This window comes from Neomonachus schauinslandi, chromosome 5 (assembly GCF_002201575.2).
Source record: "Neomonachus schauinslandi chromosome 5, ASM220157v2, whole genome shotgun sequence".
Taxonomy (NCBI): Eukaryota; Metazoa; Chordata; class Mammalia; order Carnivora; family Phocidae; genus Neomonachus; species Neomonachus schauinslandi.
This window is the reverse complement of record NC_058407.1, coordinates 81,723,114-81,795,202: the sequence shown is the minus strand read 5'-3', so window position 1 is coordinate 81,795,202 and position 72,089 is coordinate 81,723,114.

Genomic DNA, 72,089 nt, shown 5'->3' with positions numbered 1-72,089 from the left:
TTAACTTTTTGAGAAACTGCCAAAGTATTTTCCACAGTGGTTACACCATTCCACATTCCAATCAGCAATGTATGAGTGTTCCAATTTCTCCATATCCTTACCAACTCTTATTTTTTTAAAAAATATTGTTATTACAACCCTCCTGGTGGATATAAAGTTGTAACTCATTGTGGTTTTGATTTGCATTTCGCTAATGACATGACATTGAGCATCTTGTCATGTGCTTTTTGGCCATTTGTATATATTATTTGCAGAAATGTTTATTCAAGTCCTTTGCTTACTTTTTAATTGAGTTGTCTGTATTTTTGCTGTTGAGTTATGAGTTCTTTATACATTCTAGATTCTAGACTCTTACCCTACAAATTTGCAAATATCTTCTCTCATTCTGTTGGTTATAGCCTCACTCTTTTGATAGTGTCCTTTAATGCACAAAAGTTTTTAATTTTGATGAAGCCCACTTTATCTGTTTTTTCTTTTGTTACTTATGCTTTTGGTGCCACATCTAAAAAACCACTGCCCAATTCATTTTCATAAAGATTTACCCCTATGTTTTCTTCTAGTATTTTTATAGTTTTTAGTCCTATATTTAGATATTTGATTCATTGGCAGTTAATTTTCGCATACGGTGTCAGTTAAGGATCAATTCTGCAAAAAGGATTTTGCCTTCTTTTGTATGCGAATATCCAGTTGTGCAGCACTGATATTAACTTTTTAGAAGCTAAATCAGCAATTAAGCAAGGGAGAAATGAATTAGGTTCAATGTGAACAGTCTTCTCTCATTTATATGATTGGCACCCAAACGTTTTATCTTCATGATATATATATTGCTATCACACTCTCATTTAATGTATATCCTGGAATAACTTGGTGACTTTCATTGTTGTATTATCTTTAGAAGTCTCATCCCATGATAGAAGTCTCATTCCATTGCAACTTTTTTAAAATTTAAAGTCCACTTTGTAATCCATATTATTTGCTATTATTTGTATCCCATATTATTGCTATTAAACTTTTGAGCATATTGTATTTCACTCAACTCTTCTTGCTTTATTTTCAGAGAGGTTCTGAGCATTTACAAAGAACTGAGTTCTGAAAATCATTAATATTCTACGTCACACCTATGAACTTCCACAGTTTCCAGCTTTACCAATTTGCTTCATTATTTTACTTCCTTTCCATCAATTTTAGTCACTTAAATGGTACGATAATTAATGGGAATAGGTAGTGGTCAGTGACTTTTGTAAGTCATTATGAACCTCTTGTTACTAACAGAATTGGTTACAGGTAGGGCTTAACTAAAAAGATGTTAGTGCTTACCTCCTTATTTAACCACCCAGGTCTATTAATATCCACTTCAGTACTTTTTAGCATGAGTCCTTTATTATAAATTTCCTGCTCTTAGAGTTTCCAATGCCATTCTTCTATTTTTAGTCTTATCATAATATTGCAGAGGTAAGACTGCTTTGGAAATATTTAATTTAGGCTACTACCTAACAAACATTCACACACACACACACACACACACTAACAAAAACACACGCAAGTTTCAACTACTCGGGACATTGGGATCAATTTCATCCCTTTACTGAGGCCACTCATCCCCTGATGGACTGGCTCTACTCATAAGTTAGGAGACTTACTAACAAGGAAAGTTTTGAGAAATGGTCACAGTGCTTAACTGGATTTGAATGCTTCCAGTGCCTTGATAAGCTACACATTCTTTTTGGATATCAAAAGGAATCTAAAAATGTGAGAATGAAAGCAAAATATTCTTTAGTAAGGTAACTTTTCTTCCCAGAAATATATATGGTTTCTTTGTCTTGAATTCTCAGGTCTCACTTTCTCCAACCTCTCCTTCTTACATCCCTCTCCCTGAGGGGGCAGGTTTGCCCAGCTTCTGAACTCATACTGGCCAAGGGTAATAGTAACCACGAGCCATATTGTCCCCAGAAGGAAAGGTCTGGCTCTTGCCCACCTCTCCATTTTATCTTCTAAAAGTATGCCCCACCCCAGCTGTGATGCTCCAACCACATCAGCTTCCTTCCTGCTCCTTGAACTTGGCACACTTCACTGATCCCCAAGATATCTCACTTGCTGTCCCTGAACCAGGGAAATTGTCCTTGGCAATTCTTATGACCCGTTCTCATCCTTCAGCTCAAAGCTCAAAGGAAACCTTCCGCTGGAAGCTCTAAGTGTCTGCATATTCTTTATATTCTTCATTAGTGGCACTCATTTCAGTTTATAATTACCTTTTTTAATTTAGTAATTGTCTACTGTCTCCAGTAGAACACAGTTGCCAGAGAAAGACCTCATTTGACTTGTGTTTTGCTCTGTCCAGAGTTCCTAACACATAATAGGTGCTACATGTAATAATTAGCAATTATTGGAAAACTAAATCATCAGAACGATATATATCAACTTAGGGTAGGAGAGATAAAACAAATATGCATATCATTCAAAATCTCTCTCTTCCCTGCAGACTATGAATGGCAAAATGTTATTTCCAGCTTTCTCCCCACTTGAGCAAAATTGATATGATATACTCAGAGAATGCAAGCTACTTTTAACATTAAGCTAAAAGAAGTAGGACGTGTAGGGTAAATCCATGCCAAAATAATCACATAGTTCTTTTTAAAGATATATAGAAAAAGATTTGGATTACTCAATATTTTAAATCATCTGTGTACCATTATCTTCCATTGAATTGGATTCTTAGGAGTTTAGTACACATCTCTGTAGCAGAGGATTTCCTCTAGCCGTGTCTCTCACTTGATTCTATTTTCCAAGTATAACCCCGACATTACAAACAACTAGGCTCCAAATCTCCATTAAATTATCTGTTCTTCTTTACTGAATACAGAATTGTTGTTTTGGCTAGAATTAGTCAGGCACAGTTAGTACAATAACACTCAGTGCCTTCCTGTGTAGCACCTGCTACATGTTATTTATTTCTTGTTAGCTACATAGTACAACAAATTGTGTCTTTTAACAGCTCATTGAGTAGAAGAAGAGAAAGTGATGGCAGTGGGATTGTTGAAAATGTTCAATGGTGTCAATGTATTTCTTCTCAAATAATCTAGCTAGTAAATCTACACTAATAACATTTATTTCTTTGGAAAATTTCTCTGCCATATAATTTCCAGATGACCTTGAACAGACAGCAGCCTGAGTAGAGTAAGTACAGACAATGACCCATGGCTTTAATCTGTTAGCAAAGGTTACTTTAATTGAATAAATGCAGTATATGGAAATGAACCAATACTTCTTTTCAAAAAGCTTAAAAATGTTAAGGTAGTGTTCAGATGTTAAATTTCCATACATTATTTAGAGGTTTGGGGTTTAACAATACAATTAAATGCCACATCAGTAAGAGAACAAAATCTATATTAAAACTCTTCCAGAGTATTACAAAGTCATTGGAACACCTTCTAGAACAGCATAGTTGCATTAAGGTCACCCAGATCTATGTGTATGCACACATTTTACATTTCCCATCAAATCCACTAATTCAGTTTCACTAATGGGCAAAATTCAACAAATGGCAGGTGAACGAAGTACAGGTAAGAGCAGTGGCTACTAATTTTTTCATCTGTGCATTTTGTTTTATTATGTTAGAGACTCTAATTGAACTTTGTTCCAAGCTATTAACCTATGACAGAAGACTGTGGAGATAAGATTTCACTGACATATAGAACAAAGAAAAAGAAAGAGTGTGAAAATTACGATGACAAGGTTGCCTTAGCAGTTTTGAGGTGGTAAAATGAAATCCCTGACTAATACGCCTGGCTAACATAGGAAGAAGGGTGAGGATGTGAAGAAGGAAGGACAATCTCGGGTTGAACCCAGGAGTCTTCCTGAGGACCCATAATAGACACACACTGTTATTGCAAAGTTCAAATTGCAAAGTAAATTAAAGTGGGCCTCTAATTGTTATAAGTTGTACAAGGAGTTCATATACAAGAGTAAATTAAGAAGCATTAAGAGTAAATTGTTGATGTTATCTAAGCAGCCACCTTTTTGTTTGAGAAAATGCTAAAATCTTTTGTTACATTTTATAAATTGTCAGTCTCCCTGGTTTTCAGGAACCCCAATATCTTTAAGGGTTACTTCCCCCTCGATATCATTAGCTTAATTTTCAATCGAACTAAAAAGAATAAAGTATAAAAGCATTATAAAATAGTCTAACCTATGGAAGAATTGTCCACGGAGCTTTATATAACATATGAACAAGCTGATATTCTGCATCAAAGTTAGGCTCCAACTGATGATTTGAGTAGTATTTCTCAAATATGGGATAAAAGATTATGTGCAAGATGCAATAGAGATATGAGCTTATTGTAGCTCATTAACAACACAATCTTCTTCCTGAAAAACAATGGCAATGTTTCCTTTCCTGGCCAGCATATGTGTCTTCTGATGAGAGAAAATCATTAAGGAAAGTCTTGGAGATTTAAAGCTGGAAGGAATGAAACTATTGTAGTATTGTTTTTCTAGAACAAGCTAGGAAGGTACAAGAAAGTTGCAAGTCTCTACTCTGCAAACAGTTTGAATCTCTTTACTTTTAAAATGTTATAGTTTCACATGCATTGTGATATCTATATATAGATATAGAGATAGAGATAGATAGATAGATAGATATAGATATAGTGGATACAATTTTACCTATGTTATTGCTTGACTCATGGTGAATATACACAGGAAAATTTATTTGGATGAATGGATGTTTCCATTCATTGGAAGTGGAAGTGAAAAACTAATGTGTTGAGAAATACAGAGATTAGAAAAGATTATCACAATAAAATGATTTCACAAATTCTATACTGAAATGACTACTGTTAGCTTCAATTGCTTATATACTTTAAACGGTAAGTAACATCATCTATAGGTTTTATTGATCCAAAGGCAAAAAAGACAAACAGACAATTTGCTCACTGGAAGGGATACTTTTATAATCTAGAGTTCACTTCTGAGAAACCAAAGGCACTTCTTTAGGAGATCATGTAATCCAGAGAATTCATAGATTTGATTTAAGCAAACTTTGAAAATTTTCCATTAAAATGATGAATTTTTAAAAAAAGAATTAAATAACTTATAGTATCTAAGACACATAGACAATGATTACTGACAGCATAATCATCACTCTTAAAACAGTGTCACTACAAATAATTATTAAATCACAGCTCATGATGATGCAACGTGTGCCATTCTGATATCCCATCAACATAAGCCAATGAGTAGCACTAGGAACAGGACCCTTTCAGAAATGACTCCACCGAAGGAGATCTTTGCAGATGAGCTCAGATTAAGTCACAGTACTGGCCTGCCTTGAACGTAATATTATGTCCCAACACAGCATTTAGATTTTATGTTCAATTGCGATATTCTAGGACAGCTACATAACCCAAGGCCTTGCTCATCAGTAAATAAAGTCTCAGGCAGCTCTTGTTTCACTCAAGCCACATACAGTCCTGGCAGATTTGACTGATTATTTTGAGTAGTTCAGATCACCACTTTAAATGATCCATAAGTCTCTGGTTGGAAAGAATACTACTAAGAAAAAGAGACACAATATATTATTCACTGAAGAATGAAGACAGCCATTACTTTAGTCCTTCTGATAATGTCAGTTATATTGCTCGCTGATAAATTTATTTCAGTGGTTCTTTCTTCCCTTATTTGTCATGTCAAAGATGAATTTGTCCCTAAAACACACTTACTTAAAGTTTATGTTTTTCTTCCAAGTACTCTTTTTGAGAAAAATAAGCAAATGAAGTGAACCCATTTTGCTTTTTAAAACATTTAGATTGGAACCATAACAAATCTGTAACCAGTAAACTAAAGATTTGATGAAATATAATACAATTTCATAAAATACATATTTTATATAACTCAATTTGCATGTAAAGATTATAAAATATTTCCTCAATTCTAACAATAAATTCTTCTTGCCAATGAGTTAATCATTTAATGTAACTATATTCAGAGTATGTGAATTAAAGAGAATTTTCTGATAGGGAAAGCATTCAGGGTAAATTCTTCTCATAGACAATAAGGACAGAAAGCAGCTTTAGTATAATCATAACCAATTCAGTAATTACCTCCCTTTTTCACAATTTAGGAAATCATGTCTCATTCTTTTCCCTAATACTCAAGAAAATCCTCCCTCAGTAAGAAAAGAGATTAGTCTACCATACTACTACTTACTTCTTAATCTTAGAAGTGTTTAAAAAAAAAAGCAAACCTTTGCCCTTGGGATAGGCAAAGATTTCTCAAATAAGGCATATAAAGCACAAACAGAAAAAAAATTGATAAGTTTGATTTTGTAAAAATCACAAGTGTTTGCACTTTAAAAGACTGTTAAAAAGTGAAAGGCAAGCAAAAGAAAGGGGCAATATATTAGCAATACATCTATTTGACAAACAACTTGTATGCAGAAAAAGGAAAAAACCTCTTATAATTGAACATGAATAATTAAGCAAACAATTCAACAAAAAAGGGCAAAATATTGAACAGATTTTTTTCATCCAAAAAGACGATTTTTTTTTCATTTAAAAAAAGCGGTGGCCAGCTAGCTGACAAAAAGGCAATTTCATTAATCATCAGGGGAATACAAATTAAAAGCACAATGAGATACTACTTGATACTTATTAAAATGACTAAAATTTTTAAAAGACTGACAATGCTGAGTGTTGGTGAGGATATGGACCAGCTGCCAGTGGGGATATAAAAAAGGTCGCATCTACTTTGGAACACTGTTTGCCAGGTTTTTTTTATTAAGCTATACATACGCTAACCATATGACTCAGCATTCCATTCCTAGGTAATTGCCCAAGAAGACTGAAATATGTGACTAGATAAAGACTTGGACACAAACAGTCAGGCATCTTTATTCAGAATTGCCAAAAAATGAAAACAACTCAGTGTTCATCATCAGAGGAAGGGATAAACAAAATGTGATATATCTGTCCAATAAAATCCACAATACAAAGGAACGAACTATTGATAAACACAAAAGTGTGATAAATCTCAAAAGCATGCTGGATCAAAAAAAGGCAGACATGAAGGAGTACATGCTCGTATGAATCCATTTGTTTGAGATTCCAGAAAAAAACAAACTAATCTCACAGACCTGTACCCCTGAGAAAAATAATACATTATATGTTAATTAACTTTGTTTAAATTTTTAAAAAAGCAAACTAATCTAGAGAAAGCAAATCAATGGTTGTCTAGAGCCAGAAGTAGAGGAAATGGCTGACTACTAAGGAGCATCAGCAAATTTGGGGGGTTTGGGAATGTTCTGTAACTTGACTAATAGTGATGTCATGATATCTGTGTCAAAACTTACTGAATCATATACTATTTTAAATGAATGCAGTTAATTGTATGCAAGTTAAACTTCAATAAAGTTGATTTAAAAAAAAAAGAAGTACCTCCTCAAGTCATTGTCAGAAAATTGTGTACATAAATATGATTGTGCATACTTACAGACCATTCTATTGGGAAAATATCCAAAAGTACATTTGGCCTCTAGGTAAACAAGGCAATGTAAAATGTGAAATAATTCATGCAAAGTGTATTGGCTAAAGATTATAAAGACAAGTAGAATCAAAAGGGTTGAAAATCACAAGAAAAAGTGGAATCCTTTTAACTAACATGCATAAAAGAAATCAGAAATACCCTAAAAGAAATGATAAATTTGATTAGTCTCAAACACTGATGAAATCTAATACAAAAACCAAATAAGATAAAATCGCCAAAAAATTGAGGTGAGATAAAGAACAACTCTAAAAGTATTGAGTTAATACTAACATTCCTAAGTAGAAGAAATGAAAATCAGAGCAAGTATTTTATTTTTATCTGCTATTCCTCTGGTATGGTGACAGTATCTCTGACCTACTGGGTACTCTTATTCCTCTTCTCTATTCCCTCCAGGCAAATTTTGTTTCTTGCACCCCAAACAGGTTATGCCTAAGTTAAAAACAAAAAATAAAACAAAAAAACCCCTCATTCCCATCTGCCTCATATACGACCAAACTGTAAGCATCTTTGGTGCACTAACTCTTTTTATTTGGAAAAACATCTGAAACAGTGCCATGCATGTAAATTACTCAATAAGTACTTCTTATGGTATTAGTGTAGTTTAGGAGATTACAGCCCAAGGAAGAATGAATGTATTGATAACACCATTTAAACCTTCCAAATATACCTTGTTGGTAAATATGCTAAATGTGAAAGGGTATTTTGTTTTCCTCAAAAAAGTTGTGCAAGTAGAAATATTTATGGTCTTTATAGGTTATAAAAAATTTTAACAACCAACCACTCACACATTACTGAATTTTAAAGTGGAAAAAGCCAGGGATTTTTGCTGGAGGAAAAAAAAAAATGCATTAGTGTTTCACTGGTGTTTAGTGGAAGTGTGTTTTACTCCTTTTAAGATAAAGCTCCCAAAGGAAGGGTTTAAAAGGAGTTCCTGCATCTTTAACCTAAGAGGATGAAGACCTTGATATGAAGAAAGGACAAAGCTAAGATTGCAGGAGAGAGAAAAGAATTGAAAACAATCAATGTGTTGATGCCAGCTTAAAGAGGGTCACCGAAAGATCAGCTTTACCTGCATCTGTTCCTTAATTAAAAAGAGAAAGATGACAGTGTCCACTACTCATCACTATGGTAACATTTAAATATCAGGCCATTTAGACCAGCAGTCCACTCAAAAGCAAAGCCAAATGAATGTTTAAGTAAATCCATATCATATATAGGCTTATTAAAAAAAAATGCTTTGGTAGCTCTACAAAGTTTTAAAATCAAGTCGAGTGTTTATTTTCCTCAGGCATCTCATAAGTTAGAAATATGAAAGAAAACATGCTAATGAAGAAACACAATAGGATACAATATGTGTGAACAGGAGGGCTTTTAAAAGAGCTTTTGAACAGATTTCCATTGTTTCTCTGTACAAGTTGTATTACATTATCTTTGGCCTTTCACCATTTCTATGATCCAAGCTACATCCACCCTAATTGTCTGTGATTTTCATTGTTCACTTTGTTCCATTTTTATTCTGCAGAAATGTATTTCACTTACACTAATTATTGTTTGTGCATGTTTTTTTGTTAATTATAGATTTTCCATCCTTTTCTCTTCTTGCTTCCTATTTCCTCGTCCAATTCATGCATGGTTATTACTGTCATCAAAGAATGTTTATTGCTGAAAAAATGTGGTTTTCTTTTCAATAAATCAAGCAAAACTTGTAAAACTTCTCATTACCTGCATGATGCTATATGTTACTTATTGTGTGATGTCACACATACTGTGTCACTGACTTCTGTCAACAAGTTACCTTTTAGTTATTTATCCTATATGTAGTTTTCCAAAGTAAGAAAAAAAAATGTATAAAGTTTAAAATCACATTAATTATGGCCATTATAAACAAGGCATTTGTATTTACACAAATAGCATATGCATGTGCTTTATATTTTATACAGGTTTTTATAATATCAAAAAATTATTATCAAACATGACTTTTTGATATATACTGCATTTGTAAAATGCATTTTAGTTAACAGAATACTATCCTCTACCAGTGCTTAAATCCTTTACAAAGAAACAGCCTATTTGCCTACTTAAATGTTACTTTTCTCAGAGCAGTAGCAAGTTTCATGAGCCAGCAAGGTATTTTTCAAAATAAGGAAAGTAGTAACACTGTTTGCTTAGCAATATAATGTTCTATTGATACTGAGTTCATTACATGGTCATCATTAATGTTATTTTTACTCAAACATGGCAAAGCTCTTTGATCTAGCAATATTTTAAGTTTTCTCCACCTCACGGGGCATTTATCTCTACTCCCCTGGTCCTGTTTCCAATATTCTGAATAGTAGCATATTTGAAAACTGTAGGCTTAATATTATAATAACATTTTACTCAATCAAAATGAATCTTTATTTTGAAAGTTTTATTATATAGCTACTACAAATAGTTGCCTTAAACATCTTATTTTGATGGTATAGCTTTAAGCAGCATTTTTGTCATAAGTAATCAATTTTCATATCATCAATGTTCCTTATTCTTGCTTTAAAAAATATAACTAACTCCTGGCCACATATATAGCAGCACCAGGTTGCATTATGACTACTTTAAAATAGCTAGCCAATTTAAATGAAAGAACACAAAATAATTGGTAAAATTCTTTTCTTAGTGTTTTGAAAAACTACAAAAGCATCACTCCAACTTTTAAGATATTCATCTTTTTCTAATTTTAAAAAAATTATGCACCTTTACTGCTTTCTGCCTCATTAAGGATTTCTAAAAAAGCAATTTAATCACTGGGAGTTCCTTTATTTAAAATAGTAAAGACAGTCCCGATCTTGTGAAACACTTCTGAAAGTGAGAAACAAGTAGGGAAGTCTCACCCACAATCACCTGCTTCCTTATGCAAATCCTACAGCTAGCTGCTTCTCATATCCACTAGGGGGATCATTACACAGTAAAAATAGATTGGTCTCTTTATAGGTGTTTTCTTACTTTCTCACTTAATAGCACAAGTAAGGAAAATAGTTTTAAACAACAATAACAACAAAAAAGCACTTCAACAGACCTAATGATAAAATATTCTAATAATATTGGATGTTGAAAAATATTTGTTATTTTTAAAAGCTATTATTTTAAAACCCACATTTGCAAACTAAGCCTACAGTCCATGCCCTAGTTTCCAAAAAATTAAAGACAGAAGCAGAGCCCTTGGAGAACATATATCCACAAATTCAAATATGGTACAGCACAAATTTACTTTAATGCTAATCTCACTGAATTTTTTGTCTAATGATATGTTATTAGAATAAAGATGTTCGTATATTTGAAAAAAACCTTAGGAAAGTCATTGACTGCATCCATCTCGCCATAAGAGGTTTCATTCACCAGTGGTCCCTCAAAAGTTTTGGTCTATGGATTACTTAAACAAAAACATAAAACTGAATATTTTGTAAGTCAACTACCTCACCACATCCTCTTGCCAATACAAATAAAGTTTTCAAAAATTCATGACAAGCTTATGCTTGCTTTTTATGAAGCCCAAAGAGTTGCTATCATGTAACAAGACACTACAAAAGTCATGGAGAACTACAACAATTTGCCTTTACAGCCCAGCCGTAATCTAGATTGAGACCTTCTCTTATTCAGTGTTATATAGTCAACCTAGGTCCCATATCAAGTGGTCATTAATTATTTCATGAACAAATGGATGACTGACCTGGGAAGAAATACTGACAATCACTGACTTCCCTATGATTCCAATATAATGATATATGGTTCAGATAACCAGGGAAATGCTACATTCTCAATTATCTCCATAAAGAAGACATTTGTTAATGAGGATTAAGGTGGTATAGATTTAAAGAATCCTGAGGACCTGTTTCCCACATTTTATACTAAGTCAGAGTTTCTCGACCTCAGCATTAATGAAAGTTTCAGTTGGATAAATATTGTTGGAGACTGCATCCTAGGTCTCTACTTCCTAGATGCCAATAGATTTCCCCAGTTGTGAAGAGCAAAACTGTCTGCAGACACTGCCAAATGTCTGCTGGGGAGTAAAATCACACCCAGTTGAGAACATTGCACCAAGCAAATCACATTTCTGAACTTGAAATCACCAAGAGAGATCTGGGAAAGGCTTCATGGCATATTTTTAACATTAGATAACATCTATCAAAGGGCAAAGTTGACAGTTATCATCTATACTTGTGCTGCAAGGGAATAGAGAGTGTGTACAACACAGTCCGTGAGTGATGTGTTAGGCTAGTCAACCCTATTGGATTTTGAACTTACCAACTCTAACTAAATTACCAGAAATAAAAGTTGTATTCTAGTATCATTAATAATAGCATTGAAATATACTAATATGTCAGTTATTTTAAAATCTTACAGATCCATGCATATCATTGAGAAACAAATCTGTTATGTGTCTGGTTTTGCTAAAAATCAATGTTTATCGAATCCACATATTTTAAAGTTGAAAATTCCAATAATTTAGACTTATAGGCTGATTCTTATAACCATGATGTTCCTTATATGTAAACCTCTAATCAAGCGACTTATTTAAAAAAGCTTTTCTTGTTAAAAATCACAAAGCTGAAAAAAAAAACAAACACAATTAAACCTGGTTTAATTCTCCTTCATGTTAATTCTTCAAGTATGTGATGACTCATAGGAAGCCCTCTAAAGCTTTCCCTTTTCTTTAGTAATCACAACTTCAATCATTACTCATAAATTATTTTCCTTGATCTTTAATTATTTTAGGTTAATCCACTGTAGATATTTTCCACTCTCTATTCCTTCTTAATGGAACAATCTCTACTTGGTTCAGCTTTTGTAGAGTCTTCCCATCACCAAGAATAGTGAGATAGTAACAGTTGTGTATTTCTTTCTATGTATAAAGTAGTTAAGCTTATCAATCATCATAACAACCAACCAAACAGGGAACAAGGAACCTTTAGCAAAATAAACAAAACAAAACAAAACACCTCTGAACCCGTATTTACCATGGCTCAACTCCTAAAATGTGGGCAAATATTTCAAGATGTTTAAAAGGTTTTGCTATTGGAATGAATAATAACATCATCACCAATGACAGTCCACTGAAACAGAAAGATTTGATAATCATGAAGATCAAGGGTTTGGCCAACTATGGTCTGTATGCCATACTTAGCTTGTCATTTACTTTTGTAAATAAAGTTTTATTGGAACATAGCCACAGTAATTCATTTGTGAATTATCTATGGCTGCTTTTGTGCTATAATGGCAGAGTTAAGTAATTGCAACAGAGGCCATCTAGCCCTTGAAGCCTAAAATGTCTACTCCCTGACCCTTTACAGAAAAGGTTTGTTGGCTTCTGCTGGAAACTATCCAAGTAAGACTTCATCAAGTAGAGAACAAGAAGGTGAAATGTACTAGATTTATAATCACGTGCAAGGATACAGAATACTTTCTAGTACTTATCTCTGAATCACTACTTTATAATTTTTGTTTTTTTTTTTTTTAAAGATTTTATTTATTTATTCATGAAAGAGAGAGAGGCAGAGGCAGAGGGAGAAGCAGGCTCCCCGCAGAGCAGGGAGCCCGATGCGGGACTCGATCCCAGGACCCTGGGATCATGACCTGAGCTGAAGGCAGACACTTAACCGACTGAGCCACCCAGGCGTCCCTGAATCACTACTTTTAAAAAGCATCAATGGAAAGAATTTTGTTCAGAATTCCTTTTTTTTAATTTCAGTATTTGGAAGTTTATTCTCATGTTCCTTATAAAGACTGAAAGGCAAAGAAAGAAATGTAGTCCTATGATTTAGATCACTGTTTCTCAACCTTACCAGACCTAAGATACACTTTTATTTTTTTTAAGATTTTTTATTTATTTATTTGACAGAGAGAGAGACAGCGAGAGAGGGAACACAAGCAGGGGGAGTGGGAGAGGGAGAAGCAGGCTTCCCATGGAGCAGGGAGCCCTATGTGGGGCTCAATCCCAGGACCCTGGGATCATGACCTGAGCCGAAGGCAGACGCTTAATGGACTGAGCCACCCAGGCACCCCCTAAGATACACCTTTAAATAGAGATTTTTATTATCCCCTTACTACTCTGAAATGAAAGTAACATATAATGTAAATTACAGACACTAATTTCAACAAAAGTAATACAATGTCCTAGCTGTAACATAAAAAAGAAAGTAAAAAGCAAATAATATATAACAAAATACTATGTATTCAAAGATGTAAATGTTCAATGTATCTGTACTGGAAAATTGATCAAGTTAGACATTTGGAACATGTGGAATCACTAAAAATCCAGAAGTGAAAACAAAGATTTATACAATTGTGCTGTTATTTGGTAACTTATGTATCATAAGGTTAAGTGATATTGTGAAATGGTAAACACCCTTAGTAAAGTTCCAGAAAAATAAAATATAATCTTTCTTTGTTTTATCATTTTTGGTTGCATTTCTAAAAACATAAATGTATATTTAACTATATAAAAACACTTCATTTGGCACATAATATAAAGTTAGTCCTTTGGCTCAAATAATTATAAACAATATAAATTTTTAATTATTACACCATAATATTCAAGATTTCTGGTTTAGGATTGTGGACATGCTTCTCCAATCTCTCAGAGATACCATGAAGGTGCAATAATGAATTATAAAGAAATTAAAACACACACACATGCACATACCAGTGAAGAATCTGGGATGGAATGATCAGTGGATAAGAATTTTTGACATATTTCTGGACACTGAGAAAGTACTGGAGAAAGAAGGACTGATGAAATGGAACAGAGAAAACTGCAACCTGGAAGAGCCATGGAGACACTATAAATGAAAATGTAACTGAGTGCCTTGTTATTCTTCAGGAAGGTTCAGGACTTGGAAACTCTTGCCAACATGGAGGGCTAGAAGGAAATGTGAATGGAAAACATGACAATTAAGAGAATCAAATCCACTTCATCTCTGTGTGCATATCACCTGCATTTGGCAATATAAAAAATTCCCATGGGAAAAGAAGAAAGGAAGGAAGGAGGGAGGGAGGGAGAGAGGGAGGTAAAGAAAGAAGGAAGGATGGAAGGAAGGAAGAAAGGAAAGAAGGAAGGAGGGAGGGAGGGAAGGAAGGAGGGAAGGTAGGAAGGGAGAAAAAGGAAGGGTTTTTGCTAATGAGATTGAAAATCTTCTGAGAAAAGACCTCTCTGGTTTGAAAGATTGAGGAAATTTTAGAATTGTGGCCAGTTGTCTGACCCTCCCCCTAAGTGAGGCTTGCCAATCAACAAGTTCTGACCAAATGTACAGAGCTGAATCAATTTCTCCTCTTTACAATTTTATATGAGCAATCAAGAATCAGCAAACATTTGAGGAAAGTTTGCAGCACAAAAAGGAGTGACAAATTAAAAAAAGAAAAAAAAAGTTATAGGAGAAACAGATAAATCAGGGAAGGGGAATTTTAAAAAATAAATCTCAAGTTAAAATCTTCAGAGTGATTTGAAAAGATATTAAATTTATAAAATGATAAGATTCTATGAACAATAAAATATCAAAGGAGAAAGTGTACTTAAAAATTAAAAATAGGCTGAATTTTTTAATTCCAAGAAGGCTTAGATATTGAACTGAACAAAAATAAAAATGGAATGCATAAGAGAAAAGCTATGAAGGATCAATACAAAAAGTTTAATTTACAGAAAGAGAGAAAAGAGAAAGTGACAGAAATTAAAAGAGATTAATCCAATCTATTAAACATTATTCTTAATAAAAGGACACACAGTGGCCTAGTTTTAAAATTTAAAAATAAACAAATTATTGAATTTAAAAAACAAAGTAAAATATCAATTAAACTACTAATTTTGATATATATTCATGAAATTTTGAAAAACTGAAATGGTTATCAAATTGGAATTCTATGTCTCACTAAATTATTAAAATCAAGTGTTCAAGCAGCATAAAAACATTTCTAGACATAAGTCCCAGAAATTTTTGTTCTTATGAAAAGTTTCTTAGTATGTTACTTTAGGAGATACCCTGATAAGCTCCGCAGCAAGCCTTAAAAAAAAAAAAAAATGAGCATAGAAGTCAGAAGGAAAGTTCAGTAATTGTAGTCCCCAGGGAAAACAAAATAAAACAAAACCTTAATTGGTACAGATAGAATAAATGAAATGTCAGAGAGTTTGAAAAAAATGAAGATATAATAAAGGCAAATATTCCAAAGAAAGAAATAAGAAGAAAGGAAGGCAATTAGAAACTTCAACATGAAAAACAAAGAGCCACTCAAAAAGGACATATAATTGTAATTTGCCTATTAGACTGCATAGTTCTAACAAGGTAAATACTGTTTGCTGATCTTGAACTTTTAGAATCAACATATAGATAAATAATTGGACATTTAATTATGTTTTCAGAATATTATTACATTTTTAGAACAGAATGCAAATGCTATTATACTGACATTGTTAATCTAGAAGTTTATTTTTTATTTTTTTAAAGATTTTTTTATTTATTTGTCAGAGAGAGAGGAAGGAAGAGAGAGACAAAGAGCAAGTACAAGCAGAGGGAGTGGCACGCAGAGGGAGAAGTAGGCTCCCCGCCACATAGCAAGGAACCCAATGCGGGACTCGATCCCAGGACCCTGGGGTCCTGACCTGAGCCGAAGGCAGCCGCTTAAGACTGAGCCACTCAGGTGTCCCGATCTAGAAGTTTAGATGACAGAAATTGTGAAGGAGGAGGGTGGAAATGAAAATCAAAGAAAAGTATAGGAATGCTAATATTAAAATAGAACATTAAGAGATATAATCGATAGCGATATTAATTAAGGTGTAAGTAGATCCCCATTTTAAAAAGATAACCAACAAAGAGGTGGGGTGGGAAACCTCTATCAAAGTGTAAGAGAAAGAAAGGTGAGCGAATGTTATAAGTGAGCTGAATACTAAGCATAGGCTGCCTCAATGCCCAAATTTGATAAATCAAGAAACAGTGATATATGTATAGTATTTACAACAGAGACTGTCAACATACATTTGGCATGGACTTCACTGGCCAACTGGTGAAGCCTATGGAACTATTCTCAAAATATTATTTTAAGTGCATATAATAAAATATACAGAATTTGTAAAGGAAATATATTGAAATACAAAAATACTAAACAAATGTGTAATATAGCAATAGATATGTTTCTTTAATAATGCATTAAATAATATCTAATTTGGAAGTAGAAATGAGTGTAAACAATATTTCAAGGTCAATTTTGCAACAACTTCATGCCATATAAAAATATTTCCGAATTCTACCACTGCTAATGTTACACTACTGATGATACTACCGTGGATTGTTGCTTATGCTAAATTTCAATTTAGATGTAGCTTTTTTTTCCTCCTATCGAAGCACACAGACTTCCTGAATCCTATTCATCCACTCTAGGTTAAAAATTCCTGATTTCGGGGGCACCTGGGTGGCTTAGTCGGTTACACATCTGACTCTTGATCTCAGCTCAGGTCTTGATCTCACAGTGGATCTCATGGTTGTGAGTTCAAGCCCCACGCTGGGCTCCAGGCTGAGTGTGGAGCCCACTTAAAAAAAAAAAATCCTCATTTAGAAATATGCAGACAAAATCAAACTAAAATAAAACTGTTTGACCCTGGAAAATGCCATAGGGCATATGGATACAGGATTGCTGCTTTGTGTTGTTTGATTTTTTTAAATCGTATGTATATAAAATTTTGATAACATTTAAAACACTTTACTTAAAATTTAAAATGTACATAACATGTATTAATATATAATATATAATACATATTAATATGTAGCATAGTATTTATGTACATGTATGCATGTGTATACATATGTATATATGTGATATGATATAATATAATTATATCATAATATTGTATTTCTGGGCCCTATATATTTCAAAGCTGATTCAATTATAAAAATGAAAAATTCCTAGACCCTTACTTAGCTTGAAATCATTGGCACAGACGGTCCTCAGTGCCCCAAACACAGACAAAAAACTATCAAAGGTCATTAAACATCTTGATAATATCAATACAATTAGATGAGATTAGTCGACATGATCACGGATTTTTTTTTTAAACCCTAGGAAATCCCTATTTATCAGTAATTGTATTTATTCAATTGTAGGCAGGAAAAGTCATCTGCAGATGAAAGCAGACATTATAGTCTTGGTCAAACCTGAAAAAGCTTCTAGTAAAATAGAATCTAATTGACCTAACATTATTCCTTAATCAAGGCATCTACAATGGCAAGGCAAATAACATAACAGAAAAATATACCATACCAACATAGGGTTATTGTAAACAGGAATTTGGCAGATAATATGAGAACGACTTTAAATGACACAAATGTGTTCCTATTAATACTAGCAGTAACTGAGATTATGCATGTGAATGTTCTCTGTGGACTGAAGAAACAGGCGCTGGGTGACATTGAAGAGTTTTGGTCTCAGTTATGAGAATAGTAATAACATCTCTTTAGACATATCCCTTACCCTTTCTGGGTTTGTTTCCTCATGTGAAAAAAAAAAATTGAGGAATTATTTTGTAATGATATTTGGTCACATATGATTCTAAAAATTCCGAGTTTAATCTATGATTTAAATTTAAGTTGTAGTTTTCTTATTAACTTTAGAACTAAATGAGCATTTGGTTGTTAGAAAAACTTATTCCTTCAAAAACTAAGCGAGTAAGTATAATTTGGGGAAACTTCCTCTGGGTGTAATGCTCTGTATAACAAATCTAAAATTCCTTAACTTTCATAATGAACAAAAAATTAAATAGAGGTTTCCCATTTTATATAAAAATCTGCACATCTTTAGAACTATTCACCATCAAACATTGTGAAAAACCATTCAAAAACGAGAGGCAATATATTGAGTATATTATATACATGACTAACTGATTCACACTTAAGGTTACATATTACTCTACAAATTTTGTAAAATCAATGCAGATTTAAAAAAAATATCTCTGAAATTGGTAAGAATTTCACCTTAAATGTAATTATGTAAAACCAAAATTTATAGAGTACTTAACAATCTGCTTAACAATCTACTCCACTTAACAATCTACTCCACTCAGTTCATCCTACTTTTACCTAAAACAGGTAATAAGATATTGGAGAATATTAAAAATAAATATATTTCCTTTGATTACAAATGATTATTTCATTGAACTTAAAAGACCTACTTGCCTTTCATTTTAATGTATTATTAAAGAATAATAAACACAGAAAAAAGTGCACGTCATAGCATCCAGCTCAATATCTCTAACAACTTAATATATCTGTGAAATCCTGCACCCAGATCAAGAAATAAGACATTACCAGCACCCCAAAGGGTCCTCCCCTTGTATTCCCTTCTCATTACTAATATCCCCAGGGTAACAACAATTCTTGCATTATAAACAGCATAGGTCGGCTTATCAATTATAGTACTTCATGTAAGTGGAACCATATAGTATATATACTATTTTGGGTTTGACTCATATGGTCAGTATTATGTTTGTGAAATTCATATATAGTCGTGTGCAGATGTAGATCATATATTTTCATTACTGTATAGTTTTTCATTTTAAGAATAAACAACACTTTATGCATTTGGTATTTGTTGTGTATTTGGGTAGCTTCTTGATTATGAACAGTGCTACTCTGAATATTCTAATACATATCTTTTGGTGAATATATATATGCATATCTGCTGGATACATACTCGGAAGTGGAAACAGAGTTACAGGTATTCATTTAGATGTTCAAGTTTAGTAGATATGGCACAACAGTTTCTTAAGTGGTTATGCCAATTTACATTCTCACCAGCAGTATATCAGAGCTCCAGTTTCTCCATATCCTCACCAACAATTTTTTTTTCTGTTTAAATGGCCTATTGTTTTTAATTCAGTAAATATTCATTGAGTACTTACTAAATGTTAGACACTTTACAATGGCTACTTTTCTAAATATTGTAAGTGATAAAGATCTAGAGAGCAAAAATTATTCTATTATCCAAAATACATGTTCAAACTACAATTTCAAAACTGCCCAACTCTGCATCATCTAACTAAAAAAAAAAAAAAAAAAGCAAAATTGATTTTATTTGGAGCAAGAAAAGGAACTATGACAAGGCCTTCAAAAATAGAGGGTTCAATATCTCTTATCCTAGGTAATATCATAAAGTCTACCTACCTATTAGTCACCTTAAGACTAAATAAAGAGACCATATATTTAATTGAGAGCAAGAGAGATGCAATATAGCTATAAGTTTCCCTGGTGGCAGAACACTTACATGGATGCTTTTTTGAGGTTGTGCTCTCCAGTTTCCCAGGGTCCCCATTATCCCCAATTATCCCCAACATGAGATCTGGTCCCAGAAGAGAACTGAGCACCAACTAGGCAAATTTGGCGATAGCTGAATTCTTACCTTGGGCCCAATTAACTTATTGCTTTACCTTCCTTAGTCTGGGTTTAAATGCTTACAAAACAATTTTGTGGCATCAGCATTTCATAACAAGCTATCAGGGGCTTAGAAAATGGCTCCAGATAATATAATTTTTTTTAAAGATTTTATTTATTTATTTGTCAGAGAGAGAGAACACAAGCAGGCGGGGTGGCAGGCAGAGGGAGAAGCAGGCTCCCTGCTGAGCAAGGAGCCTGATGTGGGGCTCGATCCCAGGACCCTGGGATCTTGACATGAGCTGAAGGCAGATGCTTAACCAACTGAGCCACCCAGGTGCCCCGATAATATAAATTTTTTTGTGACTGCTGACAATAACCACAGATCCATGAATACATCAAAACATAGGGAAAGACTTGAAGTATAGGTCAAGCAGGACACTGGAGTTGGGGTTCTGGGTATCTCCCCTCAGAGAGAAGTTTCTTCACTTTTAAGAGTCACAAAATTCTAAACTGCTCAACAGTGGGTCAGAAGTACCTGTACAAGATCAATGTCTAGTTCATTAAGAAGAGGAAGGTTGTGATTCAAGATGAACTGCCATCACAGTTTAAGCATATTATCACTCCAAGAACAGCAGTCCCTTCATAGAAGGTTATATGTCCCTTTCGATATTTTGCCCACAAGACAATAGTGAACAACAAGATCAGAATATTTAAAGGTAATCTATATCCTAAAAATACACCAGAATAGGAGAAATAAGATATTAGGCTATTCCGTAAAATGAATGTCACTCTACTAGATATTTAGCTTACATTATAAGGCATTATATTATTATATTATTATTATTATATTATTTTTCCCCCTGGAATAGCTCAGTGACCTAAACTATCATATCCTTGTTTTGTTCCCATTTCTTTCCTGAAAAATATGGAAAAGAAAGTTTCTTAGAGGCAATTTCTGTAAGTGAATTAGAGGTCAGCAGAACATAACTCCACACAAAAAGCGGTTGAAGGGCACAATGTGATGTTAACTTGAACTAATGTGATGCTTACTTAAGGAGCTGAGAAACTGCTGTTGGGCTGTGAAGCCATTAGAGGCAAGTTCAATGTCAAGCAAGGTGAGAGGTTAAGCAGAAATCTCACCAACAAAAGCCGAGATCTGACCAGCAAGTTTTCATCAAAATCATTACAGAAAAGAGAGCAGAGAGGTCACGACAAGCTCTTCCACTGACCATGCACCTCATCCGGCCTCCCTCAGGCATGTGGACAACTGCATACCCTTCCAGGCATCATCTGCAGAGCAACTTCCTCAGTGTCCGTTTCTTCTGATCCTCTAGCGTCCTGAGGGACGTTTCCTTTGTTTCTTCGTTGAAAAGAAGTACATGCATGGAAAAGCCTCTATCCACCAGTGCCGATTAAAGTAAATAAATAATTCAAAATAGCAGATAATACCACGAAATGTGTCATGATATCTCTGAAATAGATATAATTAGAAAACTTTTTCTTTCCTTTTTAAATTCCCTGAATTACATGGATTATACATACTAACTGGTGGCATAAAAGGTCCTTCTCTAAGGTATTTACAGGCAAGTTTTCATGGAAAAGCAACTTCAACTTAGGCCTCCCACAAACCCCTACCCTTCCTTAAAGCTTACTCACAGGCCATTTTTTTTTATCACCCAACCATCAAATAATTGGCTAATTTATCTAAGAACATTATAAGGAAATTGCATATGCTGTAGGAAGTTATGGAGTATATCTCAAAAGCAATATAAATTACAATAAGATATACACCTTTCTTCTTATTCCTTGTACCAACATTAGATTCAATCAGGAGTTGACTATAAATCATTTTGGCATAAATATCAGGTGCATTCCACACACAGAGAAATAGTTACGATTGCATGTACCAAAACAAACTGCGTATCATTTCTGACACGGACAATATGAAGATTTTTTTCTAAAATAACCTCACCCCACTGAGGACCAGGGTTGAGCAGCTGGTCCTCCCAACTGGGTAAACAACCCTGTCCCCTCCCATTCACCCAATGTCCCTCCAGAAGCTGCATGTTAAGTTCAAGAGTCTCACCTTTGCCCAAAAGAATAGTACCAACCTTCTTGTGATAAAAAATTGATACACAATTACATTGATTTTAAAAATGCAATCAAATGGCTGGTAAAATATTTGTGTGAAGCTTCATTTTTAAAAGAAATCTAGAATAGTAATAGACTCATGTTGAATACTATATGCTATTTTTTAAATTTAATTTTTGACAAAAGTATCTCTAGCCTCCCCTGGTCTCCCCTGCTGTCCCGATCTACTTTGTACTTGTGCTTCTCCGCCCACATAATAATCTTTCATAATGTGTCTGCTCAGCAGCAAACCATTCTTATTGGCTAATGCAGATTTTAAAGTAAGTAGAAAAATTTTGCTTTGTACCTACTGCCCAGAAATTACTTGGAAACCAGAATCACAGAATGCATACAACAGGTCTGTTCTAACAATAGCCCTAGGACATCAGGAGTCTGGCTTTTCCTGACAAAACCATCCACTGATTAGTTAACAGAAGAAGGTGAAAGTCAAAACTCCCGAGACACTTCAGTAATTCCTCCGGCAAAAAGAATAATCTGAGAGTGCAGGCCTCACTGAAAATAGCATATATTAAAATCACTTTTCGTTATGCAAATATTCTTCTATAAATCACTTGTGGAATATTATAGAAAAAAAAAGAGAGAAAAGAAATGGATTTTGGATGGTTCCCCGGGACTGCAGCATAACACAAATTTGGTCTTACTCAGAGAAGAATTAGGGTCCAGTGAGCTACATTCACCAATGGTCTCCATTGGAGACTAATGGACTAATTGGAATAAAATATTTCTCAAAGATGGCCACTATCTTTTCTAAGTCTAAAAGGGGTTATTCAGCCTTTATTATAATTTAGTCATTCAGCATATAAGAAATGAAGAATAACCATAAATACACGATGGTAGTATTTGGGACACATATTCAGATATACTCGTATGTGTAAAACAGGGTTTTGTTTTCCTCCACATTCCATTCTGAATAATGCAGTGATATCATAGATTTCCTCAAACTCTAAGCACAAAGAGAATCTCTGTGAAAGTAAGATGAGAGACATTTTCTGATGATTATAAATATAGCTAACTTTTCTAAGAGAGAGAATAATGAATTACATTAAAATTAGATTGACTTTTAATTCTGGGTCAAAAATATATAAAAACGCTTATTTTTAATGCAAACACAATTCCCCATTGTAAAATTTCTATGAATTTATTATACAGGTCAAACTTTCCTAAAGGAGGAATCTCAGAGCAATTCCACAAGGGACATAAAGAGTTTGAAGACATCAACAGAGGCACCATCAGGAAACACCAGTGACGTACTTATTCCTCAGTACCTTTCTTCTCCCCCATCTCTTTTTCCCTGAATCCCAATCACTTCCACTTTGAAACGCCTTTTCCTTCCCCTTTTTTCCCTTTCCCTCAGGAATAGTGCAAGGTACAAAACATTTATCCAGTCATTCAGCAAATAGTTATTGAGCACCTACGAAATCTGTAGCAACATAACTCTATCACATGTGATCTAATGTCATGCCTCCCAATCATTGCAGGCAACTCTCTGCCCTTCTGGCTTCCCAACTCTCTTTGACCATGATCCCTAAGAAGTAATAAAAAGAAAACTCAGGGAACATTTTTAAATTGTCTCTGTGTAGTCTAATAGAAGTGTTGAGGTTGAAATAATATTCATTTTCAATATATATACTTAACCTCCTCCACCCTTCCTTCAGCATTTAAACAAACTCAAGTCTCTTTCAGCTTAAAAACATAAAATCAAAAAGAAAAAAAAAAACCTTTCACTAGACATCACTTTACTTCCAAAGAGAGATAGGTCTGGAACTTTCTTTTTTTTGACATTCCCTCACTTTTTACTCTCTTTCCCACTCACACCATCTTGGTTTCTGCACTGCCATTCTTCCAAGACTGCTGGTACTAGATCTCCTGTGACCAACACACTGCTGAATGCAAGAGGTACTTTGAGATCCACACATTGCTTGACATCTCAGGAGTACTTCAACTAGGATGGCCATTTCCTTCCTTGTCCACTCCCTAGGCTTTCAGGACACCCCACTTTACAGGTGTTCTTCCTGTCTTTCAAACTTCTTTCCAAACCCCTTTTCCTCCTCAGCCCTCATCTTAAATGTTGGAGTTCCTCAGAGCTGTGTTCCAGGCCCTCTCTGGATTCACTATACAATCACACCCATTCCCATATTTTAAATCCCTGCCTACATACCAATGCCTTCAAAATCTGTATCTCCTTCCTGGACCCTTATAACCCACTTCAAAGCCCACTTACGCATATATCTACTTGACATCTCCAGTGGAGGCCTCTCAGAAGATACAAAATCAATGTGTTCAAAACTGCACTCATTCATTTGGGTTGCCCCTTCCAGCACTCCTTATTTCAGTAAGGGTGCCACAGAGCACCCTGCTGCTCAAGGGGGAAAAAACAAAACAAAACAGGTAATCATCCTTATTCCTCTTCTCACTTCACCTCTCCCCCACCTAACTAACAAATCACTACATCCATGAGTAGAGACCTAGCAGAGTCTCCATGACTTAGGCTTTACTCAGGCCCTTCTCTGCATGGCCACAACCACCATCCCATTCAGCTCAGCAGCATCTTTTGTTTGGACTGATGAAAGAGGCTACAGAAATACTTTTTTAAAAAGATTTTAAGAGAGAGAGAGCTAGAGAAAGCATGAGCAGGGGAGAGAGGCAGATGAAGGGGGAGAGGCAGGCTTCCCCGCTGAGCAGGGAGCCCAATGCAGAGCTCAATCTCAGGACCCTGGGATCCCGACCTGAGCCAAAGGCAGACACTTAACCGACTGAGCCACCCAGAAGTACTTTATCCTGTTATTCTCCGGCTGAAAGTTCCTTGGCTTCCCTCTGCCAAAATCTTACACCTGTGTAGAGGACCCTTCATAATCTAGCTGTGCATAGCCGTCCACCTTGTCATTCAGCACCCCTCGATCCCCTTCTCTTTGGTGTGCAGCATACTGCTCTCTCTGGCATCATTGCCCATGATGGGTTGACTCACCTCACCATTCACCTTCACACAAACTGCTCTCTATGTGCTCCTTCCTTTCCTCACACTCTTCATTTAACCGTATCTTGCTTCAGATCTAATCTTAGGTTTCTCAGCCTTCCTTGAAGCTTTAAAGTGGTTGCATGCTTACATGAAGTATCATATGATTGGTATATATTACAAATGGTTTTAACATGAGATTGTACATTATAAGTAAATATATTTTCAAATGAAGGCCAAATACAATAAATAAGTTGGTTATCTAGTTTAGCTCATCATTTTATTAGGGCCATCAGGTCACTGCCATGGTACTTCTAAATTTCTCTATTCTCAGATTCATTTATAAATAGCAACTTGGAGGTAGAGGCTGAGAAATTTCCTAAGCTTCTCCTCCATACTTCCACTGTCCTTCCTGCTGCCAGAGTGTAGAGATGAAAGTAGAGACCCCATCTTTACATTACAGCCTTGGCAGAGCATTTACATTCCCGAGTCTCCTCACTGCCCTCCCCCAATAAGACAACAACACCTCATGAGTAAGACACCTGCCCCCACCCTACCTCCCACATCACCAGACTCTAACTTGGGAAGCTTGGCCCCAAGTGACCATGTTGCAGGACATTGTCTAGCTGGGTCTAATTTTTATATTAGTTGCTTCCTGTTGCCCTCAGATTGGCCCACAATCCCCATGGCTGTGCACCATTTTCCTTAGGGAAATGAGATCCATTCTGGCAGACATCTAGTACAATCTGCTGGGATTTGGTGAAATGCTTTATGATGGATAATTTTTACCCTTTGAATCACATTTTTATTCTTCTATAAACATCCAGCCAGCCTTGGTTAACTTCTCTGGAGGTTTTTTTTGTTTGTTTTTTTGTCCCTCCTCTTGATGGAACTTTCTTTCTCTTTTTAGCAGTGTTTGCTATGGCTATTATTGGTGTTTTTTGCTATTATTTTATTATCACATAAGAGAATATTTTTAATTATCACATAGATGAATTTTTAATGAGATTAGTAAATTCATTCTGTTAGTCATTTGATAAGTATTTCCTGAGCAAAGATTTTTGTGCCAACCACTGTGCTAAATATTAACAGTACACTGTGAAGAAACAGGCATTGATCTTTACTCTTCTCTCATGAAGCTGACAATATAACGGTGAAGATAGGCAATAAATAAGTAAGCACAATGACATAAAATTTGCTTCATTGTTGTAAGTGTATGAAAGAAACATGGTGAAAAGCTAGGGAAAAAAGGGCAGGATGCTATTGAAATAGGATAGCAAGGAAGAACTCTCTAAACGTGACATTTTAGCAGAGGCCTAAAGGATGAGAAGACACCATACATGGGGGTGGGGATGGGGAAAGGGAGAGTTCTACACAGCAGGAACAGTGTCTGCAAAGGCCCTGATATGGGGACAGCCTTTGTACATGTTCCCCAAACTGAATGGTCATGTGTTGTAAACTTCATAAATGAGAGGTTAGTGGCTCAAGTTGAAGTTAAAAGAGGTAAGCAGAAGCCATATTTTGCAGGACCTTATTGGCCAAGGCAAAGAATTTGGATTTAATTCCAGTAACAATGAGAAGCCATTGGAGGGCTTCAGACAGGGGAATACTATGGTATGATTATAATATGACCTGACTTATATTTTTAAGGGGTCCCTTGGACTGCTGTTGAGGAACAGATTTGTGAAAGAGCAGTGAGCTAGGAAGCAGAGTGACCAGGTGGGAAACTATTGCTAGAATTCAGAAGAAAAACGGTGAAATAGGAAGGCAGCAATGGAGAGAGAACAGAGTGGAGAGCTTCCATATTTCTTTCAGATACAATCTGCAAATAGAAACATTGGGATTTGCCTAAAGATTTAAATGCAATTATGCATATTTACAAGAACATCTGACTACTATTAATCTATACAAACATTCAGTCATGACTTAACTTCACATTGTGATTATAATGGTTATAATCAGTTGGATGGATTATACTAATTTAAAGCAAAGAATAATTTAGAGAAAATATTGAAAACACATCCATAATGAAGGTTCTTTTGAAGGAATGTTAAACACCTTTTCAGTTGAATAACCCCTTTTAGTCATTAGCAAGCATATTAAGAGCTTTAGTCTATATCTGTTAAAAACAAGTTCAGTACAATAGAAATATCATTTTTGTCATGACTAATGTACTTCTAATTTTTTTAATGGGATGCCGTAGACTTTGTTAACTAAACATTTCATTGGCCCAGCATGCTATCCTATTCCTCGTCTGATAAAAACATCCCCCCTTCTTTGAGGGTATTCATCTCCTATCCTTGTGGTTTGAGTGTGCACAGGGCACAAAAAATTGTACAGGGATGGGTATGTATCCAAATCAAGCATTCTCTGGATTTTTTTTTTTTTTTGAATTTCACATAGAGGATGGCTCTTCCTTCTCGATGGAGAACTGCAACTGTCACTGTGGGAGAAGCCTGAGGTCAGCCTGAGTCCTAGTAACAAATTAAGGCAGAATAAGCTAAAAGATAATAGAAAAGAAGTAGAGCAAAACAGAGATTCTAAAATCAAGCTAGTTTAAGTTAGTCTAAGTTGAGTTTCTTTCACTACAACTGAAAGAGTCCTAACTTATAGGAAAGGATATAAATTTAATAAAGAGAATCCAAAAGATACTGGGTGAAAAATTTTAAATGTTAGAGTCAGAGTTTAAAAAGGTTGAAAAGGTAACAGCAGAGTTTTAGGTTTTTGTTTATTCGTTTTATTTTGTTTTAGAGCAGAATTCTATATATTTATTTTTACATCATTCTAAAAGGCCCATGGTAAAAATTCCCAAAAAAATGGCTATGTGTGTTTACGTGTATGCATGCATGTGTGCGTGTGTGTGTGTGTGTGTTTAAGACTGCATATGTACAGCATATATCTGGAAGGCTTCTCAAGAAACTGTGAATAGTGCTTGCCTCTGGGAGAGGCAAGAAAACAAAGGGATAGGAGTGAGAGAGAAAATCATGGGATGTGTTAGAAATATAACCTAGGAACAAAGAAGTCAGATCTGAAATAGAGTATTTGAAAGCAGTGGTGTGAAAAAATGTATAACTGATACATTCAGATGCTTCAATAAAATGACTACATAAATGATTATTGAAGAAAACTGCCAGTCTAGGGTAAAAATGTGCGTGGCCACTATGTCTCTGAAAGTTTTAGCTTTAATGAGAAGATAGACATTGGGAGAGAGAACATGAAAGGCTAAGACCAACCTGCTTATCTGAATAAAAGAGAGGGCAGATGGTAAAAAACCATGTTCTTATAAAAATCATGTTCTAATTAATCTGAATCTGTTCCAATCTGCTGGACTTCAGAATTTAAAAATTTTAACTTACTCATATATGCATATTTCATTTCAATTGATGAAGTTTAATTAAAGATGGCCTGTTGGGAAGGGCAGCAAAAAAAAAAAAGTATGTATTTTCCTAGACCAATAAGTATGTTGTGTGTGTGTGTTTGTGTGTGTGTGTGTATATATATATATATATATATTAAGATTTTATTTATTTATTTGACAGAGAGACACAGCAAGAGAGGGAACACAAGCAGGGAAAGTGGGAGAGGGAGAAGCAGGCTGCCCCCTGAGCAGGGAGCCTGATGCGGGGCTTGATCCCAGGACCCTGGGATCATGACCTGAGCCGAAGGCAGATGCTTAACGACTGAGCCACCCAGGAGCCCCAACCAATGAGTATATTAATAGGGGTGACAGAAAAGTAAAAAAGAGAAAGTGAGCTCAGCACACTTCCTGGATCCTCAAGGAGAACAGGAAGGAGGCAGGGGCTGCAGTTGTCTTAGGAACCCACAACGCTGACCAGTGCTGTCTCCTTGCTTTTGGCTGACCCCTTTCTTGTAGACATTTCTCTTCTTCCTCTACATACTCTGTGGGGGCAAATGTGCTCAACTCCTGGCTTTCTTCAACTAGTACCTATACCTCAAAGACAACCAAATGTATGCCGAATATATGTATTATATTCAACTCTCATTCCAAATGCCAGCTCCATATTTTTCCCACTCTCTAGGTGTCCCAAACCACTAACATCTAACACATCCACAAGTGACTCATTGTTTTTCATTCCTCAAACCTATACCTCCTTCTGATTCCCAGTTAAATTATTACCATTCACCTAATTATCTAAACTAGGAATCTCCAAATTGTGCTCAAAAATCCATCATTCAAGATTCAACTCCAATGATATTGTCTCTGAAAACTTTTATCAACCTCCTCAGAGTTATTAACCTTTCTGGGTACATCTGTAGTATTTTTTAAATGTCTTTATTACAGCATTTATAACACCGTGTTGCATGGTTTTATTTGTGTGACATTCTTTGACATTACACTGGGAGTTTCTAGAGGGCAAGAGAGCTATCTGATGCATTTTCCAAGACCCAGAATCTAGTGCTATATTTACCATATAAGTAAAAGCTTAGTTATTGTTCATTGAATTTATTTATACCACTTGATTCCATTTCACAAGTAAGAGTAATCCATTTTATATTGAAATGCATTACTAAACTAACATTTTAAATACACAGCATTAACTTTACATATATTTATAATCTCACTGTAAGAATACACAGAAGATGAAAATGTACAACAGAAGTGAATATCAGGTGGATGATTTTAGATCTGCAGCTGCTATTATTTATACTTTAAGAGTTATGAAGTATGTGAGTAATGGTGTATAGTATAAATTCATGTGATTGCCATGTGTAGGATATGTGAGAAAAAGAGAGGGAGAGGGAGTGGTACACATCTGTGTTATTAAAACTGTGTCTATGTTTAAAATGAGTATTTTCAGACTTAACAGGATCACTGGGTACAAAACCAATACCTCCACATTTGTCTACACTGAACTAGATTCTCAGCATTTTTTCTTTATTTTTTCCCCCTCTTATGTCAGAAGCTAATTCAGATTCACTCAAGTCCTAAAGGACTCAGGGAGCATGACCACATTTTGTTATCATTTTGTTAATAATTTAAAGAAGCTTGTTTGCTCTACCATCCTGTCGGGTTCCCCTTCCTAGCTCTCCCCAACACCCAAAGCTAGGGAAACAAAAAGTTCAATTCAGTTATATTCAACAAACATGTACGGATCACACATATCCTGAAGCATTCTGCTATGGGCCAGGATGCGGACATGGTAGATTCGGACAACACCCATTCCCAAATAGCTTTCAACGAAGCAAAGTTAAAAGTTCATAATAAAATGTTTAAACTTTCTAATCTTACCATGTGTACCCAGTGTGCAATCCAGTCAGTAAATCGTCGGCCACAGAGCAAAGTTTTCCAACAGGATGACTAACTTGTTTTTATTTATTTTTTAATGTTTGATATCTTTTACAAAAACAAAAATTTTCTTATGTTAGAGAAATAATTATATGCATGATTAATTTTTTTTGTCTTTCATGTCCTGCTCTGGAAGTTAATACCAGAATAATAAATGTCCATTAGTGCTCATGTGAAGTGAAAAACAAGGAAAAGACAAGGGGGGAGGGCTCTTATGTTACCCAGGAGGAAACTGCATCAGGAATATTTATATACATGGGCTGGAATTTTAAGAATCAGCCCTAGGAAGACAAATTTATGCAAAAGTTATATACTGTGACGTGACTGCCACAATAAGCTTAGTTAATATCCATTATCACACATACTTCCAGTTTTGTTTTTTTTTTCTTATGATGAGAACTTTTAAGATTCACTTTCTTGGTAACTTTCAAATACACAATACAGTATTGTTAACTATACTCATAAGAAATTGTATAAGTTATATAAGAAATCATTCTTTAAGTGAGCATTTTAAAATGCTCTCAATGTAAAAATCAACTCCAAATATTTTAATTCGTTTTAAAATCAAACAAGCAAAATCACAGCCAAATGATGATGGGAAAGGTTATAGAACTCATGGGCTGAATTTTAAATCCTGACATTCCTAAAAATAGGATCAGACACTCTACAGGAGAGGACAGGAAGAAAGGAAAGGACAGACTGTGTCTTTACATGTGCACCTGTCCTGCATCTCCCTGGAAAGCTCGTCCAAGCCCAGAGAAGACTGCCCACAGTACTCTAAGTCCACCACGTTAGGAGACTGGAATCCCTGTCGCTGAAAAATAAAATCTACCTAACAAGTGCGATACTAGCAGACAAGATGATATGCTCTCTGATTGTACAAATTCTAATACCTCTCTAATATTTCCAATACCGCAATAAAAATAAAAATAGAAAACACTGACTGGCATCCCGGCTTCCCGCTCTGCTTTAATAAGAATCAAATGCAGAAATGCAGAAAGTTATTGAGGAGATTCTGGGTCTTGCTACCGTGAGCAAGTAGATCACTCAGGAATGTGTCACTCCCTGGAGAAAGAGTCGCACGCACAGCTTTAAAAAGTCACGAAGGAAAGTCCGGAGTAGTTCCCCTTCACCCAGGGTAATTGTTCTATGAACGAAGCTACCTGCCCTGGCGTCTTTCCTCGATGTCAAAATCATCGGGAACATCCTCTGCATTTAAGAAAGATAAAGAAGAGATGACTGTGGTGTGAAATCAAGGGGAGTGAGGACTGCCTTCCCCTTTTAAGAGCAGCATCAATTAAACCCAGGGGAGGCGGGTACAGTTTACTAGTTAATTAGTCCAGGGATGAGGTTCTTTCATGTGTAATTCAGAACAGGAACACCTGGTGTGCGGTTCTTCAAAGCACAAGGGCGGGGGGCAGGGAAGCCAAACAATGCAGGAGAGGTCACACCAGAAAGCAAGAGCACAGGAACAAAAACTGTTTCTCTCTGACCTTCACCCTGCTGTAAATAAAATGAGATTCCTGAGGGTCCCTCCCTCATCAGTCCGGGGAGAACAAACAGCTTCTGGCCCACTTGGGGAGTTCTAAAAAGACATGGTGTTAACTAATTGTTTTATAACCCAATTAAAAAGAAAACAGAGAGCCAGAGAAATGCAAATAGGGATATAATGATTATAATCACATTCTGATATATAGCACACACCAAAACTATTGGCATGCTCTTTCTCTGTTGTGTGACCAGGGCTGCCCATGGAACGTTCAACAAAATTAGGAAGGGACGCTTCTACTAGAGGACAAATTACCTTGTTCTGTTGAATCCGAAATTGAGCAGTTTGCTAATGGAACACCTCTCATTGTGAATTCTAAAATGGTGAGGTCATTTTTTTTTTTAAATTGTTGCTTCTAAACCTTCTGGTTGTAGACAGGTTGATAAATGCAGGTGAAGAAACATTAATGTTTAAATTGAGCCAAATAATACATGATTTCAGCTGTGGTGTCCCTTTAAAGAAAAAATAATAAATTTTTAGGGTTTTTATTAGTGGGTTCATTCAGAAGGAATGAGAGAAAGTATCCTGGAATGGATGGAATCTGGTACCTTTTAAAAACCTCCGCCATGAGAAGTTCTACAACAGAGAACACAGTGTCTGAAGATACCATGAAAAAAGGCTGACATAAAGAGTTTTAACCTAATTTTAAAGATTGCAGGTTCAGAAGAAAATGGCTTAACAATTTCTAGCTTTGGTTATACTTGTTTCTGCTCTAGGGAAAACTTTAATAAAAGCAGTTTCACACCCCACTTTGTGTGTGTGTGGGGGGGGGGCGAATATGTGTTTATTTTCTACACTCACACAAACACACTTACAAAACCAGGCTTCCGATCCATCAAATCAAAGACATTTGAGAGACAGGGAAGTGGACAAGAAAGTGAAGAAATTGTAAAAATGTTCTTAGCACATGTCTGCAGCTCTGTATCTACACTACGAATGAACAATTAGCCAGAGACAGGAGAGTTGAATAAAAACACAGAATTATCTGGTGGCTCAAGGAAAAGAAAGTCACTAAAAGGGATAGTAAAAATAAGTGTAGACAATTGACTTGTGACTTACATGAGTATAAGGATTCTCTTTTAAACTACTGAGCGCATGGAAAATAATGTCTTCCCAACTACTCAAAATTATTAGTTTCAGGTTCTAGCTATTTAAGTAATAATCCAGAAAAAGAAAAGTATCTCTCCTCCATATTTTTTTTAAATTCACTAATTTATTGGTTAAGGGTCAAAATCTGTCCTGGAAAGAAAGAGTGAAAATTGGCTTAGATTGAGAAGAAAAAAAAAGCAGTCTTGTCATGAGTCAGGCTAGGAGGATAGACACAGAAAAAGCCAAATACTAAAAACAGAAAACACTGTTTCTTCCAAGGCCATGCAGCCATTGCAAAATGTCAAAAGGACCCCCTCATTTTTATCAATGTCACTCCAGGCCCACTTTGTTAGTTTTATTTCTCATCAGTAACACTCAATTACTGCTAAACTGCACCAGTCTAAACTATAATGGCATCCAATCTCTAGTTAATTCCCACTTCTAATCCTACCTCAGAAACAGCAACCAATCCAAAACTGACCCCTCTGTCTCTTAGAATCTCCTCAAAATTCCCAACCTCAAAATTTGTTCTCTCCTAGCTCTTGTCAGGGGATTTCCCTGGTTCTTTGGCATCCCCCTCCTCACTACAAGTCAGTAAGTATGATCTCGTCAAACTACAGGCTTGTTCCTGGTGGTTTTGGTTGATTAGGCTTTTACACATTCAGTTAGCAATCACTGAGGATCCACGAAATGAAGGGACTGGTGTTCTAGGAAAGATAAATGAAAATAAGTAGAGTATCCCTTGCTTTTCTGAGGTCCTGCTATGTTGGAGACATAAGACAGATATATAAGTAATGGAAATAAATACCACATATAATAATTGCAACCAGATAGGTATGAACAAAGTATTCTGGATGGTCACAGGACAGAAGGATGGCTGTCAGGATGGGACCTGAGGAATCTTACAGGGAAAGTAGCATATGGCCTAGATAATAAAAGAGATTTCATTGAGGTCTGGGGGCAGGCAGTCCAAGTAGAAGGGAAAGCAAGAAACTCATGTAGAGACTGGGAAGACCAGTGTGTTCAGGGAATGACAGCTGACTTCAGTTAGAACACAAAGTATGCACGTGAAATTACTGGAAGTCAGCCTGAAATCTGAGACTAAAAGAGATGTGTTGGTAGATAATACCAAACCACTAAAGGTTTCTGAACAAAGCAGTAGCTCCATGAGAGGTATACTTTGCAATGATTCGCCCTATAATGTTATGAGACACTGGAAAGTATTACAGAAAAAAGTATGCATTGTTAAAACAGTCAGGCAGACACTTTTTTTTTCCCGAGGGGATTAGGAAATAGGACAAGAATCTACAATGGTACAATGGGGTTTTGCAGGAGGGGAGAGAGATTGGGCTTAACTCTGAATCCAAAAAGGAGAAGTGGGAATTTATAGCCAAGGAGCAGAGTGCGTGCGGGTCAGTGGGTGAAAAATTAGTATGAGGAAATGTCAGGAGTAAGGAGAGATTTCTGGCTAAGCCAACCTAACAGGATACTTGCTGAAGGCAGGTTGGCGTGATCAGACATCACCTGAAGGGTGGCAGAAGATGAAGAGCCTCGGCAGATATCGGGCGGGGAGGGGGCGATCAGATACTGAGGAAGGGGGATTCTGGCTCAACTAACTTACCAAGATTCTTGCTAAAACTGGGTAATTCAGAGGTAAACATGGAAGCCCAAAAGTGCAGTTGAGAAGAGAGGAGCTTGACTACAGTTTGGTCAAGGAGAGGAGCTTGACTACAGTTTGGTCAAGGAGAGACTGTCAAAAGACAGAGGCTATTTTAAATCACTCTGATAGGAGTTAACCAGGGTTTAAAGTAAAATGGTAAAAACAGGGATGGAAAGGAACCAAGCATCTGAGAGAGACATTTAAGGCAAAGTATCAAGATAGTGGTGGCAGATAGGAGGCCCGAAGCAAGACAGAGGAGTCAGGGAGGGCTGTGGTGTGCAGCCTGGGTCTCCCTGAGACTTATGGAACCCTTAAAGGAAGAGGGGACATCTGGCAGGGAGATGAGGCACTGGACGAGTCCTGAGTTTACATTCCATCACATTCCACAGCAGTCCAAATTCCTAGTCTTTCTCCGATTCATTTTAATCACTATCCTGAAGACAGTGAGCAACTAAACAAAGTGAGTATTTTATGGCAAAATGTGGGTTTAAGTATTACTTTCAGTCATTACTAGTGATGTAAACTTGGCACTTATTTAACTTCTCTAGCCCCAAACCTCTTCTTCTGTGCAAAGGGAATTATAATAATATGTCTAATAGAGATAGTGAGATGATTAAATCAGCCAGGATGTGGCGTGCCTGACCAAGCACTGACAGTGTTTCAGTGGGATTCAGCCCTGCGGAGGGGAGGGGAGTTGGGGCAGGGGTGGAGTGGACAGTTTTGCATGTTCAAGGCTTCTTTCTGGCCCTCTACAAGCATAGCAAAAAGGCCTGACTCTCCATACCTATGAGTGCCTCAGTAGGTTAAGCATCTGCCTTTGCCTTAGGTCATGCCAGGGTCCTGGGATCAAGCCCCACGTGGGGCTCCTTGCTCAGTGGGGAGTCTGCTTCTCCTTCTCCCTCTGCCCCTCTCCCGTTTGTGCTCTCTCTCTCTCTCTCAAATAAATAAACAAAAAATCTTAAAAAAAAAAAAAGCCACTTTAAAACCAAATTCCCATTTTGGAAAGGTCCCTTGCTTCTACTTCTAAAGTTTTCTGTCTGTTTGGGTTTTTTTTTTAATGTGGATGTTATCTGATACGTTCAGTCTGGATTGAAGGCCTTTAATTTGTTACTCTACCTCAAATAAATTAGAGTTTTAATAAGTCTATTAGGCTATAAAAATTCTTTCAGATCTGTTCTCACTCAAAATCTTGCGCTACACTTCAAAAATATCATTCACTCCTAAACAGGGCTCGTAGAGGTCTGGAACTTTAAAGTAGCTGGGTCTTTTAAGAACAGATAAGAATGAAGTGCACTATTTACATTTCAAAGTGATCTTCCAGTTTCCAAAACCCAGCTTCTTTTTATGGGTTTGCAGTGCATAGAAAAAAAGTTATTTTATTAAATAAACACCCAAATAAGTGCAGTCATTATTGACAATTATAAGTGGCATATGTAGTCTAATAAAGTAAAATAGCATATCTATGCTGGGTACCTTCTCTCCTGAGATTTTGCTGTACCTGTGGTGAGAAGTGCAGTAGGAGGGGAAGGAGGCAAGGTTGGAGGAGTCTGATAGCAATCTCCATTCACAGAGTTGTATAACCCTGTTCTAGAGCTTTCTAACATTTGCCTTGACATCATGTGCCATTTTCCAACTTACAATTATTTTTTCATCTTAGGTCACAATGAATAAGAACACACGAAAGCTCTCTAGAGAGAATCGGTGAAAAGAAAATGCATAAATGTAAAATGTGTAAAGTTCAAAGTTGTCTTCACCCAGGATCATGATGCTGTTGTGCCTTTTAACAAGGTAAGATCAAATCCACCACCAACTACGGAAATGAAGCATCTCTTGGATTAGAATGGCTCCGCTGCTGAGCAGTCTAAGATGGAAAATAAAGAAGCTGGTAGCTAATAGAACTTAAAGGAACACATGCGTGGTGCATTACAATGGCCTGGCTGGAAGCTTGGCTGCTCTCTAGCTTTCACATGCCAAAGTCTTCATACTGTTTTGGAGGCCGCTCGTGGATAGAACTCTGATTTACATCTTGTCCTTAAATATAAACTTTTAGCAAAATCTTGCCACTTAAAACAATGTCAGAGTAAGTTTCAGTATACCAACTGAGAGAACAGAGGCATACCCACTTGTTTATCCCTGTGTTCTGTAGCAGAAGTACCAAAGCAAAAAAAGGAAATGTGCTTGCTTTTGACAATTGAATTTTTCTCATGTTCATCTGCTAACACTTTCTTACATTATAAGTTTGCATTTATTTTGCAAGGATTATATTGATCCTACACACAGAGATGACACCACTCTCCTCCAGGCTGGCCTGTCAATCAGTGTACCATCTCTTCACATACAACATGTTCCATATTTTCTTTGCTAACATAGCCAGTGGTGTTTTGGTTTAGTTGTGCGTTAAATTAATCCTACATGTTCATGAACACTTAAACATCAAATCTAAAGATTAGGAAGCAAGGAGGCATTTATTACAGAAGCACCTGTGTGTGTGCAAGGTTGAGGCGGGTAACAGGTTTGCAGGACAGGTAAGAAAACACGTATTTTCCTTTTAAACATATTTAGTCTTAAAGATACAGGTCTAACATTCCACTCTTATGAAACGACCTATTCTGGGCACCTGCAGGTGAAGGAGCAGATAATAAGAGGTACACTTCAGAGACATAAAAATTTTTCACTTCAATTTCAACTACGTCCATCTCCAGGATCATCCTGGAGATATTTCCCCTATTTAAAAAAAAAAAAAAAAATTGCTGTAGGATGTTCCAGCTATTGCAACTGTGTGTGTCCCAGGCAACATAATAGATTATACCTCGACTCCTTAAAAAGCACCCTGATAATATGCAAGGCTAAAATGTCAGAAGCTATTAGAAACTCTCAGATGCACAATATATCTCCATCCCTGAGTTTTCCCCTTACACTGCGAAACACCAGACAACAGGCATGCAAACTGCTCAGCTGCAACTGTTCCAAGTCGAATAATTACAACTTGTCAGAAAGAATTAATTTTCCCATTTCTCATAAAGATGTGTAAAAATTACCATGTTATTATACACTGACACTCTCTGGAGGCAGACACAAAATTTAATTTTGAATTCTTTCCGCATATTAAATTAAATCCATAAATAAGAGTTTAGGCATTCACTCGGAAGCATATGTTCATTGGGAGCGAAAGCCAACACGAGCCCGGCTGTAATGGCTGTTGTAATGTTTTAATAGCTCGCTTCTTCTAAGCACCAATAAATTTACATGATCATAACAGTCGTGGGCATACAAGAAGCCCATTACTGTCTGGGCACAGGCAGCAGCGTTAACAGGATGGAAAAATGGAAAAAGGAAAAAAACTCTTAAATAAAATTAGGCAACTGCACTTGTCAGCTGCTCCATGATTGAATTTTTAATATTGTGGTCAATTGGTCAAAACAAATAATGGGATAAAATATTTTAATGCATTTAGAACCTGTTTCTGTGGTAAGCCCACAAAATAGTTTTTTGTTTGTTGGCTTTTCAAAAAATGGGCCATTTCAATCTTGCTGTTTTGAACAATTTTATATTTAAAGATACATGGTATAATTTTTAATCTCTTAGAGGACATTTGCTGTCTATGTGTCCATATTTGAAATTGGGGCATTTCAAATTCAACTCAACGGGTGGCTCTTTTTAGCCAACAGACTCGCACTTTCGGAAAACTGGGGTGCTAAGAAGGGAGCCCAAGGCCAGCACTGTAGGGCACATAAGTACATTACCTGTCTGTCCTCTGCCTGGACCAGAGGATGCTTTCCTTTGGAGACACAAATGAATATATGTTCTATAATTCAAATACAAACTCAGAAGAAAATACTACAGCCTCCAGACCCTTGCTGAGATGGTATATATTCAATTTAATAGGGTTTGTTTTCTGAGTGAAGAGCTTACCTCTTAATTTCTATGAGCAAATTCACCCTGGTTGTGAAAACAAAATACAGATAAACCTATACCATGTTTTACATTACTTAAGTGTTTTTGAAGGATAAAGAGTCTGAAGTAATGGATGGTCTTAAAGTGTAGGTCAATGCTGGCCGGTTGGCACTTCTAATCCTAATCACACAGATGCTGTCACTCATGGGAAGCTATGGAGGTGGGGATGGGGTGGGCATGTTAGCAAAGGATCAGAGAGGGAGTCATGTTCAGAAGAGCAAGGTTTTGTGATGAAGGATATGTGACTAGGTCAAGGGCTTTTTCCATAAAGGCATGACGAGTGATGCATGCCTAGAAAAGTGATATGAATTAAGGATATAAATGGGAAAAAAATAACTTTTGGAAAAATGGCCTGTGGATTTGAGTATATTCACCCTTATAGATAAAGACTATGGTCACATAGGTAATGCTTAGCCCTATGATCTGTCTTAACTGAGAAAGCGGTGCTACTTAAAATCATATATATATATGTATATATACACACACACACACACACACATATATATATATATATACACACACAGAGAGAGAGAGAGAGAGCACACAGTTAGTTCTGAATCATGAGATGTTTTATATATATTCAGATTATCAAAAAAGTCCATGGTTTAAGAGTTCTCTATTTGGGACAAAATATTAACCAAGTAATTTGCACCACAAAGATAGATAACAAACTCTTGCCCCTTAAAAATAAAAGATCTTAGGACAATGTATGTTCTTGTAAATAGTCTATTATTAATTGTTGTCATTTAATAGAAAGTCAGAATAACTGTTCTACATTTCCAAAGCATGCATAGATGCAACCAGAATCTCTTATTAAGAAACGGAGGTTGCTTATTACCAGCTGAAATAAGCTTCAGATTTTCAATTAAATTTATAGAAAAATTAAACCAAATAAATATCCTAATACTCCCAGTAGCACATAACTTATTTCTATCAAATCACACATATTACAAATACATTTTTTTAAAAAATCATTAATCCTCAAAAGTAACAGAGGAACCGACAGAAATTACACACTAAGTATTTCTAGATCAGAGATAGAGGAGCACATATAAAACTATTAGAACGTTGTAGGGGAAAAGAAACACCTTCCCAAAACTTCATAAATGACTCTGAAATCTTTCTTCAAACCTCTTTCTAAATCATTGCTAAAAAAAAAAAACAAGGGATGTGTGGAGTGTTTTAAACCTCTTTTTAAAGTCTTTCTTCTCCCACATGATTTTTTTTTATTCAGGTTGCTATTAAAATGGTTTACCAGGTGAAATATATTTATATCCAAAGTGTTGCAAAGTATCATTAAATGAAGGAAAATCTGTTAGCAAGAAGTTTTAAGAAGAAAATGGTTGCAGACTGTACCTGAGTAATGGAATATGGTGGATATACTAAAAGGGAATTAGGTTTTTACAGCTAAACATGTGTATAGGACGATAAAAAAAATATTAATAATATTACCTGTGGTATGGAGGAAGATTCTGACTATGAAAGAATACTACATTAAACTATCTTTTTTTCACCCTGCAGGGTCTTTTGTATTATAAATGGAACAATTCTTCAGGAGCCAAATGACCCTCTGCCCATTTCAGAAAGGACACTCATTATCCCAAAGGACAAGTAACTTCTCTGACACCAGTTAATCTTAATACACACAAATGAAACCCATTTGAATAACACAGTATCTCTTTCTCAAATACTATAAACTGGTCTGTTTATTTATTATTTATATGACATCGATGTGCCATATGCCCAAAATTCTAGTAACAATGTAAACAGGTGGTAATAAAAATGTGAGTTATTAGGGTCTAAAATATGATAAAAGGCTAGTCGGTAGTTTTCAGGAGGCTGGGGAATGTAATTACCCACACTGTTGAATTAATCACTGGTTGAATCATGTTTATATTTAGGTGTGGCGGACTTTGTGAATGGAAAGGAATTCTTAATTATAAAATGAGGTAAGCATTTAAAGTCTGCTAGACGTTGCTTTATAATAAAATACCTGGGATCAAATTAACCAGTCTTTACATTTCCCCTTCATGCACTTCCCTTTGAATCAAATTTTGAGAAATATGGAAAATTTCTCCTTGTCCTACTTTTTCCCACTTTGAAAAAAGGAACGACCACCATCAACAGAAGCATTTTTCTTCCCAGGAACAGAAAGACATTAAATACACTACTGGGTGCTCACTAGTATAAGGGTAGCGAGAGAAGAAACCAGGGGGAAAGGATTATATAGCATTGCCTCTCTTCTCTCCAACTTCTTTCTCCCATCTATCTCTTGAGATTGGGTTTAAATTGAAGGTACCTATAACACTGAGTCCCCCACCTAAAATGAAAGGGAGTTTTAGGGTATTGGTTTCTCTTCACATAAACTAAAATGTCATTCCTCTAATGAGGTATAAAATTTGGATTATAGTATATCTATTTTAGACTATGTCCAAAGAAGACTTATTGCTAGTAATACGAATGGTGGTGTACAGAAATATCACCTTATCTATTTCCCTTTTCCTCTCTATAATGGGAAATGGATGGAGGGGGCATTTGATAAGGATACCCTCTCTAATCTTTGAAAAAACCCATTAACCTTTGATTCTCATCAACATTTACTTTTTCCATCCACTTACATATTTTTTTTCTTTAAAACACATAGTATTGGGACAAGTGGATTTACTATTCCATTAAAAAAAAAAAAACCAAAAAACAAAGTAGACAAAATTTGTGAAGCAATGTTTTTCCCCCCAAAGATTTTATCTGTTTATTTGAGAGAGTGGGAATGAGAGAGAGAGAGAGAGCATGAGCAGGGTGAGGGGCAGAGGGAGAGGGAGAAGCAGACTCCCCATTGATCAGGGAGCCCAACGTGGGACTCTATCCCAGGACTCCGGGATTATGACCTGAGCTGAAGGCAGACACTTAACCAACTGAGCCACCCAGACACCCACAATGCTTTTTGAAATATTGGAAATCTGGCACAAGACAACACTGATCCCCGAGAACAAGGAAACAAATGAGATGAGCTCTATGATTGACCCAGGTTATTCTCTTGAGAGGATTTACAGGCTGTGGATAAGGTAAGGCAGCTCAGGTGGAGTTGGTAGACTCCCTGATTTGAGGAGACAGAGCTGAATCTAAGAAGACAAAGGCAGCTAGGGTTCATAGGACGAACTAGTGGAGAGGAGAGAGCTGCATAGAGAATTTGGGAGATGTGTAGACGGTTCTCCTAAACATTTAGCAGAATCCTGATCAGCACATGTGTTAGGTAATTTCCCAAGGCTAGGGAAAGAACAATCCCCCATATTAGAGGAACAAGTAACTAGGGTTTATATAGGCTAGGAATAGGGCCTATACCCATCAGTCACACTGGAAAGACTCACAGTTCAGAGCTACATTAAAGTACTCAAAGTATCTTGCCTTAATAGTAGGGAAAAATTGGCTGTAGAAAACAGGTTGGTTTGGTCTCATCTAACAAATCATAAAAGCAAGACCCAATAGGATTGATCTGTTTCCACTGAGTCCCAGGAAAAAAACTCAAGAATACTTATAAGGATACAAAAATATCCAAGATCAAGTGAGATAAACCTTGGAAATTTTGGCATCTGATTAAAACAAAACAAAACAAAACAAAAAAGAAGGAGGAAAATATGACCCACAATTAGAAGAAAAATCAATCACTCAAAACTGACCTCAAACTGACAGAGATGTTAGAATGAGGGGAAATGTTAAATAACAATTCTAACAGTTATTTAACTGTAGTTCATATGTTCAAAAACCTAGGTGAAAGATGGAAAACATTAAGTAAAGACATGGAACATATATTAAAAAAAAAAAGGCCCCAAACTAACCTCTAGACATGCAAACTTCAATGTTTCCAGGAGAGAAGAAGAAAAAAAAAAAAATGCTTAAAATTAAGAATACACTGGATGGACATTGGGGAGGGTATGTGCTATGCTGAGCGCTGTGAATTGTGTAAGACTGTTGAATCACAGACCTGTACCTCTGAAACAAATAATACATTATATGCTAAAAAAAATATATATATATAAGAAGAAGATAACAGGAGGGGAAAAATGAAGGGGGAGAAATCAGAGGGGGAGACGAACCATGAGAGATGATGGAGTCTGTAAAAACAAACTGAGGGTTCTAGAGGGGAGGGGGGTGGGGGGATGGGTTAGCCTGGTGATGAGTATTAAAGAGGGCACGTTCTGCATGGAGCACTGGGTGTTATAAGCAAACAATGAATCATGGAACACTACATCAAAAACTAATGATGTAATGTATGGTGATTAACATAACATAATAAAAAAAAAGAATACACTGGATGGGATTAATGACAGAGACTAAAGAAAAAAAAATAGTAAGCTTGAAGACATAGAAATACAAGTGTCCTAAATGAAACATAGATAAGAGACTCAAGAAGAACAACAACAAAAACACAGGAACCAGTGAGCTGTGGGACAACTCCAGGAACTGCACATTCTGATACATGGGCTGATGGAGTAACAGAAACTGAGAAGGGAAAAATAATATTGGAAGAAATAATAGCAGAAAAACTTTCAAATATAATGAAAAGTATAAAACCACAGATCAAAGAAGGAAAACAACTGACAACCTTGAATTCTATACCCAGCAAAAATACCTTTCAAAAAACAAAGGTGATGTATGAAATATAAAATACAAAAACAAGAGGCAAAAGAATTTATCATGATTAGATCCACCATACAGAAATTTAAAAGAAAGTTCTCCAAGCAGAAGACAATAAATTATACCAGATGGAAGTATGGATTGACAAAATGGAATGGAGAACACTGGAAATGATGACTACATGGATAAATTATATTTTTTTCTAATTTAAGTGAGCAACTTTAAAAGATAATTGACTAAAAAATAATAATAATGTAGTGTTGGGTTTGCAACACACGTAGAAACAAAGTATATGACAAAAATAGCATAAATGCCAAGAGGGGAAAAAGTGAAAATATGATATTTTAAGAATCTCATAATATATGGGGAATAGTATAACATAACTTAAAGGTGGGCTTTGATAAACTGAACACACATAGACTATAAATCTTAAAGCAGTTCTATAACAAAAAACAAATGATTGTAACTTATACACCAAAAATAAAACAAAATAAAATATTAAATTAATTGTATCTCAATTTAAAAATAAATAAGTAAAATAAAATATTAATTTTTAAGGAAAAAAAGGAAAAGGAGGCAAAAAGCAAATTGGACAAATACAAAACAAATAGCAAGAAGGTGGATTTAAACCTGTCAATAATAATATTAAGTGTAAGTCACCTGAATTACTATTAAAAGACAGGGATTGTTAGAGTGAAATAACAAACAACAGTTAACTACATGCTGCTTACAAGAAACCCACTATATATATAAAGACATAAAGAAGTTAAGCAGAAATGGATACAAAAAGATACATCATGATAACATTAATTGTAGAAAGCTGGAACAGCTGCATTAATATCAGATGAAGTAGATTTCAGAAAAAAGAATATAACCAGAAATGAAAAAGATTATTTCATAATAATAAAGGGGTCAACTTATCAAAAGGACATAATGACCCTAAACATTTATGAACCAGATACCAGAGGAGCAAAATAAATAAAGTAAAAACTGATAGATGTACAAGAATAAATAAATCCACAATTACAGCCATAGGTTTCATGTCCTTCTCTCAAGAATTGATAGAAAAGTAGACAGAAAATCACTAAAGATAGATTTGAAGAACATTATCAACCAATTTGACATAATTGACTTTTATAGAACACTCTACTCAACAATAACAGAATACATGTCTTTTCTAAGTCCAGATGAAACATTTACAAAGAGAGACCGTATTCAATCCATAAAACAAGTCTCAATAAATTTTAAATGATTCAGCCTTACAATGGTATGTTCTATTAAATTAGAAATCCAATGACTTTATGATATCTGGAACATCACACAATATTTGGAGACTAAATGCCACAATTCTAAATAACCCAAGGGTCAAAGACAAACTCAAAAACAAATTAGAAAGTATTCTTAACTGAGTGAAAATGAAAATATAGCATGTCAAAATTTGTGAGATCTTGCTAAAACAATATTGAGGGAAAATTTATAGCTTTACATGCCTATATTAGAAAAAAGGAAAAGTCTCAAACAAGGGTCCTCAGTTTCCTCCTTAAGAACCTAAACAAAAAGCATAAACAAAACTCAGAGTAATAAGCAAAAGATGGGAAGTAATGAAGATCAAAGTGAACTGAATGAAATAGAAAATAAAAATCAATAGAGAAAATCAATGAGATCAAAATCTGGTTCTTTGAGAAAATCAATAAAACTGATAAATCTCTAGCCAGACTGATAAGAAACAGAGAGATGAGACACAAATTACCAATATGAGGAATGAGAGAAGTGGCATCACTAGGGATTCTTCAGATATTCAAATGATAATAAGATAACATTGGACCAATTTTATGCCAATAATTTGACAACTTGTACAAAATGGACATATTCATGAAATTATACTACTAATGCTCACTCAGGAATAAATAGATAATACAATAGCTTTGTGTCTATTTTTTAAAAATGAAATTATAGTGAAAAACAAACAAAACTTTCCCACAAAGAAAACTCTAGGCCAAAATTGCTTCACTGGCAAATCTGCCAAAGAGTTAATAAATAAATAATTTCTTGCAAACTCTCCCACAAAGTTGAAAAGGCAGGAAAAGGTCTCAATTCATTCTATGAGGTCAACATACACTGATATTAATTCAGACAATGACAAACAAAAAATACAGACTATTATCACTCATGAACATAGATATAGATATACTTAACAAAATGTTAACCAACTGAATCCAAACAGAGTTTATACCTGGAATGCAAGGTTGTTTTAAAATTTGAAAGCTAGTCAATGTAATTTACAATATCAACAAACTAAAAAGAAAGATTGTGATCATATCAATAGATGTACAAAAAACACTTTTAACATCCAACATCTATTCTTCACAAAAATTCTCAGTGTACTAAAAGTAGGAGGGAATCTTATCAACATGATAAAGAACATCTACCAAAAAAACTTACAGGTAGCATCATACTTAAATATGAAAGATGCATGCTAACTCCTAAGATTGAGAATAAGACAAAGTGTCTACTATCATAATTTTTATTGGAGACTGTACTGGAACACAATAAGGCAAGAAAAAGCAATAAAAGGCAGCTAGATATGAAAGCAGTAAGTAAAACTGTGTTTATTCATAGACAATGTAATTGTCTATATAGAAAATCTGATTGAATTTACAATAAAGCTACTGAAGCTAATGAGTTAGGAGGGTTGTAGAATATAAAAGCAATACAGAAAAAACAACTGCACTCTACATACCAAAATGGAAAATTCAGAAATCAAAATTTAAAATAAAATTATCATTTATAATACCATGAAAATTATGAAATAGGAATTAACCTAAAAAAAAGTACAAAACCCATATACTGAATATTATAAATCATTGATGAGATAAATCAAAGAAGACCTACATCAATGGAGAAATATACTTTGTTCATTAGTTAGAAGACTCAATGTTAAAATGCCAATTCTCAAATTATTTCACAGACTACAAACAAGTCCAATATAAACCCAATCAAAAACACCATAAAGTTTTTTTTAATTAATTATTTTTTAATGTAATGTTCCATGATTCATTGTTGCATATAACACTCAGTGCTCCATGCAATACATGCCCTCCTTAATACCCATCACCAGGCTAACCCATCTGTGAACCCCCTTCCCCTCTAAAACCCTCAGTTTGTTTCTCAGAGTCCATAGTCTCTCATGGTTCATCTCCCCCTCCGATTTCCCCCCCTTTTCTAAAATTTTTTTGGAGAAATGGATAAATTCATTCTAAAATTCATCTGAAACGCTAAGGCCCTGGAATAACTATGTTACCTTGAGGAAAAAATACAAAATTTGTATAATAACCAGAGATTTCAAGTCTTATTATGAAGCTACAGTAAGGTGGTATTAGCATAAAGAGGGACAAATACATCAATGGAACATCATAGAGAGTTTAGAAATTGACCCACAGATATATAGAAAACTGATTTTGACAGAGGTGCAAAATGGAAATTCAATGGATAAAGTATAGTTTTTTAAAAATTGGTGCTGGAAGAAGTGGTCATCCTTACAGAAAAAATAAAAACTTTGATCCACACCTTGCACCATATATTAACTCAAAATGGGTCATAGATCTAAAAGTAAATCTTAAATTTACAGAATTTCTAGAAGAACACATAGAAAAAAATCTTTGTGAATTTGGGTGAGGCAAACACTTCTTAGATACAACAACAAAAGCATAATCCTTAAGGAAAAAAATAAGTTGACTTCATCAAAATAAAAAAATTCTATTCATCAAAGACATTAAAAAAAAATGAACAGTATAGTCACTGGCCACAGGTAAATACTCTCAAATCATATATTGAGAAAGCACTTGCAACCAGAATATATAAAGGATTCTCAAAACTCAATAATAAGAAAACAAATAACCTAGGGCTCCTGGATGGCTCAGTTGGTTAAGCGACTGCCTTCGGCTCAGGTCATGATCCCGGAGTCCTGGGATCGAGTCCCACATGGGGCTCCCGGCTCAGCAGGGAGCCTGCTTCTCCCTCTGACCCTATCCCCTCTCATGCTGTTTCTCTCTCTCTCTCTCTCAAATAAATAAATAAATAAAATCTTTAAAAAAAAGAAGCCTTAAAAAAAAAAAAAGAAAACAACCTAATTTAAAAATGGGCAAGTGATATGAACAAACAATTCAACAAGAAGATATGCAGATAGCAAATAAGCAGATGAGAATATTCTCAACATCATTCATCATTAGGTATTTGTAAATTAAGACCACTGTGAGATATAAACTACACATCTATTAGAATGACTAAAATTTAAAAGACCAACCACACCAAGTGGTGGTGAGGATGTGGAAGAACTAGAATTCCCATACACTGTTGTAGCTTCTTAAAAACTTAGACATATGTCTACCCTATGATCCAGTCAATCCATTTCTAGGTATTTACTCCAGAGATATTAAGAAATATAGCCATAAAAAAGTGAACATGAATGCTAACTGCTAACAGGAGCTTTCTTTGCAATAGTCAAAATGGAAATAACCCAAATACCTTACAACAGATGAATAGACAAATGAATTGTTTATGTAACATACAATAGAATACTACTCAGAAATAATAAGTAATGAATGTTGATACACATAACAACATGGATAAATTTAAATAATTATGGTGAGCAAAAGAAACCAGACAAAAGGGAAAAAAAATGTACATCATGTATAATCCCATTTGTCTAAAATTCTAGAAAATGCAAAGTAATCTATAGTGACAGAAAGTAGGGACATGATTGAATATACTCACCATCTTGATAGTGGTGACTGTTTTGGGTTTCTATACATATGTCAGGACTTAACAAATTGTACAATTCAAACATGTGCAGTTTATCATATATCAGTTTTAACTTGATAATGTTAGAAACTAGTATTATACTATAAGTATATTGGTTTTTTTCCTCCTTTTTTCCTGCTTCCTTTATGCAAGCAAGGATTTTGTCTATTTACTCCACTGCTGTATCCTCAATGCTTGACCGACAGTAGTAGGTGCTAAAACAAATACTTTTGTGATGAGCAATATACAAAGATTCTCAGGCTCTGACTCATTCAAGGGCAGAAATAGTGGGTTCATTCACAAAGATGTAGATTACAGAAGTAAGAAAAGATTTTGGGTTGGAGTGGAGAATATAATATTAATTTGGAAATGTGAAATTAAGGGGTCTGTGGCACCAGATGTTTAGTAAGCAGTTATAATAAATGAGTTAATAGGCTAAAGGTAAAAATTAGATGACCACCAGCATTTTAGGTGGTAGTCAAAGCCACTGATTTCGTTGAAATTACTCAAAGAAAATCGACAAAGAGGGAAAAGGTCAAACAGAACCTAGAAGAAAATGATCATTTAAGGAATGGGAAGGGGAAGAAGATGCTATGAAGGAGATTAAGATATGGCAGCTAAAAAGATGGAGGAAAAGCCAGCTTAACAATTGTCTCAAAAGCCAATAGATATAAAAATTTTAAAAGGAAGAATAGTCAACAACTCACACAAAGCACAGACACTAAGTAAAAATAGGGCTGAATCCAGGGCGCCTGGGTGGCTCAGTTGTTAAGCATTTGCCTTCAGCTCAGGTCATGATCCCAGGGTCCTGGGATCGAGCCCCTCATCGGGCTCCCTGCTCCGCGGGAAGCCTGCTTCTCCCTCTCCCACTCCCCCTGCTTGTGCACTCTCTCTCTGTCAAATAAATAAATAAAATATTAAAAAAAAAAAAAAAAAAAGGCTGAATCCTAGCTCCTGGACATGTAACTGAGAGAATCTTGGGTCGCGGCTAGAACAGAGTTGTGACAGGATTGGTGGCAAAGTCAAGATCTCAGTGGTGAGGAAGAAAGTTTTCAAACACAGAATCTACAAGGCAAAGGCCCTTTTTCAGGTAGATATGAAGGTAATTGCATGGGAAATGAATTTAAAGAGAATTAAGTTATGTGCTATGGTGAGCGCTGTGAATTGTGTAAGACTGATGAATCACATACCTGTACCCCTGAAACAAATAATACATTATATGTTAATTTAAAAAAAGAGAATTAGGAAGGATGACCATTTTTCTTAAAGATTTTATTTATTTATTTGACACAGACAGAGAGAATGGAATCACAAGTAGGCAGAAGGAGAGGGAGAAGCAGGCTCCCTGCTGAGCAGGGAGCCTGATGCAGGGCTTGATCCCAGGACCCTGAGATCATGACCTGAGCTGAAGGCAGACGCTTAACTGACTGAGCCATCCAGGCGCCCCAAGATGACCATTTTTAAAGCAGTGTACTGGAGTGAGGTAAAGAGGGTCTATATAAAAATGGTGTCAGTCATTAGAATGGAAAACTATTGCACAACATCACAGAGAAAAGATATCATATGACTTATTAATGTACTAAATGTAAATGTCAAAAGAGATTGAGAACTAAAATAAGATCCCATGTTTAAAGTCATGGCAGATTGGGAAAATAGGAATATTAATAGCAATGAGAAAGCTGAGAATGAGACTTGCCTGGAGAAGGCAAGAGGAATATTCTAATCTACTAAGCAATTTTATCTTTCTCTAGTTTCCTATTCCAAGATGTAGAGATATTTGCAAAGGTGTACATAATAAGTCTATAATTCATGAAAAAGAAATCCTACACATTTGCTGGAATTTTTATAAAAATTAGATATGCCTACTTAATGAGACAGTATATCATCTATCATTTATTTGAGTGTTATTGGTAAAGTCACAGTCATAATTTCAACTGCATAATTATAACTGAGGAAAAGTTCTCTCTGATATATCTGTAAAAACTTTAGTTGTCGGTGGTGATGATGAGGATGATGATGATGAGGATGATGTGTGTGCGTGTGTGTTAGAGAAATTTTGATGTGACAGCAGTGTCCTCAGGGCATCGTACCAGTTGCTTGGTATTTGAAAAGCAACTCCTTCCTGAACTACTCAAACAGCAAAATGAACACAATATACTCTTCAGCTACTGCTCTGCCCTCAAGCTTGGGTTGGGAGTCGAAAAGAAAAATTTCTCACTGGCTTTTTTTTTTTTTTTAATTAGGCCTGCAGAGAACTGATTTCTCTCTTTCTTTTTCTTTCTTTCTTTTTTTTTTTTTTAAGATTTTATTTATTTACTTGACAGAGAGAGACACAGCAAGAGAGGAAACACAAGCAGGGGGAGTGGGAGAGGGAGAAGCAGGCTTCCCGCTGAGCAGGGAGCCCGATGCGGGGCTCGATCCTAGGACTCTGGGATCATAACCTGAGCCCAAGGCAGACGCTAAATGACTGAGCCACCCAGGCACCCTGATTTCTTTCTTATAAAAGTATGATTTCCTAGAACTTGAGGAAAAAGATAAGTAAGCCTACAGTTTCTCAAGACCACATGAACTAAAATATATTCATTCTATCATAATACCTTTTGATATGTATTCCGCTATACTTTGTTCTTAATCATAAGTAGATTTGAAGAAGCTAGGAAAATGTCTCATCTCATTTAATTCATTAAGAAATCCTCACACATTTAAAATCCTCTGTTTCCCTCAGTCACTGAAAGGCTTTCAACTGAATTTGTTTTCCAACATACAGACATTTTCTATTCTGTCAAAATCTTATCTCAAGTCTTTGTGCATTTCTTTAGACTTCCATTAATATACTATGTACATAAATAAAAATGTAAGTTGTCATATGTTTTGGGTAAAACTAGTTTTTTTGAGAGTTCAAAGATTTTTTTAGTCTTTAATTAGTTAGAAGTATGTTACAGCATTTCATATGTCATTGATTAAAGAGGTCTTTTGTCTATTTGTTACCAATCCAGCATGACTTTCATGCACATGTTATGAGTTTTTATCTGGTGGATTTTAACTACCTTGAGCGAAAGTACTTTGACAACTCTTGTAGAGGGATGATGCCCCGAGAAAGCAAGCTCTAAATCATACTTCTTAACCAGCTTTGCTTTGCTCCAGACCTTTGTCTCCTATTTGTGCCCTGGATTCTTCACCTGTGAAATGGAGATACATTTTGCTTGTATTAGCCTGATGGGTTTGAAAGAAAAAATAACAGAATATCACGTTTAAAGTATCTCAAAAAAAAAAAAAAGCCATAAGTGGATATAAACTAACATGCTTTTCTCCCCCGCCCCCCAAAACATACAATTTATCATTGTTACTATCATCGTTGTTTGTTTAAATCACCTTAAATTTGGCAAAGGTTTTTGAACTTATCAATATACTGGAATGAATAACATAGGATAGTACTGCATTATTTGGTAAGACTTTGTCATAAAATTGAGTAAAGAAAGCAAAACGAAGGTGCTTAGTGCAGTTTAGACCTAACACAGAGCGGGAAAAAACTGTAATCATACCTAGTTAGTGTTAAAATAATGTTTCCCTTTGAAATGTTTAATTAAATTAGTTCTATTTTATTACATAAACATTCTTGATGTGGAGCACTCTGTAGAGCTCGAAGACTCTGATGAGTTCAGTGGTGCAAAGTGTTTCTGTGCCCTGTGTGGGGCAGAACCTGACAAGGAGTAGCTGTTGTTAGCAGATGTCTGGACCATCCGTGGAGCCAGGATGCTTGCTCCAAACAGCAGGCCATCATTTCAACCTTGTTGCTTCTCCCAAACCTCCCATTGTGCTTTCAATTTAACAGGATCACAAGCAGACAAAGAAATTTCTTACAATTTGCCCTTCAGTTCAGAGACGAATTCTATTTAAACTTGTCTAACCTCTCATAACATATTAGTTATTGTGCCAGTCTGTGTGTGTCCCCTGGCAATGAGCTACTTGTTCTGGGAGAAGGAGGGGGGGTGCCCTTCAGTTTGATAAAGCAAGACCAGATTTACTGGCACACTTACAGGATGCTTGTCTCAAGATTGCAGCAAATTTAATTAACCTTATTACAAATATGGTTTTCTTGATGATTACATCACAATTTGGTCTTACTTTGCCTACTGTTGTTTCAAAGTAATATATGCTTTCTAAAGTAGTTTTCTAGAAAAGCTTGGACTATTGAAATAAGTACACTTATCCTGGCCATGACCTCTCCTATGTATGCCCTTGTTCTCATATATATATGTATATATATATACAAAAATTAACAACATCTTCTTCCCTGGATCCTTGTGACATTACTTTTGTTCCTGCATACCTCACTGAAATAATGACAAGAGGTAACTTTACAATAAAACTAAAGTGATTCTAAGACATTAAACAAACATAGAAGTTCCAGTGTGGAAATCAATACAAGACTTAATTGCCGTCCTAAATTCTTACCAAAGAGACTATCCTGGTCTGTGAAAAGTACAAGGGATTTTATGACTTTCAAAGCACTAGTCAGGTCCTTATCAGATAAAATGTTCTTATGTGAATACAAACACAGACACACACACACACACACACACACACACACACACACACACACACACACACACCCCTAAATGTGTGTTTATCTCCAAAGTACTTTTGTCTTCCTCATCCCTGAGACCCTCAGTCCCTAGAAGTAACCTACCAGACTAACCCTCAGCACATGCCTAGAATGCCCCACTTGCAATTAACAAGCTTTCCTTTAAGCAAGTAGCTCAGGAGAGCCCTCTTCCTCTAGGAAATTTCCCAGGGGAAACTAGGAGAATGGGAGTAATTCACACCCACCCAGGAGCAACTCTCAAGGTTCCATCTGATCTCAAAATATACAGGTGTCCTTTTGCTCCTAAATGGTATGGGCCTGTGGAAACATCTATAAAATGTAAGGCTTTAGAGATACTGAGATCTAGGTTGCCTGACTTTAGATGCTAGCCAGAAGCACCAGGCCTAATCAGCCCTATTTGGGTGTATTACTGACATATAAATTTGTATCTCAAAGAGGTGGCTTTAGTTAGCCAAAAGAGGACATATGAGAGATGGAGAGGCTCACAGAACAACAAAGAACTTGGAAAGGTTAATGCCCCCTCTGCACAGAAGAGGAGGTAGATACAGAGAGGTCAGATCACTAAAAGCCTGGCTGATACTCCTCTGAAAAGAAAAAAAGAGAAAAAGCAGTAAACAAGTTAGGTGCCCAACAATCCGAGAACTGTTAGCCTAAAAACTCATTCAGTGGGATGCTTGGGAGGCATTAAAAAAGATTTATGAAGAGTTTATAACAACAGAAAAATGCTTATGCTTTAATGCTAAAGTGAAAAACAGTAGTATATAAAAATGTACATATAAAGAATAAAATATTTGCATGGAAAAAAACCCACTTTTTAAAGAATTTTTTATTTTATTTTATTTTATTAAAGTGGTCGTATTATGGTGGTAGAAAATTGCATTTTAGTTTCTTTTTTTTCCTGCCTTGATTTTTCATAATATAATAATACATAGTATAACAATTATAATTAGTATATTATATTATTACAATAAATGATAATAATGTGCCATTTATATAAAAAATTAGTTAAATGTTATTTTGAAAATAAAAATTTTAAAACTTATCAGAGGTTAGTTGTAGAAGTAAATTATGCCTTATAATTGAATGAATTTATATTATTGGATAAAAACTTTGATAATATTTTCCTTCTTATTTTTATTTGACCCTCTCATCTCTGCTAAGAACTTGACATTGAATATGCATAAGTGTACCCTCCTTAAGAACAGATACTGTTGTCCTCTAAGCACTGCTCAGAAGGGTCTCCTCACATTAAAGGGCCTTTATAAATAGCTGAACAATGAATATAATGAGCACTTCTAATACATACTATTTCCAGAGGTTTCTTATAAATTATATATATGTCAACCCTCATAATATAGGAGAATATTTGGTCAGCCATACCCAACTGGTGCGGGGGGGGAATAGGAAAAAAATACTCATAATTTCTAAGATAGGTGAAAACTTTTTCCAATAGAATTTTTTCTTCTCTTATCATCTCTTAAAATATTTTGAGTATTTTGAAAGAGGTTCCAAACTTCTTTAGTATCAGACTCTCTATTTTTTGGACATTGCTTCCTTGGTGTTACTATCATGACATGCAATTATTTCAAAAACAAACAAAAAAAGTTGCTACCATGAAAACACTTTCGGATTCAGAGATGCAGGAAACAAGACAAGCAATCTAGAGCCATTTTTTGCTCATATGATGGTTTCCAAGCTGAAAAATGTCTTCCCTTGTACAATGTCAATTCTCTTCATGTAAACTGTCTCAAATACTATGAACAAGATATTCACTTAGGTTAACAAATAACTGCTAAAAGCAAAAGCTAAAGTAATATGAATGAATTTGAATCTGTCTCTTCTCAATGCTTAGTTGAGCTGTGCTAAGAAAATGAGACTTTTGTGTGGATGTGGAAAGAAAACTGGTGCTTCAGCCTGGAGTGACTTGAGAGAGGAGGGTGGGCCTGGCCGTGGGCACCCAGATGGCAGCTCCAGGGGAGCAGGTACTTGATCAAGCTTGGAAAGAGCAGCTGCAGCAGGGGAAAGTCAGTGCATAGACGGAAAAGTGCAACAAAGACAGGTGCTTCTATTTCAAAATTCTAATTTCTTTCAATGTCAACACGTATATGCCTTCAATGTCAGTAGGCATATATTTTTGGACACTACTGGTGCTCAGGTCAGACCCTTTGCTAGTGGTTCTGAAGTCCCAACTCCCAGCCATTGGGGGCTTTGTTTCTCCTGCTTAGCATCTGCCAGTTTTCTTCAGAAGACTCCCTTTAGCCTATGGCGCATCTTGCACTGTAGGAACACTGGGCTGGAAGTGCCTGGCAGCATGTGTCTTATCTCCTTACCCTCTGCCCTGAAGGTTTATAATCCATGACTGCCTCATGGGGCACTGTAAAGTCCAACTCCTTTGCCTTCAGATGATAAAAACTCTAAGGTGTAATCTATATAAGCCCCTCACAAGACTAGGTCAGGACTTCTACTGAAATCATTCCCTGCTTGGCGTTCAGCCTTCCATGGGTATGTCTCTCACTCCCTTACTGGTTTCTCCTGGGAACACTTCCTTAATAACTTGCACATGAATCCTTGTCTCGGAGTCCGCTTCTGGGGAGCTATACCTCAGAAAGCAGGACATGTGGGCGCCTGGGTGGTTCAGTCAGTTGAGCATCCGACTCTCGGATTCAGCTCATGTCCTGATCTCATGGCTCCTGAGATGGAGCCCTACATCAGGCTCTGCTCTCAGCAGGAGTCTGCTTGGATATTCTCTCCCTCTGCCCCTTCCCACATGTGTGCTCTCTCTCTCTCAAGTAAATAAATAAATCTTAAAAAAAAAAAAGAAAGAAAGCAGGAACATTACCATTTTTTCTTCTTTCTCCTTTTCATCTTCTCCCTCTCCTACCCTTCTGTATTCATTCCTCTCAGATGCCAATACTCAGAACTTATACCAGATTATTATTCCTTTTTTTAAAGATTTTTATTTTTAAGTAATCTCTACACCCAACATGGGGCTTGATATCACAACCCTCAGATCAAGAGTTGCATGCTCCACCGAGCGAGCTAGCCAGGCACCCCCAGATTGTTATTCTGTTGTATATATTGTTATATCTGCTGTATATATTAAACCAGCTGTATCTGGTGTAATTCTAGCAGAACCTAGCACTTACTAAAATAGTATGCAATTAATTTAAGTATTCATATATCTCATTGCAAGAACAATTTAAAACTTATTTTTCTTAGATATAATTAATGAATTCAATGACAGAATTCTGAAAGAACAACGTAAGTTGCTCATAACAAAGGAGAGTAAGATGCTGAAGACATTACCATATTCTGTCCACGGACTTAAAAATCTATGAAGTAAGTAGTTTGTTAAGAAGGTGAAATTTGGGGGGGAATATATTTCTGTAAATACAAGTATTTGATTACATGAAATGAGAGGTATGCATGGTATGAAAACAGTACACAAGTTATCTGCAGTGTTCCAAGTTATAAAGCATACTCCAGTTTATGCTTGTCCATGATGATTACAACTTTTTTCTTCCTGTTTAACTTTCAGTACTTCTCTTTGATTGGTCTAATGACAGTTTACTTTACTTCTCATTTCCAATTCATCTTCAGTGTTTTCTCTTTCCATTTTCATTGTAGTAGAGTTTCATTTCTGCTTCATAATGTATTTGCTCTCCATTTTTATTTCATTAGCATTTCTATGGTATTTTAGCATTCTTAAGCATATTTAAATTTCTTAAAATATATAAATATTTGATTAAGTAAACATCTCTCCAAAACATTAAAATTCTTCATTGAACTAAATTAACACTTAAAATTGCATACAATTATTATAACACATTTAAATATGAAACAAAGTTCAAAATAGGTGAAAAACATTTAACACTACACTCTTTAGAAGTTATAAATTTAATGAGAACAATAATGAAATAAATGCAGAGAAACATGTCACAACTTTCTCCTCACCTTTCAATATCAGCAGGTATAACTTAGTGGGCATGTCTTTTCACTTATTTATGTTTTTTAAAGATTTTTTAAATTTATTTGAGAGAGAGCACAAGTGGGTAAGGAGCAGAGGGAGAAGCAGACTCGAGCAGGGTGAGGGGCAGAGAGAGAGAGGGAGAAGCAGACTCTCCGCTGAGCAGGGAGCCCGACGCGGGGCTTGATCCCGGGACTCTGGGATCGTATGACCTGAGCTGAAGGCAGATGCTTAACTGACTGAGCCACCCAGGTGCCCAGTATCTTTTCACTTAATCTCTAAATGCTGACTCGTTGACGGGATGATTAATTTAACCAGTCTAGGGCAATATGACTAAATGTTTTAATTAGATATCTAGTTGGGATTTGGTTGGGTAGACTGCAGACCCAGTTCATAACAATAATCCTATGGAAAATGTACTTTGAATTCCAACAATTGATTAGCAAATGAATTCATGTTAGAAGACTTGTCCTGATAGAAACCTAACAAACACTGCTTTCATATTATGTAGACTATTAGTCAGCTAAGTCACTCCCCTTGAACCCATCTGTCACATTAAGAACAGTACCAATATTTATGCATTAAAAAAACATATGTAATTCAAAAGCAATAAATAGAGTAATAATATGGCAATGTGCATGGGCTCCAGCATTTATCAAGCAAATTTTGTCTCTTATTCTTTTATGGTTCATCTGTGTGTGTTCTACATAATAAACTTGAATGTTCCAAAATAAGATGGTATATGTAACGTTTTTAGTGCTTGCTAATTCAGAACATCTTACTTATTTTACTCTTGTTCCTTTAACAGGAGAAATTTGAGACTCAGATTAAAGGTGAACTAGTTATTAAAGTAAAGGCAGTTTTGTCAAGGTCAGTTTTTTCAAAAGATTAATTCAACACATTTAGAAAACCAAAACTTTTCAAATGATTTTACTAAATTACTTAGCATGTAGGTCATTTTAACCCTCTCATAAAAGGGGGTGAAGCAGTAGAAAAGGCAGCATATCATTTCATTGCTTTACACAACAGCTAACAGAGTAAAAATATTTAATGAAACAAAAATCCTTGATCCTCTTGGAATTGACAAACCATTAAATCACATTTTAAAATTTTAGAATTTCATTCTATCCAGGGAAGTATTTTATAGGATAAATCAAACTGAATTATTGTTGCCCAAGAAGACACAAAAATAATTCACATTTATCCAGAATGAATATGTATTTGCAAAAAGTATTGATTTTATAGAAATTAATTGATACACATTTGTAACTACTTCAGTGGGTCAAATCACATTAATCTTTATGCCTTTAAATGTAGCTTTGAGGTATGGATAATAATTTAATGAACCTGCTTTGTAAACATACTTTGACATTTATTTTGCCCCTTCAAAGTAGTCTTCTTGGAAACAACAAACTTATTCCAGTAATCCCATTGCTCTGTTTTTAGAATTGTCACTCACAATCTGCAACATATTCTTTGGGGTACATCTCAATAAGCAAAACTCCTCTGATGACAAATGTGGTTTTAGACTCAAAAATCATTTTCAGCCCATTTTTGTCTACTGAATTGCATGAGAATATTTGGTAATATATTTGGTTAAATTTTTGAGATGTTTCTAATGAAGGGTTGGGGCTGTTTTATTATGTAACTTCAAAATTATTCCAAAATTAAATATAAAATAATATTTTCAAAATTACTTAAAACAGTAGCAATCACAGACCAAAGTAATAATCTTGAAAAATGACATTCATTTGAAAGGATATAATGTGCTGTGGTATGAAATCATTTTTTAAGTATGTCATATATATAGGGATTTGGTAAACCATTATTGACATTTATTATATCTGGTTCTCTGACTTCTCAACAAGTCTTTATTTCATTCATTCATCCATCCATTCACCCACCCACCCATCCATCCATCCATCCAGTCAACTATTTATTTATTTATTTATTTATTTGCAGGGCTAAAACTCATAACCCTGAGATCAAGCTGAGATCCCGAGCTGAGATCAAGAGTCCAACACCTAACCGACTGAGCCACTCAGGGTGTCCCATTCATTCACTTATTAATCAAAAATTTAGTGACCTTATTACAACATGCCAGGCTAAATCCAAGGGCATAAGTTAAATAACAGTATCTCCTTCTCTTATGTATCCTTGGATTTTCCCCTGAAATAATACAAATTCAATTATCTGTTTCTAAATAGAAAATTGTTTTAAAAAATCAGAACCTTAAGGAAAACATTTATATTGTAACAAAGTCTATTCTAAGAAAAAACATTCAATGAATTTACTGACTTTGAGATTCTTGTGTTTTCCCTGTTACTGCCAACAACCAGGGTAACCTATCACTTGGTTTTGAAACTCAATAAATTTCCCCCAGTGAACTATCCATCATTTAGGCATAGAAATGACTTAATCACCCAGCATCTCATTAACTGAACTCTTAACCATATATTATTCTCATTCTCTTTCCTTAATTTTTGAAGATAGCATATGATAATAAAATAAATGCATACTACAGGCTTATTTTAAGGAACAGGTTCCAGGGAATATTCTGGGATCAGAATATTTGAACTAACACTCTACTCATTCAACACTCATATCCAAGTAATTGACAAGGTGAATAATTATGCAGAAACATAATGCTGACAGACTGCAAAGATCTGCAATCCTTATGGATGCAACATTATTCTGGATACTGTACTTGGACAGAAAAGTATATTCTCCCCAATGTTTTCAACAACAGATCATTATAAATAAAATATTTTTATAATATTTTAATAATTTTAATACGTTTTAATATTTTTATTTTATAATAAAATATTTTTAACTAGGCTATGCTTTTAGGCAAAGCTTCTTATCACTGGAAAATCAATAATCAAAGTGTTTTTTTTGCTCAGTAATAAAAGTTTAATATAAATAACCATCACATCAAGAATAGTAGAGGCAAAAATCTGAATTATTGCCACGCACATTGCTCCCTCAATCAAGAGGAAAAAAACGAAACATCTTAGCCTTTAGCTTAACATGCCACTATTTTCTCCGATATGAAGACGGTAAGATGATAAACACGTTAAAGGCAACTTTGTCTAGAAAGAGGTTGGGAAATTTTCATGATGAAAAATAGTATACAAGAAATTATTTGAATGTAGTTAGACATGTTAAATTTTATACCATTTTTGAAGTTTTGATGATCATAATATCTATAGTAAGAAAAATATGAAAGAAAGAACATTGCCGTAAATCATCATACGTCTTTGACTCTGGTCACAATGCATGTGGTAAAAGGAGAAGAATAGCAGGTGACCAGGAGAACAGAAGTTAGGTGAGCTTTATGACCTGTCTTGCCATTCGCATTGCACCCTATAAGCAATGTGGAACCATTACATGTTTATAATCATAAAATGATATGACTGACTTCCTTTTATTAGAAAGATCATTCCACTGGCAATGTGGAAGTTTGATGCAAGAGAAGAGAGATGGAAGGAAGGAAGATCAGCTAAAGACTACAAGGTGAAAGGATGAAGGAGGCCTGAACTAAAATCAAGATTCCATTGAGAGAGAGGGAGGAAGAGATGGACACAAGACACTTCCGAGTAATGGGCTTAGGTTCAACCTCACTGAAGTGTTTTCTTCTCTATATTTTTATGGCCCAAACTGAATCGACTAAACATCATCAACATTAGTGAGAGGAGTAGTTTAATACAAAAAAAAAATTCTAGACACTGAAAACGTGTTTTTTTTTTTAAAGATTTATTTATTTATTTGAGAGAGAGAGACCATGAGTAGGGGAGGGGCAGAGGAGGAAGGAGAGAATCTCAAGCAGACTCTGTGCTGAGCAGGAGCCTGATGCAGGGCTCGATCTCAGGACCCTGAAGCCATGAACTGAGCTGAAACCAAGAGTCGGACACTTAACCGACTGAGCCACTCAGGCACCCTAAAACATGATGTGTTTTAAAGGGAAGTTGTAAAAATAATTTTTCAGGAGATGACTGTACATACACTACTAGACACAAACAGTAACAAGACACACACTCATAAACATGCATACCCCTCACCTACAGAACTTTAAAATTAACAAAGCATTTTCATATGTACTACTTAATAATCACAACAACCTTGTTGAAACAGGCTTCATTATTCCCATTTCACAGTTAACTGAAACACAGAGATGATTCTATTTGCATGGGGCCATCAAATTGTGACACGGTGGGCTTAATCCCAGACCTTTCTACTCTGAGAAGATGTTATCCTAACACCAAGTTTTTTTCATGCCTGAAAGAAAGTGATGGACTTCTAGACAACCTGCAAAGGACCTTTCCTAGAAATTCTTGAATCCTCCATTATTAACCATATGATGGTGGTCAAGCAAGTTACTTCTCACTGAATCTCAGCTGTTGTGAAAATAAAATAATAAAAAAAGACTGAAAATGCCATCAGCATTGCCCAGCACTCTTCTAAATCCACCCCCCATCAAATATTTGAAGTTAGTTCTATATCAAGCAAAAATGTCACATGCGCCATGTTTCACTGGTCAAGTTTGAAGTATATGGAGTTAAACTCTGAATCTATCCAAAGGATGTGTTTACTAGAGCGGACAGCATAAATATAAGAGGGTCTGTGCCAAGGCCTATATGTTTATTATTAATGAACATGAGCTAAGGAGACCAAATAATAGTAGAATAAAAACCATTTGAGATTAGTATTATAAATGTCAGGAGATGAGAGTTTCAAGTAGTTCCTATACCCAATAGAATCAGACATTGCAAAGAGCAAAAGGAGAGTGATTACTCATAACAGTTCATTGAATTTGAAAATTTAAAAAGTTATTGCTTGGGGCACTTGGGTGGCTCAGTCAGTTAAGAGTCTGCCTTCAGCTCAGGTCATGATCTCAGGGTCCTGGGATTGAGTCCCACATCGGACTCCCTGCTCAGTGGGGAGCCTGCTTCTCCCTCTACCTCTGCCCCTCACCCCCTGCTCGTGATCTCTCTCTGTCTCAAGTAAATAAATAAAAATCTTTAAAAATAAAATAAAATAAAATAAAAGTTACTGCTCATTATAATAAAAATTATCATCCATAAACTTGGGAAAAATTTAAAATTCAAAATACAACTGTTAGTGAGGGTCCAGGGAAAAGGGAAATTCATACTTTGCTCTTCAGATTGTCAATTGGAGCAGCCCAGTATTCAGTAACAAGAGCCCCCAGCATTACACCCCCCTTACCAACAATTCCAAGTTGAAAAATTTTCAAAAAAAAATCAGAATTCTACAAAGGACACAAAAATATGGTTTTGAAAAAAATATATAGTTTACATGAAAATTTGGTAAAAATCATTGATGAGGAAACTGCTGTACAGTGCTTGAGGACAATTTATGTCTTCAACAATATTGGCAGTAAATAGAAAAAGAGAAGTAAAGGAAACATTTTTAAAAATCCTGAAGCTAGGGTGCATCACTGCAAATTTTTTTCAGTAATTAAGTTAATAAAAATCCTACTGGAGTTCAAGAGCTTTTAACATGATGTTTTCTCCAGTATGCTTTTATTGAAAGAAGTGCAGTAGACCAGAACCTCTTTAGTGAATAGACCAGGTACTTCATAAACTTTAGCTAACCCAATGATATACAAAGGTTGAGGATGCTTCTAGATAAACAAGCTAGGACCTATGATTTAAGCACACTTATCTAGATTTAGCCGAAATCATCTTCATAATTGAAAATTACAATGGCTCCTAAATAAGTTTGATGTATGAGAAGACAGCATTCAATTATTGAGGACTTTTTGCCCATAATTATTCACACCAGATTTCCCCCATATAGATACATTAATCTAAATGCCATATATCAGACAATATCACAAAGTGAGTTTTAAAATAGTAAAGAGAAATAGGAATGAAGAAGTGTTGACAAGTTTTTTCAGAGAAACTGCAAGTTACTATATCCGGCATTTCTCAATAAGGAAAATTTATTAGCTCAGAATCCCATCAGGGCAGAGACACAACATGGGAAAATTTTCCTTTATCCTCTTGGAAAATAAACTCTGGCTAACCAGGTTTACGTAAAGAACGTATCTTGTTTTGGAAAGGAATTCTTCCCTTATTCTCTTTTTTCTCTCAAGGTTATGGGTTACCTATTTTGTCCTCTGGAGTCTTTAACAACAAAGGTACTTGAAGACACATTTTCAACAGGTCTCCTTCAGCTTAGAAGAGATAAGGAGTCATTGCCTGGTGGGCCATCCACTTCCGACAGAGAAGGGTGACCCAGATGATGGGCACTGATGCCCTCAGCCTTCTTCACTTCAGTAGGATTGTCTGGCCTTTTTTTGGTTTGTTTCCAATGTAGGTAAATGAGCTCTGCAAATATTAACCAGTGTCAGGCATGCTGTGAGCCTCTTCCTAATGAGGCCCTAAGGATGTAAGCTGGAGGAGCTATTTCAGCTGGTCTAAAGGCAATACCTAACAGTCAGACATTTAATTTCACTTAAGTGCAAACCAGAGAAGGGTAGCCCTGGAAAGCTTTTTAAATATGAAGAAATATGCTCAAATCATAGCATAATCTAGTTAATGACACAATAGGGCTTTCAAAAATGACCTAAAGCAAAGGATAAAGCAAATGATTTTTTTAAAAAAAATCCCAAACTAATCACACTGCATTAAAAAGGTCTGTTATTTTGAAGTGCTCCTTTGCAGACACATCTGCATTTATCTTAATAAACAGTAGGCTTTCTGATCCAGGTTCTGGGAGGTAGCCATATGACAATGATCTTGGTGCCAGAGCTATTTGCCGATACTGCATTAGAGAAGATCAAACTCTAGCAATGCTCTTTTTGTCTACTCATCACATTCCTGCATCTGGGCCTTCTCCTAAATTAATTTCCTTTTTGTGTGTGTGTATTTATTCTGTGCTTTATTGTGCAATCTCTGTCTTGTGGATTGATGCCAGCATTACCTGGTTTGGGTTATATGCACCTAGAATACAAGGATTCTGTCAGCAAAACAGCTCTATAGAGTATGAAAGCAGCATGGGTCTTCAAAACGTTTTTCTGATAATGATGATGAATCGCTTCTGAAAAGTTAGTGACAGCCAATGAAAAGGTGGAAGTAATTATCTTTTTTTAACTTCCTGTTCAGCAAAATGATTTCTCCTATAATTTCCCCTGATTAAAAAATATATGTATGGATATCTATCTATCTATCCATCCATCCATCCATCCATCCATCCATCCATCCATTCATCCATCATTGGCTAGCTAGCTAGTATATCCCCAGGCAGAGAAAAGCAGCAGGAATCCCCAGCTCTGCAATTGGTAAAATGGCAAAAATGGCAGACACAATTCAAATCATTCATTGAGATAAAATTAGCTCAATAGAAGAGAAATAATATAATAGAAATTAAATTGCATAGTATGTGTTATAGGTTATTGAGTGGTTTATCACAAAAATAAACATGTATATTTGCCCATGGGGCAATTAATTCTTCTCTATGTACAGTGTCCGAATATTTTCTCTAGTGAGGAAATATTCTATGTTTATACCTTTCACTCTGTTTTCTTCAACAAGTCCCCCGGCCACACAATAATGCAGTGTTCTATGACACAGAATGCATGAGCTGTTATGAGATAGAAGTAATCCCCATTGGTAGCAATTGGAGATGATGCTTTAGTGTTCAAACATATACACTTCAGAGTGTATAAACTTAAAGCTTTCTTCCTTAAATTACTGTCAAATCTAAACATTACAATAATATATGCTTTCTTTTTTAATTAAAAAAGCTCCAATACACATATATATTTTTATCTAGTTTCTCACTCCTAGGCATATAATATTCACTTTTGAAACCAAAATTATCATTTAAGTTATTTACCAGGAAGAAAAATAGTAATTCTATTTAACTACATGCCCTATGAAACTCTGTTAAAGGATAAATTATAAATTGGACTCATCTGTCCCAGTTGCTAATCATTCTAGGTGTCCATCATTGTGAACAAGTGGTTAATTCACACCACATCACCATCAATGTGCTAACTAGCAAATCAGCACTTCTGCGTGTCTATAAGTATTTATGACCAAAAAATGAAAACTGAGGAAAGAGATGGGAGAATATTTAAAGGTTACAGAAATTTAAAAAGGAAGAAGCGATAGGATTTGATGATATTATATGTGGGGTAAGGGTAATGAGTTGGGAATGACAGCCAGGTTTTGGCTTGAGTGTCATTTGTGAGTCACATATGGAAAATTCAAGAGGAGGAGTAATTTTTTATCTGTTTCTTTTCAGAAGAGGAAAAGGGTAGTGAGTAATAATGAATTGTTTAGGATGTGTCCCATCTGAGTTGTCTGTGAGATATTTAAAAAGACGTCCTTGAGGCCAATGGATATGCAGACCTCTATTCAAAGAGAAGAGTGAAGTGGAAATATAAATATAAACATGTCATTAACATATTAGGTTGATAATAAAATCTTGCATGTGAATGAGATCCTTAGTAAGTGTAGAGCAATGCAAGAAACAGTCGTGAGGGTATTAATTCAACTGCGGCTCTCCTAATTTCTTAACCCTTATGCTAATGATCAGATTACTCAAATTTTGATGAGCAATGAGCTCACTCTACTATGTCACCATTACCTATACCAACATTGTGTTCTTATTACTATTTGCCAATGGTTTTAAAATTTCAATCATATTTTTTGTATCCTTTAATTTTGTTCTATTGATTTTCACTTGAAATTATGCTTTTAAAATTTACACATATGGTTACACATAGAGCTAGTTCATTCATTTAACTAATGTGTACCGTCTGCATGAACTGTGTTTACTCATCCCCCTTTGGTAATCATTAGATGACATCTCCTTTTTTGCTCCCAAAGAGCATTGTAATGAATGTCCTTTAACTCACATAAGCGAAGTGTTTTTATAAGGAAGTATTTACTTGGAACTGTTAGGTGTGCCTATCCTTATGATTTCAGGAAATAGGAAATGAGGTAGAGGACTAGCAGGTGAGTAGAAATGAGGAAAATACGCTACCGAAGGAAATAATGTATGTGGAACTATGCTTGAGCTGTAAATGTCATTCAGGTGCTATCATTAACATCTTCCCTTCTTTCTTTTTCTAAGCTAACTTTGTTCTATTCAGTTTTTCTTCATGTAATACAAGAAGGACCAAAAAACAACCATTACTTCCTAATGATGTTTCATCTTCTAGCTTTGGAAGACAACAATAGTTGTATAATTAAAAAAGAAAAGAAAAGAAGTCATGGAGAAATAAATTTGGGATCTGATGTATTATATGTGCTATTCCTACAGTATCGAAATGCATTTTAAATCTTTTGAAAGGTGTAAAGAGTGTTGAGTTTATCTAACACAGTGTTTGGAAAACTTACTTCACTTAGGAACCTTTTCCAAACACACCTATTAAGAATTTACAGAACTAGTTTTCTGTGGAGCCTGTTGGAAGAAATGGCTTAACTCTGCGTTCACTGTTGGGCTGACCAAGCCTTCAGAGAAGCAGCGCTGTGCTTTCTGCGGACCCTCTGGACTTGCCCCTGGCATTCTGATGTTGACTTCCTCCTTCCACTATGTTCCTGACCCTCCACCATGCTGGGACTTCTACTCAAGCATATGCTGCAAAGGAAAACAATTCCTTCTATTTCAAAATGCTAAATACTAGGTGGATCTGTAAAAGGTATACATTTTCTCTGTTTTCCTAAAAACAGGAACTTGTTATTCCAAACAATACTTATTTTGTTTCTGATCAGCTCCAGCCACTGATATCTTTGTTTTTTTAAAATTTAATTTTATGTTATGTTAATCACCATACATTACATCAGTAGTTTTTGATGTAGTGTTCCATGAATCATTGTTTGAGTATAACACCCAGTGCTCCATGCAGTACGTGCCCTCTTTAATACCCATCACCCGGCTAACCCATCCTCCCACCCCCCTCCCCTCTAGAACCCTCGGTTTGTTTCTCAGAGTCCATAGTCTCTCATGGTTCATCTCTCCCTCCAATTCCCCCCCCTTCCTTTTTCCCTTCCTACTATCTTCTTTTTTTTTTTTTTTAACATATAATGTATTATTTATTTCAGAGGTACAGGTGCACACTGATATCTTTATTTAACAAACATGATACAGTGCTTACTATGTGGTAGGCATTATTTTCTAGTGATTTACAAATAGAAATTCACTTACACCCCCAATGACTCTATGTGGAAAGCACTCTAATTATCCTTAGATTTCAGAAGGGCAAACTGGAACTCGGAGAGATGACGGGAAGCAGCAGAGACAAGGTGCAAAACCAGTCAGTTGTTGGCTCCTCTGTTACCTCATTTCCGCTTTCTGGTATCACTCTGTATTATTTAAAAATATATATTATATTGGGGCACATGGGTGGCTCCTAGGTTGAGCATCTGATTCTTGATTTTGGCTCAGGTCATGATCTCTCAGGGTCATGAGATCAAGCTCCATATCAGGGCAGGCTCCCAGCTCAGTGGGGAGACTGCTTGTCTCCCTCTCCCTCTGTTTCTCCAATCCTCCTGCTCTCTCTCTCTCTAAAATAAATAAATAAATCTTTAAAATATGTATTATATAAATTCCAATGTACATATATACATGCTTTATATACTTACATCTATATATTTTATATATGATGTGTTTAATATATATTTATGCTTATTTATTATATATTATAGATATATTTATATCTATCTATCTATATATACTGATATAGATATGCATAAAGTAGTTGACCTGACAGAATAATTGTCTAAACTTTTATAATTAAACTGTCCCTTTACAGTGAGATTTCAGATTGATTCAGAATTGTGCTACCCTAATCACTGCCAGACTTTATTTTCTATAAAATAACAACAAAGCTAGATTTTAGTACGCTTTTCTCCTACTAAATGTGTGTGATTGCCATTAACAAACCCATTTGGTACTATACTTATCGTTGAGGTTTGTTTATTTGCTTTTTAAAATACATTGCATTGTCTTACTCAAAAAAAATTCTTCAATAAAAATAATTGCAAGGAAGTGGGGGAAAAGATCAATGACCTGTAATTTATATTTCAATAGAGATACTAAAATAAGCTGCTTTTATTTTTGATTTATTTTAGAGGATGGCTTTTAGAGCCTTCTTTTGACAGCTACTATAACCCTATACTAAAGCAGGAACTGCTGGAAAAAAAATCTCCCTCTCCCAAAATATCAATAAAATGAGCAGGAAAAATTAGCTTCACAGCAGGCCACTTTAATGAGACACAGAAGCAAATCGGACAAGGCAGATAATATGATGCCTTTTGGAATATAATAGAGAATAGAATTAGCAAGTATAAAAGAAGTCCCATCATTGTGTAAATCAAACTCCCAGGGTGGGAGGAAAATCTTATGTATCTATGAAAGATGGGCAGGCAGGCATGTGCCTATAGCTACTAGGGACTCATTCTTGTGTATGTATTTATGTATATAAATGCAAATGTGTCTGTATATATTATCCTGTGCAGAGCATAGTATGCTATCACTGTTGTGGATAACAGCAAATAAACATTATTACTACAATCTGAATTTCCATGGAGAGAGAGAGAGAGAGAGAGGGAGAATGTGAAGCTCTTGAATGTAATGTAACACTTCCCTTGCAGAGAAATCAACTCCTTTCAAAAAAATGAAACTAAATTTTGGAGGAGAGTGAAGTGATTCTTAAAATGAATAGTAACAACCATATAAAAATTGAGGATCCCTCAAGATTTAAAAGTCCTGAAGTAAGTAAGTCATTTTTATTCTGACATAAAGGTTACCAACTTTTTCTATATTCTCATTTAAAAGAATAAGTTACTGACTTATAAAATGCATTATTTAAAATTCTACACATCTAAAAGCAACACCTTCTAGAAAACTTCATGCGACCTTTTTTAAGTTTCCAAGAAAAAAATCCACTTCAAAAAATTATCAGAATTCATCAACTGTAAGGCAGACCCTAGACTTTAAAAATTCAAGCTCTTATAGTAAATTCTTACTCCAGATCAGTTCTTTACAAGTAGTTTTTAATAGGTGATATTAAAAGAAATTACACACAATAGCTTTAAACTAAGTCCCAGGACAATGAGTTAGTTTCAGAGGAGAGTGGCACTTTTAATGACAGCAGGTTAGGTGGCTTAAGATTGTTTCCTAACCCTACAATCTTTCTCAGGGGCTTGTGTCAGAATCTGAGGGAAAGAAAAGGACAAACATGCAATAAAAGACCTGGTTCACAAAATTCACAGGCAACACTAAAAACACAAGGCCACCCTCCTGTGCAGCCCACAAAACAACACGCAGCATCACAGCAAGGACAGGGGACTTGTGGGGCGGGGTAAGGAGCTTGTAGGCTTTCAGGTGACCCTCGACATTAGTCAGAGCGAAGGGGGAGAAACACAGCAAACACCACACAACAGGCCAGGTGCCGAGTGTGAGCACCCGTGAGATCCATTCTCAGGTGGGAAGAAGCCAGGACAAGAGGCAGGAGTCACTCTGCTTTTCCAGATAAGGAAAATCTTATTTTACCTTCAAACATACACAGCTTTAAGAGATGTAGACTGAAAACTTGCTCTTAGGAAACTCCGTCATGTATGGGTTTTTGTTTTGTTTTTTTTTTCTGGTGTTATTTCTAAGCCCACTGCAAACCCTTCTCCCCCCACACGTACACATTTGAATGAAAGCAATAAAACTTGAAAATCAGTGAAGATTTATACCATTTAGTTTGCACTTAAACAAAATATCTCCATTTTTTAATAAATTACCAACTGCATTATGAATACATATGGCACAAAATACTCTTCCCAATTATCAAAGATAGTGGAATTTTGGCTTTCAATCATGTAGTTAGTCTATTAGCCAAAGTGATGCTCTGGAATCAGAGGACACAGCATATTGGGATGCCACTAATGAGGAGCCCCTGCCAAGTAACTGCACCTACACTACTTCATCGACAACATCATTATGAATTCATGTAGAATTTGGGGATACCAGCCCCTCCCCCAGAACGACCATAATGAAGACGTGTGGCTTGGCAAATAGCTATCCTGCTGAAGCACCATTTCCCGCTCTGCTTGGTCTAGTGGGGTTCCAGAATACAGTGGTCCTTGGCAAGTTTTGTTGCTAAATTAGGGTACCCTAGAAACAGGACAAAATTAAACCTTAAAAGTTTATCCCCCACATATTTTACCTGTAAGTCTTTGTCTCTGTCCTCAAAACATATTTTTGAGCAATCCCTAGTACTGATTTTAGTTGTGTGGTTTTTTTTTTTTCTTTCTTACTTAGCCAATAGACATTTTTTAAAGCTTTGGTTATTATTTGCTCAGCACTTAATGAGGCAATGGGAGAAAAAAAAAGTAAGACACAGAACCTGCTTTCAAATACCGTGTCTGGGAGACACAGCTTATAACACAACAATAACGTGTGTTTAGCAGTAGGGTATGCACAGGGTACTACGACAGAAACGTATAAAGAAGAGACCCCTGACATGCTCTCATTGAGGGGCAAAATTTCCACTTCTACAAAGAAGTTAGGATTTAATTAGAGTCTTGAAGTTAGGGTTGAAGTTTATGAGGTTTTCTAGAGAGAAAGAGAAATCTAAGCAAAAGGAAGAGAATGTGGATAGACACAAGAATAGGAGAACATGGCATTTTGAGGAGTGGCAACCTTTCACTATGGCTAGAGAACACTGTGTGTGTGTGTGTGTGTGTGTGTAAACAGGCTTGGAGTTCGGAAGTAGAAACAAAGTCTAGGCCCCAAATGAGCAGTGTATGCTGCTCTAAGGTTGGATTTAATGTGCCCTAGAGAGTCACAGAAGGATTTCAAACAGATGAATAACATGGTAACATTTCCTTTTAGAAAGTTTTGGTTTGGAATGGACAAACTGAGGGAGGGAGGCTAGTCAGGAGGGTAATTCAGGAAAGAGGCAGCGGGTTCCCTCTTGGCAGGAGAGAGAAAAATATCTGAGGGAAAAGCAGAAAGATGCAGGAGGTTACTGTCCCTCCTGTGAAGAGAAGGCGAGATTTCACACATCAGAAATGTCAGTTCAGGTAAGTTAGAAAGACGTAAACAGGTCCAATAAAATATAGTTCATTATGCTATCAAAGCATAGTTGTCTCAAGGGAACAAGAAATAGCACCAAGTGCTAGGGACAGAGGTCTTAAATCTTTATTATTACACCCTAAATAGGACTTTATTAAAAGCACCCTAGGAATCTTTTAATAAAAATTAGGTGCTTCCCTTTGAAGTCTCACTTTCTATTTTAATTTCCTATAGCAGAAATTCCAGAAACTAAAAATAAGATGAGAGGGAGGGAAAAAAACAAGAGAAGAGAGGGATCGTGAAGTGGCATCCCGAAGGCCGGTTCCTGGAATTCTCAGCAACACTCCTGTGTTGCTTTTCCTCCCCTTTCACCTCATCTAACCCGCCACACCAGCCCAGCCTCTCACACACATGTGGCCACTTGAGTTTTGAGCCATAAATCTTGCAAACTCTGTCAACTGACAGCCTAATAACATGAAAGGAGTATCTGCAAACAAGATGGTTTTGAGCCATTGCTCATGACCCTGAACAAATCAGGGCCTGGTTCCCTTTGCAGGTTAGAGCCTCTCCTTTAATCACTTAACTGGGCAGATTGATGTGACACTTAAGAAATAAACCAAGAGGTCTCTGTTTTCCAGCTATCTACTGGTCTCATTTACTTTTTCCCTAACAATTAAGTCCAGCTTGTCATATTTTGAGACCTAATCAATGTATAAATGAGGGGCGGCTGATCATCTGGCCTTTTCTGCCCTGTGTTAGTTATGCACAAGGAATGCAACCTTTTCCAGCTTTCTACCTGGTAATCATCGAGGAGCCTTCAAATAACGATGCAGTGAGGTTAAGGGCTAAGGCAGTGGTTATCAATCTTGGCTGCACACAAAAAAATCACCTGTGGAGTTTTGTTGTGTGTATGTGTATGTGTGTGCTGTTGTTGTTGTTGTGGGGGGGGGTGGTACTTTAATATTTCAATATAGATGCTTAGGACTCAAAGTAAACCTAATAAATCAGAATTTCTGGGCCCAGGCATTTTTATAAGCATCCACTGTAGATTTGGATGTTCAGCCATAGTTAAGAATAAGAAGGTATCGGCAATACTCCCAATTTCTACCAGCTGTGGCAATGATTAATCCACAAAGCAATGTTTCACTAGGGAACCATGCAAAAATGCAGATTCTTAGGAACCACCAAGGCCTATTGAATCAGAATCTGGGGAACTGGGACCCAGAAATTTGAGTTGTGACAGGCTTCTTACATGAATTTTAGATTCACCAAACTTTTTGAGAACCACTCTGCAAGGATTTCAAATAGCTGCTTTGTTTTCTATGTCAACTCTAGCACATATTATTAGCACTTGGGGAATTGGAAGGAGCCCCAGGGATACTCATTGGGACCATGCCAAATTACTATTCCAGATATTAGTGAGGAAGGAGAATGCAAAACACACACACACAAAAC